The sequence below is a fragment of the Amborella trichopoda genome, chromosome 1 (genome assembly GCF_054954075.1).
Source record: "Amborella trichopoda isolate Santa Cruz 75 chromosome 1, AtrichopodaSantaCruz75HAP2 v2.0, whole genome shotgun sequence".
Classification (NCBI taxonomy): Eukaryota; Viridiplantae; Streptophyta; class Magnoliopsida; order Amborellales; family Amborellaceae; genus Amborella; species Amborella trichopoda.
Genome location: NC_142336.1, coordinates 5049398 through 5116206, shown reverse-complemented (window position 1 = coordinate 5116206; position 66809 = coordinate 5049398). Strand labels below are relative to the sequence as shown.

Sequence of the window (66809 nt, the reverse complement as noted above, 5' to 3'; positions counted from 1 at the left end):
TTTGTCTACCTTGGGGAACATTTGTGATAGAGTTGGGGAAGATCCGGATTTTGAGCCTAAAACCTACCATGAAGCCTTGTCTTGTGCTTAAAAAGAATACTGGGTAGAAGTCATGAAAGATAAATATGTTTCCATCAACCAAAACCATGTGTGGGAATTAGTACATCTACCTCGAAAACGTAAGGTCATTAGTTGTAAGTGGATTTTCAAGAAAAAGTTGAACTCTGAAGGGAAAATAGAAAAATACAAAGCTAGGTTAGTTGCAAAGGCTTTCACCCAGAAAGAATGAATAGATTATGAGGAAACATTTTTCCCTGTTGCTAAATTTTCATCCATCCGAATCCTTATAGCTATAGCAGCCCATTTTGACTTTGAGGTTCATCAAATGGATGTCAAAGTTGCCTTTCTAAATGGGGATTTAGAAGAAGAAATTTACATGACCCAACTTGAGGGATTTGAGGAGAAAGGGAAAGAGAACCTAGTATGGAAACTTAATAAATCCCTTTATGGCCTGAAACAAGCATCGTGACAGTGGTACATAAAATTTCAAGCGACCCTTGCTCTTGCAGGGTTCTCTACAAATAATAAGGATTATTGCATATATCAAAAGGTCAGTGGGAGTAATGTGGTCTTTATATCATTATATGTGGATGATATGCTAATTGTTAATAGCTCAATTGCCTAGTAGTAGAGACAAAAAATTTACTTGCACAACATTTCGATATGAAGGATCTTGGAAAAGCTTCATATGTGTTGTGCATCAAGATAATAAGAAACATGAGAGAGAAGACTATCCAACTTTCCTAAAAAACCTACTGTAAGAGGATATTGGAAAAACTTGATATGAGTATGTGTAAGCCCATACTCATATAAAATGTGTCCTACCGAAGACGTGGATATAAGAGTCATGGAGAGAGTGTCATACAGGAGCATAGTTGGGTCTCTTATGTATGCCATGACGGGGACAAAGCCTGACTTATCCTTCGTCATGAGTCTGGTGAGCCTTTTCCATAGCAATTCAAGATATGAGCATTTGAAAGAAGTAAAAAGAATTATCAGATATTTAAAGGGGACCATAAACTATGCGCTCACATATAAATGGGGAACTGAAATAGTAATAGATGGATATTTAGATGCAAGCTATCTCGTGGATCCAAATGATGCGAAGTTTATATCTGGGTATTTGTTTATGCTTGGAGGGGGTGCGGTTTCTTGGAAGTCAAAGAAATAAGATATACTGACATTATCCCCCATGGAATCCGAGTATGTGGCATGTTGTCTAGCAGCCAAAGAGGCCGTGTGGATTAAGAAGTTTCTTCATCAACTTAATTTTCATCATGTACGTTGTGAGACAGTATAGATTTTCTATGACAACACGGCGGCTATTTGTGTATCTAAGGAACCTTAGTTTCACAAGAATTCCAAACATATCAAGCCATACTTCTATCTCCGGAGAAATGAGGTGAAATTGAAAGAGATCGAGATCAACTATATATCAACAGATTTGATTATTGCAGACCCTCTGACTAAGAGAGTTATCCCTAATATTTTTGTAAGACATGTGAGAGAGATGGGGATAAGAAAAAGTGAGGAAGAGAGAATGGAAGGCCTTCAAAGGCCAAGTAGGGAAAGTTGGGTTTATGTGACCTTTAAAGGCCTTATGAGTGTGTAATGAAAAACATTTATTATAGTGGAATATAAACTCAGTGAGAGTGCGGTCCCTCGGGGACCATACTAAGCGAATGATGTTTGTTGATACCGGACTGAATTTGGCGATCTAGGCCAATCGGTTGGAAAACCCAAGGTACCTGGGCATAGGGAATAAACCGAGAAGGGTTATGGGTTATCCCTTGATGAGCCCAAAGCTTATGCCTAGATGAGTAAGTCGAGGGACTGTGTGACCCTTGTGTGTGATGGTAGGCCTGCAAAGACGGGGGCCAAAACCCCATCCATGATCCATCACATGGCATGTATATCGATAGATTGTTCGGAAAAGCCAGATATCCACCTTTTGGTGAAGCGTATGCGTGTGCGAGAGAAACCCCTATGCACCATAGAGCGGTGGTCGCATCAGGTCGTGGTGACATTGACTCATCTCAAGAGGATGACTTATAATCCACAGACTGAGATTGCGACCTCTTGGCTCATCGCCCAGACTTTAGTGACCCACTAATGAGCCCCTGCTTAGACTATGGGTCATGGGAAACATGAGTCAGTTCGATAAAGCAAGTATGGTCTGTAGTCTACAGTTGAAGGTGGAGTGCCCCATGATCGCTGATGGAATTCCTGAACCATATGGATCCATTTCCTATTATATTAACTTAATTGTGTTCATTTTATTATAGAAATTATTTTAGATTTATTATTTGAATTTTTATGAGTCTTTTAATATTTTATTTATAATTTTTTGGACTTTTAAAAATGAAGGTATTCATTTTATAAAGTTATAAAAATTCATATAAAGTTTTAAAATTATTTTGTTAATTTTTAAATTTTTTATAAAATCTCATGGGGGCCCGTAGTGCACATGGGCCTGCCATGTGGCAAGAGGTGGGGCCCACAAACGCCACATATGGTTGGCACGCCCCACCCCTTTGGATCCATTTTTTGGTTGCTTTGTGATAAGTTTTAAAAGTTTGGAAAGTTTATCTTATGACATGTGGTTAATTTATAATATAGTAAATATTGACCATATCTTATCTAAATGAGATAGCATATATTAACTTGATATTATTTGATATATTCTTATGGAATATATAAGATGGATTATGCAATTTTATAGAATGCATGATATTTTAATAAATTTAATTTATTGGTGGGAAAGTGGTTTAAAGAAAGGAGGATAATGGTTCATGTATCTTCCATAATGGTGATGGCCCATCTATGAATTGGATGGCTCAAATCTCTCACCCCACAAGTCACCCTAATCAATTGTCCATGTGTTTATTTAATCAAAGACCATCAAATGTCTTTGTATCTCTATATTCATCAATCAAAGGTAGGTGGAAATGGGTTTGCAGTGATTTGGGGTGGGTCCTAAATCCCTTGAACTGACTCACTAATTTTATTTTATTTTTGAAATATCTCTCTCCAAACTCATAAACCAAATCTGAATAATCCAAATTTTATTATTTTTAAAGTCAAACAAAAAAGTCATTTCAAACCAAATATATTTAATTCCTATCATTCTCGACTCATCCTAATAACCCCGATTCTGTTGACACACACTCTCCAATATGCAAGATGAACTATATTTTAGGAAATTATTATAGATAAAACTTCATGAATATTCTAGGATTTTGGAAACATTTACAATCTTGGATACAATTTTTTTTCCATTTTTGTAATATAATTCATGCTATAAATTCCTCCTCCCAAACTGGTTAGGTATTTTTCTTGTATTTCTATGTTTTTATAATTCTAGTATCGATTATGAAATTTAATGGGTTATTAGTTCCATGATTAGAATCAATGCCATGAATAGTATCCATATCATATTTGAAAGTATATTAATTCTGATAGTTTTTGTTTGAAGCGGCCCTATTGTGTTTGAGATTGTTTATGTGATGCATCTCATCTCCACCTATGATGACAACATGTTTCATATTATTCGTATCATGATATAGTAACATACTTCTAAGTTATATATGTGAATATACGCCCCTGAAGAAAAGTAAGCTCTGGCAAATCTGAGTTAACTCTAAAGAATATACATCAGAAGGTTTAGTGGACCTTTAAAGTTTCTCACTAAATGGCCTCTAAACATCTTAACTTTATCATTGATTCTTTTTATTTATTTTGTTCTCCAAAAAGTTTTTCTTTTTCTTGGTAAGCTAAAATTTCAGCCCTCATCAAGAAAGATCTCAAGCATAAAATAGGGTCCCAATATAAGATCTCATTTTGCATGCAACTTCTTAGTGATATCTTTGTACTTGTTCATATTTTTTTCCTTTTTTTTCTTTTTTTTCTCTCTCCTACTTCCATTATTGCTCACACTCACTTTTTTAGTCATCCACCTATGGTTTTTATTGATTACTTTTGGATGGATTACGAAAATATCTTCCATTATTGCTCACACTCACTTTTTTAGTCATCCACCTATGGTTTTTATTGATTACTTTTGGATGGATTACGAAAATATGTGCGCATGTGTTTACGAAAAGTTTATAAAAGGTTGCAACTTTTAAATGTAGATTTACAGATACACCTCAAAAATCCATCAGAAAATGTTATTGTAATATTGAAAAATCTTCTAATTGATAATCTCAATATTGAGATATATGAATTTGAAACAAAAAAGATTTTGCGTCTCAGAAATAGTGCATCTTGCAACACATTATCTAGATCTTCTATTTACAAGATTTTCATATATTTATAGATATACTTGATTTAAACCATTTTTTTATCTTAAAATTTTATAGTAAGATATGAAAACAGATTTTGAGATAATCCTAATAATTTTGTACACCAAAATTACATGTTATGATAAAATTTGGAGGTGCACCGTAATTATATTGTTTAAGGTTGCAACCTTATAGAAACCACACCATTTATTTAATCTCGATATTTTTTCATATTTATTTTCTTTATTATTGAAATTATTTTAATAGTTATTTGTTTTGAGTAGGTTATTCATTCATGCCTTTTGCTCTCCCTCTTATTAAAAAAAAAAAAAAGTAATGCCGCATCTTAACTCTTACCAAAAAATTGTGGTTCCTGCATAAAAAAACCTTCAAATCAATCATCTCTACATTGATCATTGTGGATGTGGAAAAAAAAATTAGATTTCAAACATTAAAAATAGTGTATATTGCAACACATTATCTAGACCATCTATTTTCAAGTGTTTATAGATCTGCGAGATCTGTACTAATTTTTTAAGCTTCAAATTTCATCATCCATGATAGAAATAGATTTTAGAGCCATTTCACATGCCCGAAACATTTTTCATACTTTACTTTCTCATGGGCTTTACAAAAACCACATCCTTTTCCAAAACGACATAAACACACAAGAATTATGCATAGAAACATTAATGAAAGGTTTTTATGTAATTTCTCCTAAAAAATATTATCAAATTTGGTACTTTTATTTTTACCAAATATTCAAACATTACCAAACAATTGCATATTTGAATTCTAAAAGTTTTTTTGAGAGGTTTAACTAATATTAAATTTAATTTTATAATATGTCATATTGAATGGCTTGAGTTGTATCACAAAGTTCAAAAAAAAATATTTTAATTGAGTCTAGTAAAAAACACACTCGCAACTACTTAACATAGGATCTTACGAACAAGAGTAATTGTGACCTCCTTGTAATAAAAGTAAATGGTCTCTTTGTATACTTTTCTTTATAAGATATCCAAATTATATGGTGACCAATTTGTTTAATTGGTATGAAATTACAGTTCCCAATTCCTCGTAAAAATGAACCTTTATCAAAATATCTAGAGACAAGTTATTTAACATTTTATCCACTTTCTACTATTCCAAATCATTCTCACCAAAGGGTAGGGCCCCACATACTTATTGACTTACCACTTTTAGAGAATGGGTTGCCTTGACGGTGGTATTGCCAAACCCCATAACAAGGTCTTTGACTTCATTCTCATCAAAAGGTAGAAGCTCAAATCCCCACTGACCTATCACCTTTAATTACCCAAAAAAAAACATGTAGACTTTAATGAGTATTTTGAAGTTAAATCTAACAATATGGATAAAATATTAGATAATAACTTCTCAAGGGTATTTAGATGAATTTCCTTATAAAAAATTGATGCGGTTCTTCATGGCTTAGGCCTTATGAAAAGAAATAAAGCTTCACTTCAAAATCTCGTGATGAAAACACTTTGGTTAACATCTATAAAGATTTCGATCACGGTAAAATTTGAAGCTCAATAATTGGTACAAATCTTGCCAACCTGCAAACACTTGAAAATGGATATCTTAGACAATGTGTTACAATATACACAAATCCTTTTTTTTTTCTTTTTTTTATATCCATGGTCAAGACCGAGATGATCAATTTGAAAGTTTTTCAAAATCGAAATTATAATTTTCGATCATATTTGAGATGAAGCTTTATTTTTTTTTTCATTAGGCCTAGGCTTTATTTGAACCTTTTCCAAGTAGCTTGGTATTGCGTTCACTTTGTTGTGGATGGCTAAAAGTATACAAGCACCTTTTGATGGTTTCGATTGATCCTAGCTTCATCCAAAGGGCAAAAAAAAACTTTTGTTTTTTTGTTTTTATTTTTAATTTAAAAATTATATTTATATGAATATCAAAGCTTTATCCCAACTAGTTGGGGTAACTTCACTTTTGTAAGGAGATTTAAATCAAATTATTAAAAAATATTGTGAACAAAAACTATTGACTAAAATGTAGTTAAAGGCATGTTAGTTATTTTTTATTATTATGTTTATTTAGTTATTTTTAGGGAAATTATCGTTAATATACCTTAATTTTAACAAAATTGGAAAAAAAAAAAAAAAACTCCAAACTTCCCAAAACCTCACCCTCACCCTTTTTCTCAATTTTTTGGAAGATATAACATTTACATAGTCTTTCTACCCATAAAGGCATTAATAGAAGTACGGTACTTCGAGTACCATAATACTTTGAAAATGTATTACGGTACTTAGAATACCAACCGTAAAGGTATTAATAGAATTACAGTACTTCGAGTACGATAATACTTTGAAAATGTATTATGATACTTAGGATACCATAATACTGTAATACTTTAACGTAATAACTTCAATTAGCATTACGGTACCTTAAAAACTAAAACCCATTTTACAGTATTTTAAATGCTGTAAAACATTTTCTTTATATTATATTTATCTCTTTCATCTCTATTTTTTATGTTTATCTCTTATTTCTCTCTCATTCTATTTAATATTTATCTCTTCTTACCTTTCTCTTTATTATAGTCATCTCTTTCATCTCTATTTTTTTATTTTTCTCTTATTTCTCTCTCATTCTATTTATGATTTTTCTCTTCTTTTTCTCTATTTTTTTTTTCTCTTATTTCTCTCTCTGAATCTTTTATCTCCCTGGCAGATTTGCCCGTGTCCAAATTGGCTTGTAGAGTAAGATTGTAGAGAGAGAAACAAGAGATAAAAAAGAATGAGAGAGAAAGAAGAGATAAATGCTTTGTCAAAAAAAGAGAAAAAAGAGATAAATATGAAAAAGAATTAGAGAGAAATAATGGATAAGAATCAGGGATGAAATAGATAAGTATAAACAAAAAGGTTTACGCCATTTTAAATAGCGTAAACCTTTTTATATTTATTTATTTCTTCTCTAATTTTTTATGTTCATTTGTTCTTTCTATCCATATGTCATACGGCATTTAAAATGCCCTAAACCATTTTCTCATAGAAATAGAAAGAATAGATCAACCTAAAAGAAATTAGGGATGAAATAGATAAATAGAACAAGCGTTTACGCCATAAACCATTTTCTCATTGTGTTTATATTTATCTATTACATCTCTAATTCCTTTAATGTTTATCAATTATTTTTCTCTCTAATTCTTTTTTATATTTATCTCTTATTTCTCTTTCATTCCTTTTTATCTCTTATTTTTCTCTCTACAATTTTACCCTAGGAACCAATTTGGACTCGGCTCATTCCTTTTTATCTCTTATTTTTCTCTCTACAATTTTACCTTACGAGCCAATTTGGACACGGTCAAATAGCCCAGTTAGGGAGAGAGAAGATTTAGATGAAAGAGATAAATATAATAAAGAGAAAAGGTTGTCGTATAACATGGGTTAGTTTTTAAGGTGGTAAAATAGGTTTTAGTTTTGACTGTACTTAAAGTATCGTAATTGGCTTCCATAGTTTTACAACATAATCGGCTTCCATAGTTCTACGGTTCCATAGTTTACAGTACTTAAAGTACTGTAATGCTAATTAAAGTTATTGGTATTACAGTACTATAAGTATTGTAATATATGTTCAAGGTATTGCGGTACTCAAAATACCGTAATTCTATCAATGCCCTTATGGTAAAAAGACTTCGTAAAGAGCATTTTCATCCAAAATAAATAGTAAAAATTGAAAAAAAGGGGGTGGGCGAGGTTTTGGGAAGTTTGGAGTTTTTTTTTCCAATTTTGTTAAAATTAAGATATATTAACAATAATTTCCCTTATTTTTATAAAAATAAATTTACATCCAAGATTTCATATAAATCCAATATTTAATAAACATAAATATAAAATAAATTTTTTTGGCCATTAAAACGTGACCACCCGAAACCTCAACCATTAGAAAGGCGCTTTTGCAACTTTTCAAACGGCCACAGGGAAAGCATACTACTCTACAAAATTAACTCTACAAAATTAACCCCCTACAAAATTAACCCCCTACCAGCCTTTTTTTTTTTTTCTTTTCCTTTCTCTTTTCCCTTCTCTTTCTTCTCTCTTTTTTTTTTTTTTTTTTTTTTTTTTTTTTTTTTTTTTTTTTTTTTTTTTTTTTTTGGCCTAGACTATCAAATTTACCCTTTCATATTTTCTAATGCCCACCTCATGGTCCTCACCCTCAAGAGGCTCTCACCCCAGGAAGCCCATCTCACTCTCTAACCTTCCCTTGACCCACCTCTCTAATTGTGTATGCATTTTGTTCATGAGTTTTTTGCTAGAAGAATGGCATGCTTATAGATAGGGGTGGCAGCGGACTGGGTCCTGGATCTAGACCTGGACCTAGAGTCAAATAGTATTCAGGTCTAGGACCCGACTTTTAGGTCCAAAATTTGGACCGATATCCTGACCCGAGGTCGGGTCTTGGGTTTGGTCACCATCCTATGGCTATAAGTTTTTTTTTTTTTTTTTTTACCATCATATACGCATATTATTGGCAATACTTACAATATTACAAAACATACATGAATACACACATATACCCACATTCCATATTGTTTTACGTAATAACAAGAAATTCCTAAAAAACAAACGTATTGACAACCTTTATGAATACCCATATATATCCATATTATTTGGGTCGGGTCCGGCTAGACTGAGACCCAAATAGTATTTAGGTCCAGGTTTTGGACCCAGACCTAACTTTTTGAATCCAAAATTTAGACCCATATCCATGATCAAGTCTACCCATAGGGTAAGGTCCATTGCCACCTTACGTATAGATTATTAGATAAGCCTTATTTTTTTTTGTTAAAGCAAAAGTTAATGTTGTTGTTACAATTTGTGGGTGGGAGCATAGAATGGAGAGAGAATACAACATTTACGTGGTTCAGGCAAAAGCCTTACTTCTACGGATCCAAAGCCCCAATCGGCTACATCTTCATTATATTTGATGTTTTTTTGTTAAAGCAAAAGTCAATGTTACCTTTAGAATTTGTGGAAGCATAGAATGAAGAGAAAACACAACATTTATATAGTTCAGGCGGTTCAGGCCGAAGCCTTACATCCATGAATCCAAAGCCCCAATTGGCAACATCTTCATTATATTGGATGAAAGCTTGCATCAATAAGTACCTCTATACATAGAGGACAATCACATAATTAGAAAAGATAATTATGGTATGATAACTTGATGACTAAGTAACTTAGTCACTATCTTCTAGATACTTAACCTTATCAAGAACATATACATCCATTAGATACCCAACCTTATCAAGAGACATACATCCATAATGATGTATATCAATATGAACCCAAAATATCTATAACCCAACACTCCCTCTCAAACTCAATATGCTACATATATATCCATAATGATGTATATCAATATTAACCCAAGATATCTATAACCCAACACTCCTTCCTCAAACTCAAGATGCTTTGATACAAAACAGCTCGAGTTTGAATAATTCTGAGTTGCCAAAAAAATCACATATTACCATGGTCTTCCAAGAAACAACATTTCTCTCTACTTCCTTCTAGAGACTTTCTCTCGCTAAGGTCTTCCAAGAAACAACCTTTCTTGGGCTCTCTACTTTCTTCTCTGAAGATCTCTCTCTTCAGAGGCTTCTCTATCTCTCTCTTCAGAGGCTTCTCTATCTCTATCTTCTTTTCTTTCTCTGAAGATCTCTCTCTTTAGAGACTTCTCTGAAGATCTCTCTCTTCATACCCTCTCTAAAAGACTCTCTAAAAGAAAAGAATTTTTCTTTCTCTCTCTTCGGAACATCCGAGATCGAGTAACGAAAAACTCGTTGATCATCATACAAAATGGAGCAATGAAAAACTCCATCATCAAACAAGACCAAGGAACGGAAAACTTGATCATCTACCAGGATCGAAAAATTCGATCATCTTCATCTCCTCATCTGAAGACAGAACTCTTGATCAACAACCAGGACTGTGAAATTTGATTATCTTCATCTCCTTATCAAGAGTCGAAACTCTTGATCACCAACCATAACTTCCTTTTGCATAGTAATTGGACTGATCTAGAATCTGGATTTTCTTGTCCTTATAGCGGTTACACTGAAGATGTTGACTTCATCTCTACTCATCCCATCTCCATATCTCCAATACTCTCCCCCTCAAGTTGGGTATCTCTCCCCCTCAAGTTGGGTGTGGATGCAAAGAAACACCCAAGCAAAATAAATTTTTTTCTTCTTTTGAGTACAACCATATCAAAAAACGAATACCATTTAAATCCTGATTTAAATGGTGATCGTCTCCTTCACCAACAGATTCATGTGCTAACCCGAAAATCTCTGCAAGATGATGTAGAAGCATTGGTGGTAAGGATTCATTGGTACGAGCTCCAAGAGAACCTCAAAGCATGTATTTCGTTGAAGGAATTTGACTCGGACATCGTCCATTGAAAGAATGAGATGCTTACAAGGTAAGTTATCTTTAATAAGAAAAGCCAATTCTTCTATCATAGCAAATTGATCCATGCCAATGATTTGGAAGTCAAGAGTTGCAGTTGAAATTTGAGACAAGGAACCCTAGATAATATTCAACACTCGCTTAACATCGCCATCGTTCACAAGGAAACCTGGAATCACCATTACGTCTCTCTCCCTCTTTTACCATCTCGATCCTCGGTGGTTGCAGATGGTCTTGAAATTTTCCTATACTCTTTTACCATCTCGATCCTCGGTGGTTGCAGATGGTCTTGAAATTTCCCGATATCAGATCTAAGCTTATGGTTGCAGATGGTCTTGAAATTTCCCGATATCAGATCTAAGCTGAGGAGTCTATTGCTCTGATACTATGTTAGAATTTGTGAGAGCATAGAATGGAGAGAGAACACAACATTACATCTATGGATCCAAAGCCCCAACCGGCTACTATTGGATAAAAGCTTACCTCAATAAGTACCTTTATATATAGAGAACAATCACACAATTAGAGTAGATAATTATGGTATGATAACTAGGATAACTAGATGACCATGTAACTTGGTCTCTATCTTCTAGCTATCTAACCTTATCAAGAGACATATACATCTATTAGATACCTAACCTTATCAAGAGACATATACATCTATTAGATACCTAACCTTATCAAGAGACATATACATCCATAATGATGTATATCAATATGAACCCAAGATATTTATAACTCAACAGTTACTTTACCAGTGAAGTGCGTTTCTCTATTTAGGAGATTTCATCATAGAATTTGAGAAATTTCTCTATTTAGGAGATTTCATCATAGAATTTGAGAAATTTTGTTTGTATGTTACATTGCAACAAATTCAGGAATGAAATATCAACAATAAAAATAATGTATAGGAATTCTGGCTCTCTTTCACATATTCGAGTTTTTGAAGAATAGGGATTTGGGTTTGTGTTTTACGGTTTATTAGATAGTGAAATAACAAGCAAAAGGATGCACAACTGGATTCAGATTCTAGATATGGCGAAATTGAGAGATTTCTTCAATGTTATTAGATAGTGAAATAACAAGCAAAGGGTGCGCAGCTGGATTCAGATTCTAGATATGGCGAAATTGGTGTCATTCAAATTATGGATAGAATGAGTGGATGACTATGTCTAAGGAAGCCACGCTCAGGCTAACACTTTCTTCGAGTGTTGTCTTTGTCTTTGCTCGGGCTAACACTTTCTTCGAGTGTTGTCTTTGTCTTTGCTCGGTGATGTAATGCTTTCATGTAATTTTAGGATATTAATATTCAATAATATTTGTCAAAAAAATTAATGTGTAAATTTTAAAAATTAACACATAAAATTACCGCAAATTCAAGAATGAAATATTCAAAATAAAACTAATATTTACCTTGAATTTTAAAAAGGGATTGTATACAATGAGATCATTTATTTTTGGTACATGGAGATCATAATTACTTATAACCATCTGATGTGAAATCCGGTAGCTTAGGTGTATCACAAAGTTTGAAACACTTTCTTTTGAACTTTGAGCTTGGTCAATGAAATAAATGCAGCCACCCAATTTCACATCTAATGATCAAGATTAATTATAACCACCTTGTGCCAAAGGTAAAAAGTCTCATTATATACTTTCCCTTTTAAAAATTAATGGAAAATAGGTGCTAAATTATTAAAGTTCAAAAATATTAAGCAGTGAAATTAAGGTATCTCTTTGCGTCTTATTAGTAGTTATCATCTTTTGAATTGTTCTGTTTGTATCTAGTGTAAATGAATTGCTAAGGCTTATTGTAAACTTACTATGCAGTTTCTAATATTTGGGTAATTAAGGTATCTCTTTGCTTCTTATTAGTAGTTATCATCTTTTGAATTGTGCTGTTTGTATCTAGTGTAAATCAATTGCTAAGGCTTATTGTAAACTTACTATGCAGTTTCTAATATTCGAGTTTTTTTACCATCATATATTTTGTTTTCTTATTGTAAATTAGGGAAGTATTAAAGTAGACACCTCATTTTAAATCTGGCAAATTTTGTAGTTTTCTGAACCCTTAGGACCACACTTGTCTTAGTAAACCCAAGTCTATAGTTCACACAGCCTACCCTGTGACCTAGAACCAATCTGCCTACCCAGAACCTGTTTTAACCTAGAATCCTATAAACACCCTATTTTACCAAAACAATCATTCAAAATAGTAAAAAAAATCATTTTTGACCCAAATTTTCTATGAGGGCTTCACAAGAGATTGAAGAACACACCTGAAGTGCAATTTTCAATTTGGACATTATTTGACTTGGGCGACACTAGGAGTGTTGCCCAGCCTAGACTGGGGGACACAAGTGGTGTCGCCCAAACTTAGGCGACAATACCAGTGTCGCCCAACCATGTTTGACCCAAAGTGAAAGTTTCCCTTTTGGAATGGTTTTCTTATCGTTTTATACGATTTTTTCCCTTTTTGCTTGGGCGGACACTCGGTAGTTCGCCCAGATCCGAACCCAAAATTGGCGGATCTGTTGGTTATGGGAAGATATCCTTTCCAACACATTTTGACCCCTATAAAGTCTCTTTTTCGTGGCCATTTGGGGGGAGAAGAAGAGAGAAACTCAAAAAGAGATGGAACCCTAAGAGAGGCCTCTTGAGAGAAACTCAAAGAGAAAATTCTAACCCTAGCTTTAAGTCTAAAACAACCTAGAACTAGGGCACAACAACCCTAGTTCGGAAACCATCTCTAGGGCACAAAAACCCTTCCAATCAGAGATCTTGCTGGTCGACATTGGAATCAGAGAGGCAAAGAGGATGCCGGTTTTGATACGGGTTAGCCCATGAGGGCTCGGGAGTCCCGGGCCATCTGGCCTGGTTTGGTATCGTCTTCTTCCCCCTTCTTGCTTTTTCTTTTTATTGTTTTCATTTTATTTTGATCTATTCAATTATTTTGCTTTAAAATTGTGTTTTGATGTTTCGGATCACACTGGCTCTGCCACATATCTGAGAGTAGATCTGCTCGTTTCCGAGCAGATCTGGCCTCAAATCTGAATTCGATTTTTCCCACTTTCTCTACCTCTTCTTTTCATCATTTTAAGGTGTCAAGATCCGAGAGATCTTCATCGGAAGATCTATCAAATTTTTGCATCGTAAACATTTTGGCGCCCACCGTGGGGCATTTCGAGCTTGATCGAAGCACCAAAATCCGATTTTTATTCGCTTTTTTTACCGTTTTCAGTCACAAAAGTTCCCAAAATTCAGTTGTGACCAGGACCCAGGTTTTTGCTGCTATGAAACCCCATTTGTTCTAGGCGACACCAATAGTGTCGCCCGAGTGACACCACCAGTGCCGCCCAGATCCAAGGTGACACTCCCCATGTCGCCCAAATTTAGAAGTTTCATAATCGTCTGAAACTTTGCAGTCTTGTTCTAGGGACTCTCTTGTGACTGCTTAAAAAAATTCAGATCAAAATAAAAATTTTAAAAATACAAAAAGAAATATTTTTATGTTCTATCTGTGCTTTTCTATTTTTAGTTTATTTTAATTTATTTCATCATAAAAATTATTTTTCCTGCTCCTGAAAGTTTATAGTAACATTATTTCATCAAAATCCATTAGAAAAAAAAATAAAGCAAAAATATTTTTTTTGGGCGACACTAGAAGTGTCGCCCAACCTGCAACGGCGACACTAGTAGTGCCACCCGGGCGACACCACCCGAGTCGCCCAGTTGCAACGGTCCCAAAAAAATCTGGGAACCCACGAGCCTATTCCAGAAACTTTTGGCTCCCTATTGACCAAGTTTTGACCTAAAATAAAATTTTTAAAAAAGAAAAAAATATATTTTTCTTCAAATAGTTCTGCTCCATTCCTTTTTTATTTTATTTTTAGTTTGTTAATTTTGACTGAAATCATGTTTTCCCTGCTTTCACCATACTTAGTGTAACTATATTTCATCAAACTTAAAAATAACGTCCAAGCCGCCTTCAAGGCCACCATTTAGAAGTCACGAGCCAACAGGTTGATAAGGTTCGTAACACCTTGAATAGAGCAATCCTCCAAGACATAGGGGTTAACCTCAAATCCAGTTGGCACAACAAGAATAAGGCCCTGGCTCAAATCTCTAAGTCAGCCGATCTCAGCCGTGTGAACCCCGATGATCAATTAGTAGTATATTTTAGTCTTGGCAATCAACCGGTTAGTGGGCGAGTGGATTCACATGCAACAAGAGAAAGTCTACCCAAGCAACCCATCATCAGTAAAGATCAGGGTTCTGACCAAACTTGATATAAAGACAATCTTAAGGTGCATGCTTACTTTCAAAACCTGGTCAATAGAGGATACACCATCCAGCGCACTCAATCCAGGAAAGTTAGGTCAGAAGCTCAAGCCATAGGCCAAACCCAACATTTTGGCTCAAACCAAGATAATCCTAGGGCTGTTAGCATGCCAATCCAACCCGCTACAGGCCAGGGTCTAGTTCTAATTATCACTCGAGCCCAAGACCACCTGGAGGGCAGATTCCATCTGGCAGTAGTTATGGCATTCCTTCACTCTCTCAGTCTAGTGCCGGGGCAAGATAATACCCTAACCTTAGAGATAGATCATCCAATCAAGGTCAGAGTCAGGTAGACCCAGTCGCCCAAGGTCAAAGGTCTAGTCATCATAGCAGCTTAAGTCATCCATCCTAGTTAAGTAGTGATCCTATCCTGCAGCAAGTTGTGCAACCTCCGAGTAATGGGTATGCTCTGACCCAATTCAACTCGAGTGAGTCTACAAGCCGCCAATCGGGACATCAACTTCAACACATTCCTCAGGCTCAGTCCTTGGGGAAACCCGCTACATGGGCTCAACAGCCAGTTTATACATACCACAAAGTCAGGTTCAACAGACCACACAACCTAGCCAACTCACAGCTATAACGACGACTCAATTAGCTCGTATGAAACACCTCCAACAGTCTTTAGAGAAAATGAGAATATGGGATTTCTCAACTCCTCAAGCTTATGTATAATAAGTTTTGGGACACCTAGAAGATCTACCATTAGGGTTTGTGATGCCATAATTCAGAAACAGATTTTCAGGGAAAGGAGATCATGAGGCACACATCAACGCCTACTTATTGATGGTCCACACACTGTAAGACCGACCCAACCAACTGAAGGTCATGTTCTCGCATAGCTTATCAAAAGAGCCCATGATGTGGCACCGAAGATTCATGAGGGATGACCCTCAAGCAACTCCTGATGAAATGTTCAAGCAATTTTCCTCCCGTTATAGTGGATGAAGGCCAAGACTTGTCACCCTTGATGAGTTAACTTCCACCAAACAGAAGTCGGGCAAGTCTCCTTCACTGTTTATAACCAGATTCAGAGAGGTTGTTATGCGAGTCATTGAAACTCCACTCACTGAAGCCGCGAAGGTAAGCATGGCATTAGAGAACATGAATCCATAATATGTCACGTTCTTTAGTATAGGGGCAGTCCCTTACTCATTTGATGTTATGCTTGAAAGAGTATCGCGATATAAGTGAGCCAAGAAGGATGAGACCATAGTCTTTAATAACTCGACTAGTGGATAATCCTCTTAAGAATGAGAGGTGAACATGATAAAGAAAGGCAACCCTTCTGCAAATCATTCACAAGAAAAGACTAAAATTTGTTCTACTGCATGGAGAATGGAGAATTCCACACCAAGGGAATTCACTCTCATTGATGAGCCTATGACCGATGTCATGAAGAAGTTGCTTAAAGCAAGGCTCATAGAATTACCGACAGAAACCAAGATTCCTCCTTTCCATGGAGGCGATACATCTCAATGGTACGATTGGCATCAAAACTATGCCCATAGCACTAAGGAATGTCGAGCTTCAGACATAGAGTTCAGGACCTCATTGATAATGGCACGATAAGTGCCAAAAAGAAAGAGGCTGATGACATAGAAAAACCAGAAACTCTAGATGCTTCAACAAAGAATACTAATGTCAACCTGATTAACTCAAGAGAATCACAAGTTGTGCCAAACCCGAAGAACAACCACAAAGGCCTTGGAGCACAAGAAGAAATCAACTGGAAAGTCCAGTTGATGAAAAACAAAACGAGCATAACCTCACCCAGGAGTTAATGACTAATGATAATCAAGATCAAAGTAGTGAGGATGATCTTAGCTCCAAGCCCATAAACGAAGAAAGGGGAAAAAAAAGGGGTATCGTATATGAAATTCCACTCCAGGATATACTCTCAAAAGTGGCACAAGAAATCCTCATCATCAAGAGTCACACAGGCGCATATGAACCCTTCAAACTGTACTTCCAAGTTAACACAATAAATGGTTCATACATGTGTGGCAACGACTCAAACTCGCAATGGCAATATGAACTTGAGCATAAGCTCAACCAGGCTTTGAAGCTATGGATTCCCAAGCCCATGACGGCAAGAAAAACCTTAATTCTGAGATAATAACTTATGAGGAGGCAAATGAGCAAGTGCTAAAAGTAAGCCCCTCACCTCAAAACCTTGATGACCCACCTAAGTGGAATCAATATGATGAGGACGACGTGTTAGAAATTGACGTGGTCCAAATCAATGAGAAGTGATCATCTTCCAAACAGGGGGTCAACACCCCAAAGTCTCACATTACGCTTCCAAACAAAGAGTCAACACTCCAAATATTAAAAGAAGTCAAACTTTTGAAAATTCTAAGGGGCACACTTGGACCACCTTCACCAGACTTCTTGGCCAACCCACTTATATGTGATGAGGAGCCAAGCTTAGAAGATTTAACCGAGTCACCTCTTGAGGTGAACCCAGTTACAGATAATGAAGAAGTAAAGAGCCCAAATTTGACTATTTCCAAAGATTTAGTATCTTCACTAGACTTGACAGAGCTCAAACCCTTGAAAATTCTAAGGGGCCCACTTAGGCCACCTTCACAAGATTTCTTGAATGAACCACCAATCTGGGATCAAGAATTAGATATTGAAAATCCGACCATATTACCTCCTCTAGAGGCAGGCTCTCTAAAAGTCATTAACGACATGAGCATAACTCTGATAATCGAAGCACCACCATATCAAAAGAATTCACCCTGTAAGAAACAAGTTCCCAACGAAACAGAAAGCCTTGCCGAGGCAACCCCATCAAAAATATTCAATAGGGACAAACTCCTCTCATGAAGAGGATACAATAGGGGCAACTAATGAGATTGAACCCGTCTTTGTTGACTCCCAACATGTTGTAAGGCCATCTAATACTGTCACACCCCAAGAATTTACAATACTGATATTCCTGAGATGTGACAGTCAAAACATATATACATCTCTTGATAAGACAAATTTACACTGACGAATTCTTACAAAGTAACAAAAAAAAAGCTTAGACACAACAACAATATCTTCCAAAGTTGCCCTTGACGAGTACTCAAAATGAAGCCGCAGTTATCCTGAAAAATGTTTACCATAGTTTGATGAGTTTGGGTACTCAGTAAGTGATCATCTTAATCCTAAAAATAATCATGGTTGAAAGATATTAATATTTTCCAAAAGGAGATATATTAACAGAAATGCATCAACAGTTTCACTTTCAATAAATGCATAATTAAGTATAATCCGAATAATTGAAATGCATATAACACTTTAACGGTAGTGCAGAATTCAAAGGATTTCACAAAATACCCTACTGGCGTCCCAAGTAGGTCACCTATATACCCCATCAGCGTCCTGATGGGTCCACTTAATCCCTATCGGCGTCCCAAATAGGTCCACTTAATCCTTACAGGTTCACTTATACCTCACAGGCCTACCGGATGAGTCCACTTAATCCCTACCGGCGTCCCAGATAGGTCCACTTATACCTCACCGGCGAACCGGATGAGTCCACTTGCATACTTAAATTATTTCTAAATCTCTTTAAACATTCGAAAGCAGCAATATCATGTACTCAACATATCATTGAAATCATTAATATGAATTTCACTTAAACCATTAATAACAGTCACTCTCTATAACATTTCAAAAATAACCAATCAAATATTTTGGGCTCAAATTTAGAAAGGTAGCAGTTTGTAAAGGCATTCTAGCATAATTGCCAATTTAATATGTATAGAAAAACTCTTATAGAAATTCAAGAATACGGAATTATCACAATTTATGGGAAATCAATCCACAAATAAACATTTCACGACAATACTATAATCAATTGCAAAAATGTCAATTTTTAAATAATAAGGCAGTCATTTGCACATGAATTTTACAATGTCTAAATATTCAAAACAGTAGAAAGAAATATCACAATTTTACTAAAAGCAGAAATATCACATTTATTTTTCTAAGAATTTACAGCATTTAAAATTTCTAACATAGATAAAATATCACAATTTTTATTAAAAATATTATTTTTCAAGATAATGAGGTCGTGTGCGCATAAAATTTATCGCACCTAAAATTCATGATAATAAGCAGAAATAATTATTTCATTTTATTTTTTAAAAAAGAATGGATTATTTTTCTAGACAATGAGGTCACTTACACATAAAACTGATAAAATAAAGATCCTAGACGAAAATATCATTATTTATTAAAAACAGACTATTTTTCAGGAAGACGATGACACTTACACTCAAAACTTATAAAATAAAGATCCTGGACGGAAATATCACTATTTATTAAAAACAGACTATTTTTCAGGAAGACGATATCACTTACCTAAAATATTTGAGAGGGAGCTTACGATAAAAATTCGGCTAGGGAGAGGAGCTCACTGTGTTTCGACCAGAAAGGGAAAGATTTCAAACGTTTTCGCCTCTCGTATTTAAACTCTTACGACACCTTATTATAATATTTTATTAAGTGACACCTCATAAATGAGGTGTAACTGTTACAATACCCCTTATATACTTAAAGCCCACGTCTACTTGACGTGGCAAGGCAGGAGCAAACAAAAGAAACTTAACCAAAAGATTTTGAAAATAGTGATGGTCCCTAAGGACCATCATGCTCATATAGGCCATCACTTATTAAGAGTTTCTTTCCTTCTTTTTTTTTTTATTTTTTTTTTTTTTTTGTAAAATTTTTTACTTTTTTTTTTGAATTTTAGAATTATTACATTCTTCCCCCCTTAAAGAAATTTAGTCCTCTAAATTTGTGTACCTGATTACTGAAAAAGACAGGGATATTTTTTATTTTTTTTTATTTTTTTTCTCATATTCTTTTAACTTCATTATTATTTTAAGTACATTTTTTAAAAAAAAAATTTCTTAATAATCTTAAACCTATTGCTCTGATACCATAATTGTCACACCCCAAGAATTTACAATACTGATATTCCTGAGATGTGACAGTCAAAACATATATACATCTCTTGATAAGACAAATTTACACTGACGAATTCTTACAAAGTAACAAAAAAAAAGCTTAGACACAACGACAATATCTTCCAAAGTTGCCCTTGACGAGTACTCAAAATGAAGCCGCAGTTATCCTGAAAATGTTTACCATAGTTTGATGAGTTTGGGTACTCAGTAAGTGATCATCATAATTCTAAAAATAATCATGGTTGAAAGATATCAATATTTTCCAAAATGAGATATATTAACAGAAATGCATCAACAGTTTCACTTTCAATAAATGCATAATTAAGTATAATCCGAATAATTGAAATGCATATAACACTTTAACGGTAGTGCATAATTCAAAGGATTTCACAAAATACCCTACTGGCGTCCCAAGTAGGTCACCTATATACCCCATCAGCGTCCTGATGGGTCCACTTAATCCCTATCGACGTCCCAGATAGGTCCACTTAATCCTTGCAGGTCCACTTATACCTCATCGGCGTACCGGATGAGTCCACTTAATCCCTACCGGCGTCCCAGATAGGTCCACTTATACCTCACCGGCGAACCGGATGAGTCCACTTGCATACTTAAATTATTTCTAAATCTCTTTAAACATTCGAAAGCAGCAATATCATGTACTCAACATATCATTGAAATCATTAATATGAATTTCACTTAAACCATTAATAACAGTCACTCTCTATAACATTTCAAAAATAACCAATCAAATATTTTGGGCTCAAATTTAGAAAGGTAGCAGTTTGTAAAGGCATTCTAGCATAATTGCCAATTTAATATGTATAGAAAAACTCTTATAGAAATTCAAGAATACGGAATTATCACAATTTATGGGATATCAATCCACAAATAAACATTTCACAACAATACTATAATCAATTGCAAAAATGTCAATTTTTAAATAATAAGGCAGTCATTTGCACATGAATTTTACAATGTCTAAATATTCAAAACAGTAGAAAGAAATATCACAATTTTACTAAAAGCAGAAATATCACATTTATTTTTCTAAGAATTTACAGCATTTAAAATTTCTAACATAGATAAAATATCACAATTTTTATTAAAAATATTATTTTTCAAGATAATGAGGTTGTGTGCGCATAAAATTTATCGCACCTAAAATTCATGATAATAAGCAAAAATAATTATTTCATTTTATTTTTTTAAAAAGAATGGATTATGTTTCTAGACAATGAGGTCACTTACACATAAAACTGATAAAATAAAGATCCTAGATGGAAATATCACTATTTATTAAAAACAGACTATTTTTCAAGAAGACGATGTCACTTACACACAAAACTTATAAAATAAAGATCCTGGACGGAAATATTACTATTTATTAAAAACAGACTATTTTTCAGGAAGACGATGTCACTTACCTAAAATATTTGAGAGGGAGCTTCCGATAAAAATTCGGCTAGGGAGAGGAGCTCACTGTGTTTCGACCAAAAAGGGAAAGATTTCAAACGTTTTCTAGGGTGGGAGTCCTCGCCTCTCGTATTTAAACTCTTACGACACCTTATTATAATATTTTATTAAGTGACACCTCATAAACGAGGTGTAACCGTTACAATACCCCTTATATGCTTAAAGCCCACGTCCACTTGACGTGGCAAGGCAGGAGCAAACAAAAGAAACTTAACCAAAAGATTTTGAAAACAGTGATGGTCCCTAAGGACCATCATGCTCATATAGACCATCACTTATTAAGAGTTTCTTTCCTTCTTTTTTATTTTTATTTTTTATTTTTTTATTTTTTACTTTCTTTTTAAAATTTTAGAATTATTACAAATACCAACTCAACCACTTCTCTTATGTGTGAGTCTCACCTAAGCTCGAGCACTAAGAAGGAGCCTACCACAGAGTTAACCTCCAAAGAGCAATTCGAAATTTACAATGAAAAAGATTACCGAAAAGGAGTTGGATGATCACTCGTCCTTTTGCAAATAACCAAATGAGGCATTCACGCCTCATGCTTCAAGTACTCCATTAACGGGAAAACCCTGATGCGCCTATCCATCCATACAGAAGACTAAGGGATTAGGAAACTGAGAGTGATTTTTAGTTTCAAAATCAAGGTTCAAGTGGAGCAATTTAAAGTAAAAGTTCAACGGAGATTCAGCAACCATTGTCAAAGAGATTTTGGATGCCAACCTGGGTCAAGGGAAATTAAAGGAAGACGGATATTAGAACCTCCCTGCTACTTGGAAGGGAAAGATGATTGATTTCTTACATAATCTTAAGGTGAATTGCTAAAAAAAAAATGGCGCCTTTGACTCTTCTTCCTCCTCCCCCTCTTCCGTTGTCATTGTTTTCTTCTTGAAAAAAATAAAATAAAATTCCACTGGGCTGAAAATTTGAAAAGAACCCCAAGCGTTGGAAAAGGCTATCGAGCTGAACACCCGAAAGGGACCCCGAAGCGATAAAAAAAAAAATTCCGTTGGGCTGAAAATCCGAAATGAACCCCAAGTGTTGGAAAAAAAGGCTATCGGGTTGAACAGCCGAAAGGGATCCCGAGGCGATGAAAAAGAAGAAATCCTCTCCTTCATTCTACTCTCCAAAGTCTTTTCTCTTTAAACTTCTCTTTAAACATCTTCTTTTCCTCCCCTTGAGTCAAAATTGTGTTAAAAGAAAATCAATAAACATTAGCTTGACGGAACATTGTTAAGGACCTAGATCGTCTGAAACTTCGAAAGGTGAGTGGAAGAGGAACGAAATTGGAAATCCAAAGAGATTCTGAACACTTAGGGCGGTATCCTACATTTTCAAGACTTTGTTTCGCTCGAAACTCCAGAGAACGCTCCTTGAATTGCAATACAAGAGCTGAGGTTGGAAGATAAAAAAAGACTTGATGATTCCTCGTCTTGAATATTCAAGCAAGAACCCGATTCGCTCATATAGGGTCCACCAAAAGGGTCACAAGTGGTAAAACTATAGGACCTACATTTACAATGAATAAATAAAAACCCACGCCCCAACAGGGCAGCAAAAAAATAATAATAATAATAATAACTCCACAGTCGTATGAGTATAACTGTCGACTACACCGTTCATCATTGCATGACGTTAAACTGCTTAGAGGGCTCTATGGTTGCAGGAGTTAAAACTGCTAACCAAGTTTGTTTTTTAAAATATCTTTCTCTTTTCAAAATTTTCACTATATATATGTCTTGTGTTTTCAAAAACTTAATTTTTTTGTTAAAACCATAACATGTCCTTGCTCCGAGTTCTATTTTCAAATATCCTCTATTTTCAAAAATTCTAAAAAGTTTTTTAAAACAAAGGAGTTTGGACACTCGTATATGATATGATTACTGTGTTGCTGCCTCGTCTCTCTCTTCGGAATCGACTAGACAAGTCTCTTCCCATAGAAAGCCTTTTCCCATAGAAAGCCTTAAGAAATCCTAAGGAAATCAAAGAAGATGTCAGGGTTAAAAAAAATCAAACTATGAAACCCCTGATGTTAAGTGGCATGGCCAGAAAATCCAACTAGAGTTTCAAACTTGTGTAACTCATTGACATCTTACGCTGAAATCCAACACGAGTTTCTATCTCACGCTTGTGTAACTCATCGACATCGATATCTCACGCTGAAAACCCTGTATTACCAAAAAAATCATTAAAAATAGTAAAAAAATCATTTTTGACCCAAATTTTCTCTTAGAACTTCACAATAGGCTAAGGAACACACCTGAAGTATAATTTTTGAATTTGGACAACATTTGACTTAGGCGACACTAGGAGTGTCGCCCAGGCTGTTGCGCAGCCATTTTAGACTTGGGCGACACTACCAATGTTGCCCAGCCATTTTTTACCCAAAGTGAAATTTCCCCTTTTTGAGTGGTTTTCTTATCGTTTTATACGATTTTTTCCCTTTTACTTGGACCCTCAAAATTGGCATCTTTGACTGAGGATCTGCTGGTTATGGGAAGATATCATTCCCAACAGATTTCGATCCCTATAAAGTCTCTACCATTTGGGGGCATAAGGAGAGAGAAACACAAAAAGAGAGATGGAAACCCTAAGAGATGCCTCTTGAAAGAAACTCAGAGAGAAAACCCTAACCCTAGCCTTAAGTCTAAAAAAACCTAGACCTAGGGCACAACAACCCTAGTTCTGAAACCATCTCTAGGGAACAAAAACCCTTCCAATCAAATATCTTGCTGGTTGACGTCAGTTTTGATATGGGCGAGCCCTCGAGGTCTTGAGAGTCCTGGACCATCTGGCCCGGTTTGGTATCGTCTTCTTCCCCCTTCTTTCTTTTTCTTCTTATTGTTTTCATTTAATTTTGATCTATTTTGATTAATTTGCTTTAAAATCATGTTTTGATGTTTTGGATCATGCTGGCTCTACCACATATCTGAGAGTAGATCTGCTCGTTTCCTGGCAGATCTGACCTCAAATCTGAATTCGATTTATCTCACTCTCTACCTCTTCTTTTCATCAATTTAAGGTGTTAAGATCCGAGAGATCTTCGTCGGAAGATCTGTCAAATTTTGCATCGTAAACAATTAATTTATCATTTTTTATAGTAAAAATATGAAATAAGTTTATTACAAAAAAAATAAAAAATCATAGAAATTATATTAAATGGCAGAGTCATTGTATAAATATTTTTATATAATTTGGATATTTTTAAAAAGGGTGTGGTTTGTATAAGGCTGAAGCTCTAAGGCGCACTTTCAAATAGTGCTGAAAGACGTTATTTCAGAACTAGAAATCCTTGTGACAGCTTGAAATTTTATTTATATATCTAACTATAAAATTTAAAGCTTCAAAAATAGTGTAGATTAAGCAAATCTATGAACACTTGAAAATTGACAATCCACAAAATACATTACATGATGAACATATTTCGAAAACAAAAAATCCATTTTTTTCTCATGTATATACATCTTGAGATCGAGATGATCAATTTCTGCATTTTTGTGCATCGAAACAGCAATTTCTAGTGAATATGTGATGTGCATCTTGATTTGATTGTTTAGGGCACCACCGTTATATAAATTGTTTCCTTTTAAAAATGATCTCTGAATTATTCTTGATGCCTTTTTTTTATATTTCTGATTTTTTTTTAGATATTTGGAATAATTTTTTCTAAATCCATGTTTTATTATATTTTTAAGCTTATTTGGACACCTAGATTGGGAGCAGTTGTTCCCAGTTGAATTAATCTTGTTTGAACTTAAACTTGTGTATTAAATATATCATAAATTTTCTATCACTCTATCGTTTATAAAATTGATATGCTAAAAAGATAAATTCATTTAGTAGTTTATAGTGTCTTTGTGAAGAACACAAACAAGAGAGTTCAAAGAACACAAATTTTCAGCAAATCTTTTGTTGATTCATTGTGGTCAAAGAGTCAACGGAAGTATATATCAAGATTTATTGTAATTGATTTCTTTTTCTTGTATAATGTGCACTCTGGGAAGCATATTTTAAATTTATTCCCTCAGGCAAAATACTTATTTACGAGTTTTTATTTTTATTTGAAACTTCGAGAACCGAGATCCATCTAATTATAATTAGATGACTATTATCAAATATAAGAATTTGGACTTTCAGCTCTTGACCATCTAGATCATTCCCTTCAAAAATTGGATGGTTCTTGGGATATCATTTTTTCAAGGTAAATAGAGAGTTATATTTTTCTCTTTCATGGTTCTAAAGATCACATCCCAAAATAAAATATCACATCCCAAAATTTGAAATCAAAATGTAGATGAACATTATACTCCCATTACGAAAAAATCAAAATGTAGATAGATATTATACTCAGGTAGACATCAAAATGTAGATGGATATTATACTCCTATAGGAATACGAAGATGGATATTATACTCCCATGGGAGTAGGAATCTTTTGGCTTTCTTGAATTCCCAGCTAATAATCAATCCTATGAGTTTAATGAAAAATAAATTTCTGATGTTGGTTTAATTTAAGTTCTATCAATAGTTTCTTTAAGTAGAGGGGAATGTAAATTGCCCTGAAATTTGTTAGTTATGATATTATGGAAATTGTATTATGCTCACCGGGTGCGACAGCCTTGACAAAAATAAAATAAATAAATTGTTATCGAGGGTATTTTAGGTAAGAATAAAAAAACAAATAAAAATGTCTCCTCATGAAATATGAAATATTTGAGATTATCCAAAATAAAATGGGAAAAACTTATCAAATTACCCCTAAGAGATTGAACATTTAACACTTCACCTATATCTTTAGATTTTATAGCAAAACACCATAGAAAACATATGAAGGAGAAATAAGGGTTTTGTTAAGTTAACAGCCAACATCAAACTTTTGTCATATCTATTTTATGAATCTTTATCCAATGAATAGCAAGAAAAGATTGATGTAGCTAATCCCAAATAATTGGGACAAGGTTCAAATGATGATGATAACCACCATAAAAAAACACATGATCATTGGAATTGCTCCAAATGGCTAAATTGTTAAATAATTCATCTCTCCTATGTATATTAATAAATTTCCCTTATCTTTTTCAAATCTTAAAATTCAAACTTTAGCACATATGTTTTCAAAATTCAATATTATACGAGTTTCTTTTTATAAATTCAAAATCAAACATTAAGGTGGAACACTTAGATCCCAAAAAAACACAACAAATTCAATGTGCACGAATTTTTCCCATATTTCATGGTTTCTTGTCTTTTGCTTCACTAGAGAGTGCAAAGCGCTCGAATCTAACAACGTTGGTCATGAACCATCATAAAAGATAAAAGAGAGTATTGTATGGTAGCACTTCGGGCTCCAAACAGTTTACCAGTATTCCCCAGCTTGGGGGGCCTGCCCTCGGGCCACATTTTGTAGTCCAGGTAGTAATTTTTCACAGTTGGGCCAGGCCATAGCAACCTCGAAACTAGATGAGAAAAATAGAAGGAAAATGGTTTGATAGGACTGCAGCCTATCAGAAAAAGTAAAGCCTCACCTCATAACTAATCGAAAATTGTAATTCAAGCATAGGAAAACCTTTACATCGATCATCTCTGCTTGAACATTATGGTTGTGAAAAAAAATTAGGATTTCAACTCTAAAAATAGTATATATTATAATAAATTATCTAAATCGTTCATTTCACCCCAAAAATAAATGTTTATAGATTTGCAAGATTTTTACCATTTTTTTAGTTCCAAATTTTATTGTCTGTGTGGGAAATTGATTTTAGAGCCATCATGTGCCGAAGCGCTTTCTAAATGAAGATTTAAGGTTAGGCTTTATTTTGTTTTCATAAAGCCTAAGGTGTACAGATGAATCATCATACAACATAAGGTATCCCAAAAGGAGGGCATGCCTTCTTTTTTTACATCCCCTACCCCTAGCATTAGCCAAAGGAACCAAACAAACCCATATTAAAAACTCTTCCTTCACAATCCTAAAATTTATTAATCATACTCAAAATTTATTATTCTAAACCAACTCATTCCAAATACCTGAACTTTAATCCTGTCAAACTCCTCAACCATTCTAATCTTAACTCATTCCAAATACCTAAAATTTATCCAATCTGTAGCCAAGCCCAACTCCTAAATCTTATCCCAAAGATAATCCACTACACCTAGCCAAAACTTTAATCCCTAGTTTACAATAGGGTTAACCAGGCCCAATACACCTAGCCAAAACTTTAAACCCTAGATCACAGTAGGGATGATCAGGCCCAATACACCTAGCCAAACTTTAAACTCAACTTTATAATCTCCCCCGCCAGGCCAGTATCAACTTGTGTAAGAACCAAGTTACACGAAGTCACATTGTGTCCTTTTATCACAGAAGAAGCAAAAGCACAAAAACAATGACCCACCCTTTGATACTAGGCTCAGTCACTTGGCCTGATGACGCGAGTTTGGGTGAGTTGGGTGCGGTGCCTATCTTACCGGGCACCATAAAGAAATGTATAATACACAAGAAATATCAAAAAAGATAAAAATATTTATAAATATGTTTTTTGATAACTTTGATGGTTTTTAAGATGATTTGGGTACTTATGTTATCACATAAACCAATATTTTATTTTTCCTTTTTTTGTATTTTTCTTAAATATTTATAGTACAAATCAAATTTTTCAGTAATCCATCTTTTATATATTTTTGTTTACCTTCTATAATCTTTTACTAACTTCTATTACTTCTAACTTTTTGTTGATCTTCAACAATTTTTTACATTTCCTTTTATTTTTTTACATTTTTCCCTGCTTTGCATTATTCAGGCAAGTCCTAGTAACTCCAATAGGACTAGCCAGAGAAACTCACCTCGGCTAGTGGTGAGTTTCTGGCCAAGGTGAATCTAAAAACATTGGCACAAATCATCTATTTTGTAAACCGCAGAGGTTGCCGTGCCTTTATGCAATTCATCTCTTCTAATGGAACCAAACCCAAGTCCACACCAAAAGTCATACCATAATGCTACCACATTGGGGGGGTGAACTATGTATCAGTCAATCAACACAAAAATTATATTAAAGGAGAAATCCTAACGCATTAGGAGTATTTTCATTTGTAGAACTGGCTGCATTTGAATAATGGAATTGCTAGGGCAAGTTTTTATAATTCAAAACGAGTTTTCTTACGCTGATTTATACTATTGTTATGGCTTTTTGAATTGAACTCTCAGGCTTACAAGATGTCATATCCTTTACATCTTTACTTTTTCTTTTTCTTTTTTCTGATTAGTCCGCTGGATGACTACAAATTGGAAGCATCCTCTTAGGCTTCATGGTCATTAACAAGTTCATTGAGTCCTTTAGGGGCTACCTAGATAAAATAATTGTAAGGGTGGTGAACCACCCTCACTGATATTTCACAAATGGAGCTCCTGTTTTAAGATACAAGATTGTTGCAATAAAAAACAAGTATACAATCCAAATCATATCTATGTTACATCGTACATAACCAAAGCATCGAAAATCCATTCACAGCAATGGGTGTGGAGATCAACCCTATGGAGGCAGATATCTATCATATTTTCTTTTGACAACTGGGCAAATATCTATCAATGAGAACTAAGCTTAACTCAGTCCATGATTAGAGAGTCGATGCATCGCTCGTGTGGCATATACCATACACACAAAAATTCTGCATGGTATACCCTCCCAAATAAATTTTCAGTCAGTGGAGCAACAATCAGGGTCATTGTCCCATAGAGTAACTGCCACACTCTTGGAAGTAGCTAATTTGACTCCTAACGCATGCCCTTCAGAAATACACCATGTGGGACACCTAGCACATTCCGACAACTCTAGATCAATATTTACTATGGTTTATGCATACTGTCCTAAGGCATCTAGATGTTCTCAAAGATTCCTATTCCATGCATGAGAGAATTTTGATCACCTAAATAAAAAATATTGCTTTTAGTTCCTTTTCCTATGAGCATTTTAATAATGTGTGATACCCTCGACTGGATTTGTTCTTTGTTCATGAGTTTGGTTGGCTTTTGTTTCCAACTTCACACTACCAAGTGCACCTTTCCAAAAGATTACCCTCTAGTTATGACTCCAAGGTGGGTTCTCCGAATAGAACCCATATCTCAAGACTTAAACACATGCCATGAAAATTGTGCTTACAAGTAAAGGTCAAGTAAATGCTCACAAGGCATGCTCTTAATATCTTGAAAGTGTCTAGGACAAGCCATGGCCCATGCACACAAAAGGCACAAAGGCCTCATTAAGTTATATGCTATTTCCATGACTATGCAAAGAGGCCCTCCAAATCCAAGCAATTGCACCAGACCACATAAGTTGCTACACATGAAAAATTCCTTTGATTCTTTGGAAGTTTCATGTGATTACAAACATATTACATAACCGATCCAGTTAAATTGACATCTATCTGTGTTGTACAACATACATATACACACACATACATACATATGTGCATACATCACCTTTGTGTACAACATACATATAGATACAACATAGGTCTTTCAGGTAATTGTATGTTCAAAAAAAATTTAAAAGAAATTCCATGTCAGAAACATTGAAGAAGTGCAAGCGTTCCAAGAGAAGACCTCAACTAGAATTGGGTTCGGTGGAGACTGGTCTTTCAAAGAAAACTGTTCTGCTCCAAAAGTATATTCTTTTGACAGAGTTTTTTCTAAGACTGAAGATTTCTGCTAGTGATTAATCCATAATCAAGTGGGTTTCCTCATTTATAATTTCATGCATATTACCATAACATTGCTGGATCTTTCGTTACTTATAGAATACCACCAGTTAAAAGAAATTTACGAGAAGAACCACTGATCATAAGAAATAAAAATCTATCAAATTTGTAATAAACAAAAAAAATTAAAAAAGACAATAAAGCATATAATTTTACGAACAAACACTTGTGTTGCCCTAACCATGCTCAAATGCCGCATTGTCCACCCCAAAATGATGCCCATCTTATCCCTGTTCTCAATTTGAAGAAGGATATTACCTTGGTACAGCCACCAAAATCAATTCTTAAGGGCCTCTAAATGCATTTATATCTATACTTTTTAAAAAAAATATAATAATAATATATCTATCACTAACACTCGTCAATTCTCCTTCATTCACAAGCACACTAAGCATGTCAATCATGCAATTGATGGGTTTAGGGCAATAGCTATTGGTTTCCAACAATTTGGAGGCCTCCAAGATGCTAAAAGGACAAAATTTGCCAATAAAATAGGCCGAATGCACAGCTTGAATTTTTCCAAACAAATAATAGTGATGCTCTTTACTACTTTAAATAGATGATGATGTGCCTACCAATTCTAAAGATGAGCTCCCAATAATGGAAGAGATCAGAAGTTATACATAATTCTGACCAATAATATGCAAATGGTAAAAGTTTGATGCATGATCCATTCCAAATACTTACTATAGAACAATACATGCTACTACATAAAATCAAAATAACTAGCTGAATGGGGAAGATGTTGAGAAAACTAGGAGATTTTCTTTAAATACCAGTTATGACTTTACAAGACTTCACAGCGTAGTAACCTGTTTATATGGTTGACGGTAGGCCAATATCTCGTAAAGATCTTCTGCATTAGACACACATCATATGCCAAAAATATTGGGTTGAGTGAAGTATAACTCAACAAAAGACAAGACTGAACAACGTAAGGATAATAATTAATCCTACATGTGTTCCAAAGCTTCCATATCTTTGTGTACTATATTAAAAATATAAAATATTGTCTTTCTATGGAAGTATCAAGATAACAGTCTTGTAACTCATGATGAGAATTACGGAATGATCTAGTTACTTGCAATACAAAAACAGTGTTTCAAAAAGCGCTAGGCGGCTCCTAGGCGGTTGGGGGGGTCCAGGCTGCCCAGTGCCTAGGCGGACGCCTAGAACTTGGACGGCCCAGTAGAAATATTTTTTTTTGGGTTCTCTCTCTAAAATAGCCTCTAATGAGTTTTAGGTTTCAAATGAACCTAAAACCCACAATTTTGTCTCTTTAATATTAAAAAAACAACCAAAATATACTCTCAAAGAGCCGCAATTCCGCCCTTGGGTGGAGGGCAGGCCTAAGCGGCCGCCTAGGTGGGTTCAGGCGGGCGGGTAGGCCCTATGCGGCCACCTAGGTGGGTTCAGGTGGGCGCCCAGGGAAATCCGCCTAGGCGACCGCCCAGGCACTGGGTGGTCCGCTTTTTGAAACAATGTACAAAAATCACACATGCTCATACCTTTCATGGAATACATTTATTACATTGGTTAACAAATATTTGGGTACCATCCACTATAAATTATATAACCTTTTTTTGGGATGCATAACTGTATTTCATTAATGTAGAATATCTGCCATTAGTTTAACAAAATGGACAAACAGGCAGCATCTTCTCAAATTCACTTGAAAAGCAATATCTTGAAGAAAAGAAACGAAAAAGAGAAGAAGAAGAAGAAAGAAAGAAAGGCAAGGCATAACTGTAGTATTTGTACACTTAAGAGTTTTTCTTTGATAAATTTCCTGTGACAAAACCTCTCAGAGTCTTAGGATAAAAACAGAGACAGATCCTAAATCTAATGCAAAAAAAGTTCAAAACAAATTTGCAAACCAGATATCAAAAAATAAATAAAAAGAAGTACATATTAGAGATCCTTGAGAAACCTATCATAAGTTCTTAAACAACACAAACAAGAAAACCATGAGCTCCAACCAAAAGGGAAATGAAAGGGAGCGAGGAGCAAATAGAGCTTCAGTTTTTTTTTTTTTTTTTTGACAAGGTTAACTTGAGACGTTGGGCTATGAAATCCTAGCCTCTACCGTCTTGAACCAAGCCCATTTCCTATCAAATAGAGCTTCGGTTTACAACTGACAATTTATAGTTTTGGGATTGAAGCTAATTTATAGAAAAGCACAAGTTCACATATTCAATTAACCAACCGACTATCCATTATGGCTGGACTGCAATTTTTCATATCATCATCAATTAAAACCGCATTATTCACCACTAAATATATAAAACAGACCTTAATTAAGATAGACTCCAACTCCCTGTTCTATCTATAACCTTTCAATTATCCAGGAAAAATACAAATTCTTTTGGGACTACGAAGACAAAAATAACTGGAAAGGAAAAGAAAATAAAGGAAAATATGGTGAAACCCTTTCCTCAACTAACCCGCCATGGGGTGATTAGAGATGTACTCAATTGCGAGCTCACAGGAATCAATCTTGTCAGCCTCTTTGTCGGGTATCTCCAGCTTGAATTCTTCTTCAAGAGCCATCACAATCTCCACAGTATCCAAGCTATCTAGACCCAAATCTTTCTGGAAATGGACAGTGGGCGTGACCTGGTAAAAGGTTGCCCATGAGTGAGAAAAGTCCATCATTTGAAACTAAAACAATGATCAAAACAGTATTCAGAAACTCGACTCGGCCAAGGTATTCAGCCCTCAGCTGAGCTGAGCTCACTCAAGCAAGTCCGAGTGGACTCGCCAGAGTCATGTACACGACAAAGAAAAGTTCTAAAGTTTAAAATATGTGAAAAATATAATGACGGTAGCAAAAGTAAAATAAAACTTACAAAATCCAAATAAGCTTAAAAAGCTAATAAAAAAAATGGATCTAAAAAAATCTGATTTATAGATGGGGAGATTTTTTTAAAACAATCCAAAAGAGGAAAATACAAAAATAGGGGTTATGGAAAACAAACACCCACAAATCATTTCCAGAAAATCCAAATCACATAGAAAAAATATATCCAGCATTCACATATTTTTTATAATTTTTTAAAAAATTTTAGAACTTTTTATGTGCCCCTACTTGTACACACAACTCTCAGGCCTACTAGGACTCACCCATAGGGTATGTCCCAGTAACTCATACAAGTCCGAAATTCCGAATACTCGGACTGGGCCCGGCCAAGTCATGGAAACATGGTTCAAAAACAATTCTCGGACTCAAGACTCAGCAGGTTCCTAAGTCCGAGTTGTCTGTTACAATACCAAAATGTAGGAAATTCCTACTTGGACCAGGTCTGCATGGACTCGCCCTAGTTTTAGAACACCGCGCTAAACTAATTTCAGAAGGACTAAAACTCAAGAAAAACACACACACACACAGATGTAAAAAAGATTAAAATAAATTGATTGTCAATTCTACGAGCAGGGATTGCAGAGACCCAATATACCAGAAAACAGAGAGAGTGGAAGAGAAAGGCCAAAACACGAAACGAACAAAGAAAAATGCATTTAGATGCCAATTCAATGTGCATTGTCATGGTAATTATGCATGCAGAGATTACTGAAACAATAACTTTTACATAATTAGAGAAAGGGGAATGGAGAAAATAATAATAAAAGACAACACTATTTCAGCAATACGTAATAAGACTCATTATACACGCAAATGAGGGCCGTAAAAACAAAATCCTTTTTGCGTTAATGATGCAAACAGAGATTAGGCGCAATCACAAAAGATTAATAGAGAGAGAGAGAGAGGAGAAATAAAAGAGGGTTCCTAGTGCAGATACCAAAAGCAGTCCCAAACACATAATATGAGAGAAACCAAATTTCATGAAAATGAGTTAGTGAGAGAGAGAGAGAGAGAGAGAGAGAGACTGAACCCCCAAATCTGAGAGAGACCCAAATTATCAAACAAATCTGAGAGACTAAATTCCCAAAAAATGAGACAAAACGAGAGACCCAAAATCTCAGAAATGAGAGTGAGAGAGAGAGAGAGAGAGAGAGAGAGAGAGAGAGAGAGATTTGATGTGGTACTGACCTTGGAAGGATCGACCTTGGGGAAGCTCTTGACGACAGAGAGAACCCTCTCAATAACCTCCTCTTTGTCCAGCCCCTCATCGTGAGAAGACATCCATCTCTTCTTCAATGAAAATGGAGAGGAGTTGCAGAGAAATGATGGCACATTCGTCGATACTGCTCCTGCTCGCACAGGAATTCTCATATGCCGAAGGATCGCAGCTTTCAGAGTCATTCCCTCTCTCTCTCTCTAAATGTTTCAGTCTTCCTTCTTTCTCTCTCTAGAACAGGATGTTTCGCACTTTTTGAGGGCAGATGCCAGATTTCTTCATGTGACCAAAATGCCCATGCATCGCTCTCTCTGCTCCTGTGTTTACAAATGAGAAACATAAAAAGCGCGTATTCTATGCTCCCGTGAGCGCACGTATACTTCCTCTTTTCGATAGACAAATTTTTTGAACTGAAATTGTTGGGGACTACCTAAAAATCATTAGATAATTAAATTCAAAAGAAAAAACTAAGTTTTTTAACACAGATCTTGTCATTTAAATATAGGACGGTTTCTATTTAATCTTGATTATTATTATTTTTCAAGCCCATAGAATACGCATTTTGGAGAGTTTCTTATTAAAAATAGAATATCGTTGAAGGGGTTATATCCTCAAATTTTGGTGTCTTAAATAATCCTAGATTGGGTTTCGCTTAGGGGAGTAAATAGATACTATACTCCCTCGGATGCATAAAATCTTTTGACAAAGATAAAAAAGTGATATAAAAATCTCATTTTTCACCATTTACTCCAGCCTTTTTTTGGTTATTTTTTTATGTTTTCCTTCAAAATACCCATGATAGAAAGCGGACCAGCTTCTTCATAAAAGTTAGGATAAAATCTTTTGACAAAGATAAAAATGTGATATAAAAATCTCATTTTTCACCATTTACTCCAGCCTTTTTTGGTTTTTTATGTTTTCCTTCAAAATACCCATGATAGAAAGAGGACCAGTTTCTTCATAAAAGCTAGGGTTGTCAATGGGCCAGGTAACTTGGCGTAGGCCCAAAAGGATGGGCTTGGGCCAATGCTTGCTAGGTAGGGTTTTGTTTTTTGTTTTTTTTTTCTTTTTCTTTTTTTTTCATGTGTTTTTTGCCCGCTCTAGTCCCATAGGGGCAGGCCGGCTTGGGCCACCTCACAAGGCCTAAGCTGCCCAGGGCCAGTTTCATCAAGGGTCATGCCAAGACAAGGGCAAAGCCAAGGCAAGGGATGGCTCCAGCCCATTGCCACCTTTAATAAAAGTGTACCGCTGACACTCCAATTGATAGATCAACTTTTAACAAGTTTTCTACTAGAAGTGGGTCTGACAATTGGAGTATTGATCTGCTTTCTTTTCGGTCAGCCACATACCAATTAAAAGAAAAAATCAAAACTAAATGAATTGATAATATGTATCTCTTAATACTAAGGTTTAAAAAAAATGCCGATCCATATTAGAATCACTTGATTTGGATTCAAGCTAGTCGGGGGCAAACTAGTTATTGATAAATATAAAGAACCAGCCGGTTCCCCATATAAGATGGTCAATTATGGTTGGTTCTCTGACAAAATCACATAACCAGTCGGTTTTGTCAGAGAACCAATCAAAACTGGCCCTACTTTTTTTTCCATTTTTTAAAAATATTTTACCTACCAATTCAGTAGACTGCATCACCAATCCAGGTTGCTAATCTCCTAAAATTTCTCAAAATCAAACAATCTCCTTTAAACTTTTTGTATTACATATAAATTGTGTTATTGACTAGTTTCTTAAAATCAAATAATCTCATTATATACAATCCATGTGTAATGTATATAGGAATATTTATCATCCCATCCATGGGGTAGATTAGAATGGAAAAAGTCTCATACCCATAATAGGAATGAAATTCAAGTCATCATCTTGTGGCATCTACCACCTTGACCACCTATGTCTTGAGTTTATTCTTAATCTAAGACATCTTATTCTCAATATGCAGAGATCCCATTGTATAGAGCAGTGACTTAAAAAACACGGGGTCACCATGGAATCACCAAGTTTGACCCAAGAATCGGTTACGTCATACCGATTCTATCAATATGTAGGAAATCATTTGGGTCTAGAAGAGAACAGGTGATTCGCTACAGTAAAACGACGTTTTGCTATAATAAAAACGCCATTTTCCTATAGTAAAAATGTCGATTCACTAATTCGGACTGGTTTTTGGTCAATTCATTGTTTTTGCACATGTTTTTTGCAGATTCACTATTTTTTTCACACAGTAAAATGGTGATCTGGACTACCGATTTACCAATCTGAATTGATTTTTGCGATGTCCGATCCAGGTCACCAATTTATTTTTTAAATCACTGGTATAGAGATTATTTTTAATGCATAAGGAAATTTACTAAATCATACCTAGAATTTCAACTATTTTTTAACCTAGAAAGTATACAAATAATTGCTTTTGGTATATGAAAGTCACAATTACTCTTGCTCGTTAAATTTAAAATTGAAAGTTACATCACTTAAAATTAAAAACTTGATACATCCCAGGTTTCTTGAATTTGCATCTAATAATTAGGGGATTGTTGTGAACAGCTCCTACCAGCATAAGGCAGATGGTCTTATAATATTCAATCCATTTAAAAATTGGGAAATTATATAATGAGACCATTTACTTTTTATACAATGAGGTCATAATCATTATTATCTATTGGATTTCAGATTAGGTGATTGTAAGAGAGTTGTTGAAAAGACTTAAAATTCAAAAGAAAAATTCTCGAATTTCATGACTAACCTAAACCATACAATTTGACATCTAATGAGTATGAGTGATTATGACCTCCTTGTAATAAAGATAAATGATCTCATTGTATATAAAATACGGCCAAGCCTGCATACGTAGAAATATGGGCATCTTAATAAATCTATTTTTGAGATGGATTTTAAGACTTAATTTTTAAGGACATGTAATCTCTAACATAGAGATCATGATCATGAAAAATAAATAAAATTTAAAAACTAAAAATAATAATTGAAAGAAAGGCTAATGCAATCTTGCCAGGGAATATTTTTTTTTTATTTTTACCCATTTTCTTTTCTTTTGGCAAATATCACTTACAAGTAGTCTTATTATAATAATTATTGCTTCAAATAAAATAAAACTAACAAATCCAATATCTTAAAAAGTTTGATGTCATTAAACTAATTTTTTTTAAACAAATAAAATATCCACAATTCTTATGCTTGAGAATATAAATACAATATAATTAAATATGACAAAAAATAAAAAGAAAGTGTCGAAGATTATCTCAACCGGGTTTATTACCCCACACCAAGTCACCATCATTCGATGGTGCAGGATCAATGATCAATCTTCAATCTCAGCCGGGAAAACAAGTTTAGGCCAAGCCACATCAATAGAACATGAACCCCTTTGATCATAAACTCAAACCCTATGTGAATTCCTTTAGCAACCTAGTTTGAGATATATAGATTTTCTTTTTGCTAAACACTAAAACCCTTAGTCATAAATCGATAATTGAGAGATAGGAGAGAGAAGAATTTCATAACCTAAACCTTTAAGTTCTTTCACAATATGGGATAGATAGATCAAAGATGAGAGAGTGAGACGTCCCTGATAAACTTTTCTGCAGAGAGCGAGAAAAATTTTAAGCGGGATATGAGAGAGAAATATGGAATTAGGTACAAAGCTAAGGATAGAGATTTTTTAGGTAAAGGCAATGCCTTTTTATAGGCTTTGAACAAGATTAGGGTTTTTTAAGGGTTTCTTTGGCTTGCCTTAATGATGACTTATAGGGTGAGAGATTTGAGCTATCCATTCTATAGATGGGCCATCAATATTATAGAAGATGTATGAATAATTATCCCCCTTTCCTAAACCATTTTCTTATCAATATAAATTAAATAAATTAATTTCATAAACTATTTTCCTATCAATAAAAATTAAATAAATTAAATTTAATCAAAATATTGTGCATACTATAAAATAACTCAAGTCTACTCAATCTTTCCACAAAATATTTCAAAGATACATCAAGTCAATATTTAGTCAATATCTTCAAACCATATGCTCACATGTCATAGCACTACAAAAATAAAAAAGAGAAAAAGGGTGGGGCGTGGCCCCCAAGGGAGGGACTCATGAGCCCCACCTTTTAGAAATATGGTAGGCCTATATACACAACGGGCCCCCATGATATTTTTATATATTTAAAATAAAAAAAAATTAGGATATTATTTAAATATTTAAACCATTGTAAAATCAATATTTTTAATTTTATAAATAAAAAAAGTATCAATAAAATATCCAAGGGTTCATAAAAAATTAAATAATATTTTTAAAATAATTTCCATCATAAAACAAACACAATTAAATTAATTTGATGAGAAAATGATCCATATGGTTTAGGAATTAAATCAACAATCATATGGCACTCCACCTTCAACTGTAGACTAAAGACCACACTTGCTTTATCAGACCGACTCAGTGTTTCTCATGACCCACAGTCCAAGTAGGGGCTCATTAGCGGGTCACCAAACTTTGACCGATGAACCAAGGGGTCGCAATCCCAGTCTTCGGATTTCAAGTCCTCTCTTAGAGATGAGTCAAGGTCATCTAGACCTAATGCGATCACAACTCCTATGGTACATAGGGGTATCTTTCGCACATGCATATGCTTCACCCTGAAAGGTGGCTGACTTGTTTTCTCAAAAGATCTATCAATATGCATACCATGTGATGGTACATGGATGAGGATTTGACAACCGTATCTGTAGGTCACCATCACATACAAGGGTCACACAATCCCCCAGCTCACTCATCGGGGCATATGCTCTGACCTCATCAAGGGATGACCCATTAAAACCCTAGTCGATTTGTTCTATATGCCCAGGTAACATGAATTTTTCCCAACCAATTGGCCTAGATCGTCTAGTACAGTTCGGTATCAATAAACATCGTTTGTTTAGTATGGTCCACGAGGGACCACACTCCTACTGAGTTCATGTTGCACTATATTGTTTCATTTTACAAGCACTCATAAAACCTTTAAATGCCACATAAACCTAACAATAATTATAGTAAGAAAACATTTAGACCGTTAATTTCCATTGTTTTTAGATAGAACACCTACTTGCATCCATTTTTAAGATGGATGCTTTACACTTTCTTGACTGCATATGCAGTAATGTAGTCTAGCCGCATGAAACAATTTTCCTTTGTATATGGTTTTTATGCAGCCAAGCCTACACATGTAGAAATGCGAGCCTCTTAATAAATTTATTTTTTGAGATGGATTTTAAGACGTAATTTTTAAAGACATGTAATCCCTAGCATGGAGATCATGAATATGAAAAATAAATAAATTTTTAAAACTAAAAATAATAATTCTAATAAGAAAACATTTAGACCGTTAGTTTCTATTACTTTTAGAGGGAACACCTACTTGCATCCATCTTTAAGAGGATGCTTACGCTTTCTGGAATATATGCGTAGAAATGCGGTCCAGCCCGCATGAAAACAATTTTCCTAAAAATTATATCACTAGATGGAACTAATTAATAATTATACGGACGAGATGGTAAATAGTTCATGTAACACGATTGTTTGATGAATTACCATAAACGCAATTCCATGTAAAAAATATGATCCATATGAGCGTGATAACATTTTTGACAATACGAATCATCACAATCCAATCAAAAGGTTTGACCGTAGATAGAGAGTTCATTATTTGGCATTTGATCACTTAATCGCCGTCCAAAAAGTACCATTCTTATGATTATAATGTTTATGTTTCATATGATCATCCTATGTTTATCTGTCAGTCCAGGAAAATTGAATCGAACGAACATGGGCTTGAAAGCGTTTTAACCTTCTTAAATCGGTCGATTCAACTGTTTTAACTGGACAAGTCTTGAACGGTCAAAAAAGTGTTGAAAAAATAAAAAAATATAATTTTTTTTAATAAATTATAAAAATTATATTTAAAGAATGATTAAACAAAACATATCTAAATAAAGTTGAAAATTAATTAAAAAAATGAAATTTAAATAATCAATTTGTGTTCGAGGTATTTTTTGAAATTTTATAAAAAAATAGGAAAATATAAAAATAAATATTAATATCCAAAACAATTTTCAATATTTGTCATAATGATGAAAAACATTAAAAATATATTACAAACAAAATTTCTTATTTCTTAAATTTTTATTGAATTTTATTTATTTATTTTTTTAAAACCAAAACCAGTCAAAAATCGAAACCACTAACGAATAACTATCCGATTTGATCGGAACTAGACCAGGCGCTAGTTGGGTCTGATGTCTAACCGGTGGACTGGCTGGTCCACCGCTTTGGTTTCGAACTCGTAGGCCCAATGTTCTTTATTTTTATTGAAAATGCTATTTTTTTTAAATATTTTATTTGGTTTTTTTTAAATCATTAAGAGGTATTTATGTCATTTTGAATTAAAGAGGAGACTTAAGTCATAGGGAACGAATTTGAGAGAGAGAGTGGAAGGGCAGCAGTTTAACTTTCCTACGTAATGTAATTTTCATTCCTTTTTTGAAAAATTGTTTCATGTGGGCTGGAAAGCATTTCTATACATGCGGTTTAGAAAGTTTAAAGCTTAAGTAGATTTTTTATTTAAAAATAATAAAAACCAACGGTTCAAATATTTTTTTATTAGAATTATTATTTTAGTTTTTAAAATTTATTTATTTATTCATGATCTCCTTTTTAGAGATTACATGTTTTTAAAAGTTACCTCTGAAAATCCATCTCAACAAATAAATTTATTAAGAGGCCAACATTTGGCTTAACCATGTAAAAAGCAGGTACATAATAAAATGCAAAGAAATCAAAACTTTCTGGGTGTGGTTTTTATAAGGTTGCAACCTTAAACAATCTAATTAAAAGCGCATCTCCAAATTTTAATATAACATATAATTTTAGTGTAAATTTTTTTTTTAAAAATTGTTTTAAAATTTATTAATTGCAAAGTTTTAAACTATAAAAATAATAAAAATCAAGTAGATCTATAAATATATAAAAATCTTGAAATAAACCGTTTAGATAATATACTGCAAGATGCATTATTTTTTGGACTGATTTTTTTTTTTTTTTTTATATTCATGCATCGCATCAATGGGTTTCAAGGTTAATTTATTTATTTTCATGGATTTTTTAGGTGTAGTTCTACGTTCCAACCTTATATAACCTTTTTCCAAACTTCTATTTTTCCCGTTTTTACTGTTCCCTTAAGTAAAGCGGCGGACCATCGGGACCCTACTATTGCTCCACCGAGGTTTAACCCCAAGCTCAACCTACCATTGCTGCTCGGCCCACAGAGACGCAGCTCTGCAACTTCTCTCCTCCTCGCCCGAAGCTCACTCTCTTCTCATTGCTCTCGCCATTCAGAAACCCTAGCAGGTATGCTCATCCATATCTCCCTCTCTCTCTTGGTTTTGGTCTTGGTCTCTTTGTTTCTCTCTCTACAATTTCTGAAACTGGTTTTTCTCAGCCTCATTTTGCGTTGTCTCTAGATATTATTGAATCTTCAGATGGGTTTGAGTCTCTCTTTAGAACTTTGATCTTGACATTGTCGTTTGAGGTTTCATTGATCTCTCTCTAGATATTTAACAGGGTTTTGCTGTTAATTATGGTTTTGCATTAGAGAATACCTAAATCTAGTATACGGTTTTTCTATTAAAGGGGTTGTACGGAATATCAATACCCAACTTTAACAGAGTCAAGTTGGTTTATTCTACTCATTTAACTGAAGAATCATTCACAGGTTTTTCGTCTAGTTTCTTTTTCTTTTTTTTCAAATTTTCTGCATTTTTTGTCTTTTTACCATGAATGGCATGTTCATATTGGTAAATTTTTTCATACACTGTGTTGTGAGGTGCGATTCTTTATTGTTTCCTTGGAGGTGCTGTTCATGTGCCTCCTATGAGGTTCCATTAATTTTTTAACGTGTTTTTGAAGTGGAATTCGATCATGTTTTGATGTGATCTGATTCTGGTTTTTCATGATCCGCTAATAGTTGGCGACCTTGTTGATCTGTTATTCATCTGTTTATTGTTTGATTGCTTTGCTATTTCTGTAGTTTTTCACATCTTAGGACTCTTCCATGAATATTATATTCAGTTTATCTGTGATTTATTCATCATCAGTGCTCATTTTTTCTTATGCACTTTTTTGGAAATTTCTGCCATGGATAAGTTGATGAGTCAATTATTTTGTTCCATAATTGTTTTGCGAATTATTGCTATAGTTATGTAGAATTGCTATGGGTGGACTATGTGGTTCAAATGAGTAGTTCGAATGAAATTTGTTCCCCTGTTGTTTGGTTTTCTGGGAGAAATTATTGTGTTAATTTTCATTCTTTGGATTAGGGTCGGTGTTTTACTTCCAGTTGTCAACATGCTCTGCCTGTTTATTGGAATTTAAATATTCAATGGGTGTTGCACAATATAAGAGCAAACTTCAATCTCAACCATTGCATTTTATAAGTTATGCATTTATGAAAGTTTTGGCGTGAAAATACTTGAGGGATCCATAATTGATTTGAATGGATGTTTTCATGCAAGTATATCATTGAATCCATAGTGGATTACATAGCCAATCCCAAATTAATTGGGAAAAGGCTATGATGATGATCCACAGTGGATTACATGGAATTCTACTAAGTTATTACTGTTCTCCATATATGTTCATATCTTTTGCCTCGAGTTGTAACAGAATATAGTCATGCTTTTGGAATATTGTCCTGCCTTGAGTTTCATAAAACTTTCATGGTGATCTTTTGATATGTTATGTACTTGTCTTTTTTGGTGTACTCCTGTGGTTGAAATTTGATTTTTTTTATTGAGGGTTTTTCTCTCTTAAGTTAACATAAATATGAGATTAAATTTCAATCTTAACCATACATTGTAAGAAATGCATTAGATGGGTTGTAGCAAGAAAATCTTATTCAAAAAATACATTTTGCGCATCAAATCAATGAAATACATAATGAACGGTTAAAACAGGTTGTTTCCTACTTTCCCACTACCAAACAAGTGAAAATAGCGGCATCACAGTTTATCAAACAGGGTTCCCAGCTTTCAGGCTACCAATTTTCACTTTCTTCCCAAAATTCAGGAAAGCATAGAGAGAATCCCAGGGAAACTAAAGAGAAAGTTATCAAATGCACCCTCAGGGAATTTTTTTTCTCTTTACATGAAGACTGTATAGTCCTTGGGGCTTTTCGTCGGTGACCATCAATCTGTCCTCGTTTGAAGGACAATAAGTGCATTCAACTGCTATTTTGATTGCTTGATTTATTATTGGGGAAGAAAAGAGGAAAAATTCAGTTTTTTGGGGGTTTTGCAATAAATCTTCTAAAGAGAGCCTTGAATCTCTTGATTTGTGACAGTTGAATCCAATCCAATATCCAGTATATGGGAGTGTTTTTTCATAGTTATTTTCACATGAAAATGCATTTTCTTAGGTTTTTACATGACTTTTTTTGGGTTTTTATGTTCTCTTTTTTCGTGGTCTCTCTATCTAAAAGTCATTGCCACTTCCTCCAAGCAAGAATTTTCTGTTTTTTGACTTTTTTTTTCTTTTAAATAATTAAATAAAATTTGAAGTTGGTATTATTATTTTATTAGGGGTATTTTAATTTAGGGATAATTGGATGGGTCTTCTGATATTAGGGATACTTACGTTTTAATCTTTTATGCAGTTTGTTATGCTGATTTTTCAAAAATCAAAATAGTGAATTCCTACCATGAAAGAGACTTAAAATTTAAACCTATTAAAAGATACCGTTTACTCATTTTACTTATATTTTTGTTATTATTTATAATTTCCTTTGTTTTCTCCCCCTTTTATTAATTATTTTATTCAATATATTGGTCTGACCAGTGAACCGGTACAGTTTGGCTGGTCCAGTTAGACTGATGCCCTCACTGGTTCAGTCAACGGTCCAATCCTGACAACACTGGTTTATGGCAGAGAGAGTTTCAATGGAGGAAGACCCAATAATCACAATATTAGAAGAAGAGAAGGACCTCTCCTATGGTTACAAGCTTGTTCCATGGCAGAGTTGGGATCAATGGAACTTTGTGAGAGAAAAACTTCTCTCTTCGTCTCCGGCCTCAGTCTCCAGTGCTCTAGAAAAGGTACCTGAAACCCTGACGCCTTCAACATTTTCATTTTATACTTTACTTTTTATTTCTAGGGTTTATGGAAAACTTAGTAATGAGTAAAACCAATTGTGAATAACTGCTTGGCCGTAATTTTTTTCTAAGCATCACATTCTTTGAAAGTGAAATGAATACATTCGGGAGAATTAAGTGTGGCACCAATAGAAAATAAGATGAGAGAAAGTAGACTTAGGTGGGTTGGCAATGTGTGGCACATACCCAATACAACACTTGTTAGGAGGTGCGAGTTAGTTCAAGTGGAAGGCTCAAAAAGGACAAGGGGTAGGCCCAAAAGGACATGGTTGGAAGTAGTGAGAAAAGATATGGGAACTTATGGTCTCACTAAGGTTATGACCCTTAATAGAGCAGAACGGTGGACCAGGTTTTGTGTAGCCAACCCCAATTAGTTGGAAAAAGGCTTCTATGATGATGATTGCATTGCTTGAAAGTCACATGAGTGATTCTCATCATCGCATTGAATTTTAGGGTTTAGGGAAAACCCTAAGTAGACTATTCTTATATTATTCTATTTAGCTAAATCTTGGGTTTTACCCCTCATTGAAAAGATTGAAGCATCGTATTTTGGTTAAACTTATATGTTTTTTATTTTTATTTTCTATAGATAGTGGGTTGGAGAAGCAGAGGCTGCCTTCCAATCTCAGTTTCAATCACTGCAGCTATTGTGGAAATTCAACAAAGGGATCCCTTCTTCAGGTACATTTTTATTATTTGTTTTGGAGTTATATTCGATTGTTATTTTTCATTTTCTAGTTCTATGCTTTTCTATCTTATTTTTTAATTTTGTTTGATGTTTCCCTCATCTTGTCAAATCGTTGTTTTTAATTTGTTCCTTCTATAGTCCATTCGAGAAGTTGAATTTTCAATATAATCCACAGATTTCTTGGTCATTAATATTTAAATTATTCATTTTCTAGTTTTATTTGATAATTGGCACTTTCAGTCACAATAATTTGCCAATTTTTCAGTGTTTATTATTTAAAATTAACAAATGAAGCAGAAATTAGATGTTTCTAGGACATCTTCATATAACTGGTTCCACCATTTGAAGAATTCTGTCGCAGGATGTGAATTAGTTTTTATACATGATTCAAAAGATTTTCTGCAAAACATGGTGATGTAATATTAGCCTCTCTAGAAACTTCCTATTTTAGATTTTATATGAGATTGTCCTTATTTTTCATGCTTCTGAGTTTAATCATATGCTTGTCTTTATTTGTCCTACAGTGTTTGCAGTCATGACAACGAGCTGGACTCAGAAGAAATTCTTGCCATGGCTTACTCAATGGCGATTATGAGGTGACTTATCCAATTTCTAGTTGGTTGCTTTGATGACTATTTTTTTGCTGTAGTTTTCCTATCAATTACCTTTTATGAGTCTTGATTTGAAGGTGTTAAGTTTTCTCCCTTGCCGATTGATCTTTTGTCACTACGTGAATGTTAATTTGTCAAGTTAAAAGAAAAAAGCAGAAAATTTTCACCTTAGCTCACTTTTCACTTATCCTTGGTGCAAGTTTGATTCGTAAGTTTTACAATGAATAAGGTTGAATGTTAATTCTTACAGAACTTCTTGTCATTCATGAAGGCTTGTAAATGGTTTTGTTGAGCAGTCGCATAAGAAAATGAGAGTTTCTATTGCTGATGCAGCTGAGGCAATTGGCCTTCCTCGCTTGTTGATTGACATTCGTCATGGTGAGAGGTCTCTTTCTTTGGTTGCCTACTTGATGCCTTCATGATAATTGTGACGGTCTGATGTTAATTGTAATTGATGCATTGCATTAGAAAGTGCTTGCATTAACATGTTCTCTTACATCCTTGTCATCTTACAGAGTGTGCCCATCGTGAACTTCCTTCACTTCAATTGCTTCGACATGCAAGTGTGAAGGTATTTCTGTCATGAATGAATTCCACTATTGCTATTAGATGTGTGATTTCCTATTTCTTCTCATGATTAATTTCTTCACTTCAATTGCTTAGGGGATATAGATTTTCTTCTCATTTCACGTGAACTTCTTAATCTAATATATGTTGAATAGACTATATAACCATAGTTATCAGGATTAAACTGGGAACTGAACTAGTGAGGGATCTAGTACAATAAAAAGCGGTTTGACCAATTGGTCGTACTGATTGGACTAGATTTTCAAAAAAATAAACAAAAGAATTTAAAAATATAAAAAACATATTAGAAAAATTCTAAAATTTGTTTACCTGATCAAACTGGTCAAAACTTGATAGTGGGGATGGCCAACCGGCCAAACACTAATTTTGACCATTTTTTTATTAAACCATGTTTTTGTTTTAGACTAGACTAGCTAAGGCATTAGTTGGCGGTTCGACCAGGTGATCTGGTCTGGTCTTGATAACTATAATATATACTACCAAGATATTGCATGTTATTGTACTAAATTCTTGTCATGTGCTGAATTTTAGGCACTTGATTGGTTGAAGTCGTATTATTGGGAGCCTCAAAAGAATGCAGTACCTGATGTTCATAGGGAAATCAGAGCTAGGCTACTTAAGATGGCTTTGTGTGTAAAATACAAGCAAGGTGAGCCAATTAATGCTTCAGACATCTAGAATTTCTGTATTGTTTATCTAGGAATAATTGCCCACTTCTATGTAAGGGAAGTTTCTTCTCCTTTTCTGGGTATGAGATATTGTTCATAGATTATCCTAGTAATAATCATATACTCATTAGTCACTCATATTATGAACTGTGTCTTCATATTTGGTTGGTTCACATTGGTTTTATAATTTTATGCTTCAAATAGGTATAAAACTATTGTTTGAGAGTGTCAGAGAAAAATAGTGAAATTAAGACCAGTCAGAACGAGCTGGTTCAATTTGTCTGAACCGGTGGACCGTCAAACCAATATCAAACTGGGGAATATAGTTTGAGAATATCAGTGTTGATGCCTTGACCGACCAGGGCAGTTGGTCCAGGCCTAATGGCAGGTGTAGCCTACTTTAGTGAAGAAATTAAATGGGCTTCTGTTTAATTTTTCAATCAGTTGTATCCATTTTGTGGTGGTCTTTTTTGCCTTTCCAATATAGTTAAGGCCTAGGGGTGTAGGTTGAAAAAGTAAATTTTTAGAGAGAGAGAGAGAGAGAGAGAAAGTAAAAACTAAAAAAGTAAACTTGCTGAGAGAGAGAGAGAGAGAGTAAAAACCAAAAAAGTAAACTTGCCTGTCCAATGCCACACAAAGTTTTATTAATGTATTTGTGTAATTCTAAATGAATACAGCAGACTGTTGTTACTGGAGTTTCATATTAAGCTTAATAATTAGGGTGTTTTCATATTTTATCGAGGATTTTGAAGAATATGATATTGTAGGAAACATGTGGGAGCATGCTATGCTTTACTTCATTAATATTCTTTTAGTCCAATCTTACTTTTATTGCGTTAACATTTGTTTATTGAAAGTTTTAGTAGTTCAAACTCTTTCATCTTCTCTTCTGGTGTTGTTCTCTAACTTCACTTTCTGACAGAACTGTCCTCTAAAAGTGTAAAGCAGCACGAACCACATTGGGTGCCAAACAAATTTATTTCTCATCTTGCCAGTAAAATTCAGCCATGCAAATCGACAGGTACTTCATTTAAAGCGCTATTTTTTGTGTGTTCAACATTCTTTTTTATTTAGTTGAAAATTATGAATAAAAGATATTTGATTTTATGTCTCATGGACGGCCTTCTCCATTGTATAGAATAACCAGTGTGACTTTGCAAAATGCACGTCTATTGGAAATGTTTTTGTCAAGTATGGAGAATTCAAGCAAAAAGTATGGATAAGTTTTTCATTGACACAAACACATCTATGTACAACTATGCAATCATATGAAAGTAGGTTTGGGAAAAATAAGGTGTTAAATTCCATAAAATAGTTTTATTTTACCAAAATTTGTTGTGAACGATTGGTAATTTATGGATCTCACTGTGAAATCAATTATATAGCTGCCCTGCTTACATCTGGTTAATGGGCTTGATATGCTAGTCATGTGGAATTGTCACAAAGAAACAACTAGTGATGTGGGTTTATGATCTTATTATAAGTTAGGAGAAAAATGAATTAGTAGTCATAATAGACTAGTTTGGAGTCCTTTTTGATAAGGAAGTGGATTGGAGCTTTTAGTCTCACACCATATAAAGTTGCAGCTCAAATTCCATGCTAAGGGGGAAAAATAATTGTTTGTATTATGTCAAATAGATTGGTAATTTTTAGGATTAATTTTAAAAAAGGTGATGACACTATTAAGAAAAACAGTTAAAAAAGGTCATACTTTAAGATTTCCAACTTTTTATGATTAACTGAAGGGTTTTCCAATTTTGATGCATTTATTTTTCGTATTCCTGTTAGCAGGTCTTACTAAAAGAATGTCACGAATCTCAATGAGCCTGGTTCGGCTTCATTCAGCTTACCCCTTGGAGGTTGTCACAGTTTTGTTGGATGAGTTTCTGATGAAGACTTCTGAATTCTCCGATGAAGGCGAAGAAAAAAGCGGTCAAGGTCATGTGAGAACCCCCTTTTTGACTGCTAGGTATTGGAAGGAGGTCATGCTCATAATATCTAGAAAGAAACCTCAGATTCTAGTTACAATACTTGGGGCAGTCTTTGAGAAGATCATCACATTGGAAACCATTGCATCCAAGAATGGTGGGTTTTACTGGAATTTTAGCTTAAAGATGCTTATTCATTTGAAATATAATTTGGAGTTCTACTTATTTTTTAGTTACCCATTCTAGATGATAAATAAGAGTCCAAAATTTGTGACAAATATGTTTGAATAGCTTTCAGATTTGAAAAAGCTGTCTTTTCTGAGGAATCATTTTCACGGGTTTTTGCAGGTGAACCGATTTTATTGCATTACCCAGATGAGACTTTCAATCAAATCAGACATCTCGCTTCATTGTCTTCTTGGCTTCTCAAGAATATAGAGAAATTGCGTCGCCCAGAAAAATCTACAGCTAAAACTAAAGGTTTATCATCACAATCAGGCTACATTCCAAAAGAAACCCTAAAAGCGCTTCTGGGCACTGGCCTTCAGAGCTTGGCCATGGGAGATGCTCTTTCCGAATCAGCATTGATTCTTTCTCAGATGTTGGGGAATGACTCACTCATTGATAAAGTTCAGAAGCTTTCAAACTTACACCTGCCGAACCCTTTTGAGAGCTCATGCCCCAGCCAAACTTTCCAACCGGAAGTAGCATCACTTAATGAAGCAGTGAGAAAGTTAGAGTTGCTTAAACAGCAGAGAAGTGTGCTTCTAAACTCAAAAATTACAAGGAGCAATAGAATGGATAGTGATAGAACAGCATGGTCCATCGTAAAGTCTTGGAATAAATGTCCAATTGGTATGTTGCCATGCCAGTTCAGCTCTTCAGGGATCATGCCTGTTCTAGAAAGAGAATCTGACATTTTGGAGAATAATCAAATAATGAGAAACAGAGGCCAGTCTGAATTGAGCTTTGCTAATAAATATGGAGCAACAGATGCAGAGGTTGCTGAAAGAGGCTGTAAGAGATGTTTAAGTGGTGAGCCTGATTTGTCGCAGGCATCAGGTGTTAAAAAAATGAGGAAAGAGAGGGAGGAACTGCCTCAAGAGGATAGGGTGATGGTGGAGGGGGAGGAAATGCTTGATGAAGAAAGAGAAGTAGGCCATTTTGAAGGTCGATTACTTGTAGGCGGCATTCATAAGCTGGTTGAGCCAGATGAATTGACTGCTGTTCAATCTGCTGTGAGGATATTCAACCGTGTTTCATAATTTGTTAACTTAATTTAATCGAGGTTTGTAGGCTAATCGTCCTCCCATCAGAACACGGTAATTTATTAATTTAATTTAATCGAGGTTTGTAGGCTAATCGTCCTCCTTTTTCTGATGGGTTATACCGGAAATGGCTGTCATATTTGGCCCCTTCATTCTCGCATCCCTCTTCACTAGAGAAGAGAGAAAAATTTCTCATAACCCCTTTTTTATGAAAGAAACCAAATAGGATAGGAAGGAAGCCTTTGCCACAAGCTATGAATATTGAATTTTGTTTATTTGATCAGAAGGTTCGAACACCTTGCCCCTTTTCCTCTCATTCTCTCTCTCGTCTCTCTCTTGGTTATTTTAATGGTTTTTAATGTCCTTTACTTCTCTCTCTAAGTGATTTAACAGAGTGAAAGATGCAATGGAGAGAGAGAGAGAGAAGCCATGAGTTTCCGAGGCTGTTAAGTGCCGCTTCAAAATTGAACGTAATTTTAAGCATTATAAATGCTCCATGAATTCACTGTAAGCCCCAATGACGAATTCATCAAGGAAGTGAAAATAGATTTACAATGACCCCTATCAGGACCCTGATGAGAATCAGCACACTGGCACAACCAAAAACGGTTTGAATGCCGTTCATATTGGTAGGATCAAATTTCAAATATAAAAAGAAAGTTATAAATAATAGTGTAAAAATATAATTTATATTATAAAAAATTTGTCCAATTTATTTTGTCGGTCCAATTAGCTAGAACTTGTGGGTTGGATCAGTCAAAATCGGTCAACCAACAGTTTTAATCGATTTTTAATTAAAACATATTTTTATTTTAGACTATATCGGTCGAACAACAGCTTTAATCGGTTTTCAATTAAACCTTGTTTTTACTTTAGACTATACTGACCAAAATATTGTTCAGTAGTCAAGCTAGTCAGACCAACAGGTCCAGTCTAATCTTGGTGACTATGGGACTCATACAATTTGTGTGTATCTTTGTTATGGTATAGTTGATCTCTCCATTCAACCTTGAAGGCATCATGGATATTATCGTGGTCTACTATATTTCTATAAACTCGAGAGCATGAGTTGCTCCCTTGTTGGAATTCGTGGAGTATTACTAACTACAAGCCAAAAGTTGTAATAGCGTTGCTCTTGAAACTTTTGGCTTGTAGATATATTTCTCTTTATGTAAAATATAAAGTACTTTATTGAATATTTATACCCAACATCCATAGTTGTGATGTACTTGTTGGCCAATATAAGTAAATTTTTTTGGGCGACTTTGTTCGTAAATAACAAGCCGCCCAAGAATATTTACTTGTGTAGACCAATAAATACATCACGAGTATGGATCTCATATCACACTTGTAATGAACTTGAAGAGAATAAATCCCATGGTGGTACATCCTGCCATGCACTAGTTCCCCATGGTGTACCATACACTATACACCTATGCTGTACCAGTAACTATACACCACCGGTGTGCAACACCCTATTCCATTTATAGCTTGATATTCAAATATGGGTGCAGTTGGCATATGGATGCATCCATAGATGTAGAGGTAAGGTGCACCTTCAAATTTTATCATGGTATATAATTTTGATGTAAAATGTTCTTAGGATTATCTCAAAATTTATTTTTATATCTAATTATAAAATTTTAAATTTCAAAAATAGTTAAAATCAAGTAGATCTATAAACATATGAAAATCTTGAAAATAGACGGTGTAGATAATATGTTGTAAAATGAACTATTTATGAGATTTAAAATCTTTTTATTTTTCATAGTCAAACATCTCGATGTCGAGATGATCATTCAAACGGTTGACATTAAAACGACCTTTCCGATGGATTTTTGAGGGGCATCTATATCCGTAGTTCTACATAATAAGGTTGCATCCTTATATAACTTTTTTCCTTCAAATATACAAAATCCATAAAGAATCCTACGAGGCCGTCATCAATTATAATTATCAGGATATTATTATTGTGGGGTCTCAATGGGACTTTGATATATTAAATTAAAAATATTTTTATTCCAAAATAAGGTTTTAATGAATTAACGAATATGAATTTAAATTATACATAGTAAAAACAAGTTAACCGGTTCAAGAAAAAGTTATACATAATAAAAACATAAATATGTTAAAAATTAGAAGAAAAAAAAAGATGTATACCCATCTCTTTATAATTGTAATTCCAAATAAATATTCGGATGAAACCATGGGTCTCCTCCAAATTAATAGAAAAAGGCTTGTAACTCTCTCTTTACCTTTTCTATTTTTCAAATTCTGATATTTATTCTTTTTGTTTTTTTCTAATGGCTTATCATCAAAATAAAAGTTAAGTTGCCATATTTAAATAATTTGTAACGATCGCAAGAGAGAGACTGTGCAAAGCAGGTGTCCAGGGAGCGAGGGGTAGCTTTTCTAGAGGCTTGGATAATAATGTCACTAAAAAAATATGGTTTCAATACTGTAAATCTTTGGGATAGTCTTAAAAATATATTTGCATCTTTAATAATAAATTTTGAAGTTTCAAGCGTTGTGTAGATCGAGCATATCTATAAAAACTTGAAAATCTTAAAAATCGACTGTCCAAAAATACATTACAAGATTAACTATTTTCAAAACTTGAAATCCATTTTTTTTTCATGTTTATGAATCTTGATGTAGAGATGATCAATTTGAGTATATTTGGGCATCAAAACAACCTCTTCTAGTGAAATTTTTGATGTGGGCTCTAATTTGATTGTTTAAACCTACGATCTGTATAAACTTTTGCCTATACCTCAAAACTTTCACTAGAAAAAGATGTTTTGATGCTCAAATATCATCAAATTGATCATCTCAACATCAAGATGCATGGACATGAGAAAAAAAATGGATTTCAAGTTTATGAAATAGTGCATCTTGTAACGCATTTTTGGACCGTTAATTTTCAAGATTTTTAAGTTTTCATAGATTTTGCTTAATCTACCCTCTTTTTAAAGCTTTAAATTTTATAACTAAATATGAAAATATAATTTAAGGCTATCACAAAACTTTTTAGTAATGAAACCATATTTCCCGACACTATTTGAAGGTGGGCTCTAATTTGATTGTTTAGAGCCTAGGCTCTATACAAACCGCACCCCTAAATATATACATGTATTATTTAAGGAAAAAGTCTATATAAAGCCTAGGCTCCCACCTAAAAAATTTCATTAGAAGAAGTTCTTTTTATGCCCAAATATCGTCAAATTGACTGTCTCGACAACAAGATGCATGGACTTGAGAGAAAAATGGATTTCAAGTTTTGGAAAGGGTACTGCTTCTATAAGGTTGCAATCTTAAACAATCCAATTAAGGCGCACCTTAAAATTTTATCATAACATGTAATTTTGTTGTAACCTATTTTCATACCTAATTAAAATATTTTCCAATTAAAGCGCACCTTAGTATTATCTTAAAACCTATTTTCATACCTAATTAAAATATTTTCCAATTAAAGCGCACCTTAGTATTATCTTAAAACCTATTTTCATACCTAATTAAAATATTTTAAGATCCAAAAATGGTTAAAATCAAGTAGATCTATAAATATATGAAATCTTGAAAATGAATAGTCTAGATAATGTGTTTCAAGATGCACTATTTCCAGGATTCAAAAACTTTTTTTTTCATATTCATACATCTCGATGTCGAGATGATCGATTAGAGGGTTTTTTCAACATTAAAACAATATTTCCGATAGATTTTTTAGGTGCATATGTGATTCTACATTTTAAGGTTGCAACCTTATTAAAACTTTTCCCTTTTAGAAATAGTGCATCTTGTAATGCATTTTGGACTGTCAATTCTCAAAATTTTCATGTTTTCATAGATTTGCTTGATCTACACTATTTTTGAAGCTTTAAATTTTATATTTAGATATGAAAATATATTTTAAGACAATCACAAAGATTTTCAGTATTGAAACCACATTTCTCGACACTATTTTAAAGTGGGCTTTACTTTGATTATTTAGAGCATCTGCTCTATACAAACCGCACCTTTAAATATATAATTATAGTTATTTAACTATTAATTAAATATTAAATATTACTTATATAATAACACTATTCAGGTCGGGTCCACATAGACTCGGACCCGGATCCAAACCCAAATAGTTTTCGGGTCCAATATTTGAACCCATACCTGACCCACTGGGTCCATTCTTGGACCCATACCTAGACCCAGGTCGGGTCCAGGTCCATTGCCACCCGCACTTTTAGGTAAATAAAATATCTCTTTTAAATTGCTAATTTTGCACTCAAATAGCATACATGTTATTATACAGATGTTATTATACAAGAGACTGTTGGCTGATAATGCATGTACCAAAATAAACAATATGATACATGTACCATAGCGTGAAAATGGGTAAATTTTGTGCCTTTTCAACGTGGTTTCAAGGGAGATTTCCATGTTATTTTAGTTTTTAAAGTTGTTAGTCATAATTTTCTACCATCAACAAGATATTCTCATATAGTAAAATACATTCCAAAAATTATAGTTTTCTACCATTAAAAATGGTACTTTCATATGATCAAATATATTCCCACATTATTGATGTGATTATGCTTGCTAAGTAGAAATATAAATTGAACTTCAATGTATGCCTATTTCAATGTTAAATTCAATAGGAAATAGAATTAGTAATACATCGGCTCTATTTGAGGTAGCGCAGGTGATCGGTGAGAATTTTGAATATATTTATATGTTTATTTAATTATTAGTTTCTTCAACTTATTCTACTATTATTTGCTAATTGTGTTTTAATTGATTTTGGTGGATTCATTATTTAGAAACACTTAATCCAACAGCTAGAAGATTTATGCTTCTTCCCTTACCATCCAGCCGTCCAATTTTGATAAAAAGAGTCACTCACTATTTGATCTTAGATCCGATGTCTCAAAGTATTTTATTTTTAATTTTTTTATATAAATTGTATGAATATGAAATTTGGTACATGCCATCTTCTCATTGGGGAGCACCTATAAAAAATATTAAAAATATTTTTTGATAAAATATAATGACCAAAATACCCCTTGAAACTTTTAGGGGTATTTTGGTCATTTTATTTTATTGGAAATATTTTTCGCTAATGCAAGTTCAATAGAGGATCCGATGTCGTTCAATAGTAGATTGGATGTCCAAAATTTGATGTAAAAATAGTTTATAGAAAAAAAATTAAAAATAAAGTAGTGTAGAGACATGACATTGTGATTGGGACAATCTTAACTCCCCCTTTAGAATGGAAGGTTGGATAAAAGAAAGTATATAAGTTTAAAAGAAAGTATATAAGTTTTATGCAGTAGGTGAAGTATACCCTTTGTGATTGCCTTGAAATACATTTATATTTTTATATCTAATTATGATATTTAAAGCTTAAAAAATAGTGTAGATCGAGCATATTTATGAAAACTTGGAAATCTTAAAAATTAAAATCCATTTTTTTTTCTAATATACATGCATTTTGAGCTTAAGATACATCAAAAACAACTTCTTCTTGTGAAATTCTTGAAGTGCCCTTTAATTTGATTGTTTAGAGCTATACTTATATAAAATTTTTATTGTATATATTATTGTATATAAACAGAGCAATCATTTTTGGAGTTACAGGAACCATTAGAAAAAGATTTATGTTGTAAAAGAAAGAATGCTAAAGAAAAGGTAAACAACAGCTCAGAGAAACTGCTTTTATCGTTTTAAACGTAGAGAAAGCTACTTTGAAGATTAGAGAGAAGAAGAGAAAACAATTCAAAAATTAGAGAGAAGAAGAGAAGACAATTCAATAAATTAGGGAGAGCCGTTGCCCTTAAAGATTAGAGAGAAAAACCGAATACAACTCGAAAATTAAGAAGAGGAAGAGAAAAGTGAAAAGAACTGGAAGATTAAGGAGAGAGAGAAGAAATAATTCGACCAATGATAAACTAAATCATCTTAAAATAGGTGTACAATTTAAAAAATATAATAAAAAATAGCAAATTTATTATACCTCATAATTAATCATTTCAATATCATTCTTACTCTTTCACCCACTCTTTTACACACATAACATAGCTCATCCACGGCAGCAGTATAACGATAAATCAATTTGCTTAACTTACCTATAATATTAAGCTGGGAGATAAAGTCATAATAAACAATATACTAAGCTGCATAATTAAATTATAGTACAAAACAATTATATGACAAACACCACCACACAATTACATGTACAAGAACAAACAAGCTGGTTTATATTTATATTCATTATCAAAGTATAGACTATTAAGATTTAATTGTGGGACGCAATCAGGGGTGATCATGAGTCCATTCAACTTCAAGTAACAAAAGATCAAACTCAACTATCCAAAACAATTATTTATTGACCAACAAAAACATAATTAAGTCAAATTTGAGAGAACATCGCTAAATGTCTGAAGAGAGTTTGAGAAAAATTAACTACATGCAACCATACTACATATGTAAACTCAACTATTCAAAACAATTATTTATTGACGAACAAAAACATAATTAAGTCAAGTTTGAGAGAACACCCCTAAATGTCAAAAGAGAGTTTGAGAATAATTAACTATATGCAACCATACTACATATGTGTATGTAAATTAGTACCAGTTATTCATGTCACTATTAAGGAGAAACAAGTTTTGCTTTAAATCATCTTGAAATGGGTACACTACTTCATGTACTAAATCTACACGAGTATCCAAAGAAATGGTTACTGACTCAAACAAAATAACAGTATTCGAAATTGTGCACAGTTAGATCTTAATCTCAAACACTTAAATGTTGAAATAAGAGAGAAATAGAAGAAGCCAAGGACATTGATCATTGCATTATTGCAGTGATCTAAAAACTTTTGATAAATTATCATCATCTATTTTATTGTCTTTTTCCCTCTTATCAGCCATCACAAATACATTTTGTTAATTTTTCATTAATTTTTAAATGTGGATGAGATTACGAGAAAAGACTAAAAATTGATAGAAACAATAGGGAGAGTGAAAGTGATAGAGAGAGACGTACAATAAATAATGCAGGTAAAAGATGCATATTGGACAATAAATAAAACTTATGAATTTGGATGCTACAAATAACCTTAATCAATCAATATAATACACTAACAATTTGAAAGTAGTGCCAATAGTTGTGAACAACAGATTTCAGCTTCAATTAGTCTCACCAATAAAGCAATCTCATTTTCATTAAAATATGCTAACAATTTGAAAAAAAGCAGAGCTAACAGTTGTTAACACCGGATTTCAACCTCAAGCAGTCTTACTAATAAGCAAGAGTAATATCATTATATAGAAATCAGTAAGAGGAACAGCAATCTCATTTTTATCATTACATAGAGATCAACAAGAAAATAGCAATCTCATTTAGAAATGCTTAAGTTAATCACTATATTCACAAAAATCGCATCACTCCACGAAAAGAAGGTATCTTTGAGAAAAATCTCATGTTACTTAATTGACAGATCAACAAAAATCCATAATCACTCTATTGACAAAATCCACCATGCCACTCCATGAGTAGAGTGGTGCTATTTCAAAGGTAAAATAGAATAAAATAAAAAAGTTGCTATGAAATTCTTCAAATGCATTGTAACTTTTTTATTTTTTTCCTCATATTTTCATTAAACTGCTTCTTATGTTCTGATATCACTCTTCAGAAATCTTCCATTTCTCATCAGATAGTAACATGTTCTCCGGGTTCCATTAAAATTTCAATGTTTCTTCATTCTAATCAATATAAAAGAATAGCACATCTATATGATTCATTAGTTAACCATACATCCACATTATGAACAGAAAGCTTGTAAAATTATGGAACAAACTATTATCTGGTGCAATGTGCAGGAAAAGTTATCTACTCTCAAAGTAAGCAATGTTAAACTAATTAGGAAAATAGCAAGATAATAATAACAAAGCAAGAGTAAAAGTGGACACAAAAACCTCAAAATTCAGATTCCAAATGATCCATAAAAACATCTAACAAAAGCATTCGCTTCAGCAGCTCTTATAAGAAATGCGAGCGCAAAAATCATCAGAAGTCATTTATATCTCAGTCTTCTCTCTTGGTTTCCCAAAAAATGGGTAGAGAGAGGAGGAGACTCAAACACAGGTTCCTAATTCATATAAGTTCCATTAGTTAGTATGTTGGTTCTAAAGTGACCAGAAGCTATACCACAAAGCTCCTCCACTTTCATTCCAAGAGCTGCAATATTCGATGAGGCCATTACCAAACCAGAACCAGCTTCTTCCCTCACAGATGGCTCAAGACAGTCAGGATGCGTCCTCTTATGAGCCAAGAGGTTGCACTTAAAAGCAAACTTCATGCCACATTTGCACTCTACTGGCTCTCCGCAAAGCTTCTCGTGGTCTCGAAGATCAACCTCGATGTAGAATTTCTTCCCACATTTCTTGCAATTATGCATCTTCTCACCCTCGGAATGTTTTCTACCAAAATGTCTCCTCAATTCATACAAACCCACAAAAGCTCTGCCACAAATGGGGCACCTACATGGAACTTTCTTGTTTTGCCCAGCCTTTGAGGCTTGGGAAGTCAATTTGGAGCTCAACTGAGATGCAATCACTTCATCAGAATAGTGGGTTTTATGGTGCATTTTCAGAGTTTGTGGATTCTTGAATGTTTTGTCACAACCAGAGTGCAGACATTTAAAGGGGCGGCGATTTCGTATCAAATCGACAGAAACAGTGGCAATATTATACCCATTGTGATCATCCCCAAAAACCCAATCTTTTTTTGAGAGTTTATCCATGTTTTCATGACCTTTTTTTATTTGGGGTTTCTTTGAAGATCCATGGAAAATATCAGGCAATCCATTACAACTTACATTACCATTTCCTGATAAAGTTTCTTGGGTTTCGACCTCATTACCACTATTTGCCTTGATATCCAAATGGGTCTCTAAAAAATCCAAATCTTCAAAGTATGAGGCGGAATTACAGGCCATAGGCAGTGGGCTCACCTGAAAACCACCATTGTAACCAAAACCCAAGTTGCAGAAATCGATAGCTGCTGAAGAACCAGGCATGATGTAGCTCAAGTCATCAGATAAAGCCATTGCATTGAATTCTCCATTGGATTCACAGTGAACCAAAGACGAGACATGCAATGGAATTTCTTCACTGTGATCCATGGAGAAGGTCCCTAAGGTTCTCTAGTGGGTTTCAGTGGCTATAAAAGAGTATTTTTTACTCCATTAATGACAGCTTTTGGAGCTTTTTGGGAGAAATTTAGAGGGCGAAGCTCAGTAAAGATGGGGACTGAGGGAGTGCAAAAAATTGCATCACTGTTAAATGGTAGGAGTAGTATTGATTGAGATTGATAGAGAGAGATTGTCCCATTACTTTCTAGAGAGGGAGAGGAGAGGGAGAGGAGAGAGAGAGATTGTCCCGTTACTTTCTATAGGGCTTTTCACTTTACTAATGTCGCATTTCACAGGGGGATAATACCATCAATTTTTTATTATTATATTTTGATGCTCAAATATCTTTAAATTGATTGCTTCGATATGGACATCAACATCAACATGAACTATTAAAAAAAAATGGATTTTAACTTTTAAAAGTAGTGCATAGATATACTCGATCTATATTATTTTTTTAAATTTTAAATTTTATAATTAAATATAAAAATTATCAAAAATTTCCAATATGGAAACCATATTTTTTGACACTACTTGAATGTGGGTTTTACTTTGATGGTTAAAAATCACCTCTATACAAACCGCACCATATACAAATACCCTACTTTTACATAATTTTTGAAAGTGGTCTTCATTTTAGGGAGTCAGAGAGCGGGGAATTACTTTGATAGTTTAAAACCTCAGCTGTATACAAACCGCACCATACACAAATACCCTACTTTTACATAAATTTCGAAAATGGTCTTCATTTTAGGGAGTCAGAGAGGGGGTATGAAAATTGTCAGAACTACGAGTCAATGCTCAATAAAAAAGAGACAAAAGAAAAGCCCAGGATGCTCCTTGAGGACTTAGATGTAGAAATGCACGTCTCTTAATAATTTATTTTTTAAATAGAATTTGATCCTAGTTTTTAGGGAATATATAAAATTTTAACATAGAGATTATTAATCTATAAAAATAAATAAATTTTAAAAATTAGAAATGATATTTTTTTTAAAAAAAAATTGAATCATTAATTTTACTTTTTCTTTGAAAGACTATTATTTATGGGATCTAGTTTTGGTTGATGGTGTAGATCTCCAAGCCTGCATAGCAGCAGGTGCGGGCTTGGATGCAACCAAACAATTTTCTTTTGTAAAATACCCAAAATGTCCTTACTGATAAAAATCTTTGAGTTTCTTGCTGGAAATTGCAGGTGAAATGGGGTAAAACATAAAATGTTTTGTTGTGTGTAATTAGGAACTTCAATGTTTTAGATTGTAGTACGAATGAACGTTATCGCAAGATAATATTTGTCTCTTACTGATATGAATAAATGTGCACGGTATTTGATATATAAAGCATTATAGAATTGAGACTATCTTGCCAATACGAGTTCATTATCAAACTAACTTATCAACGGTAAGAAAAACTTGGTACACAGGGACGAAATGAGCTCCTATTTATAGAGAGAGTGTGTCATTTCATCTCCACCTAATATGAATGTTTAATGCATTTATTAGATTAAGAGACTCCATGAAAAACTTGGTAATTTGATTAGACTAAGTACTAAGCGCATTTATGTAGTACTTTGTGCGCATGTATTTTGGAGAATGTAGTGCGCATCGTACGATGCATAAATGCACAACGCTAGTCATAAGTGTGAGCAACATTGCTACATTTTGCATACTAATAGAGTGCATTGAGTAGCTTTTGTTGTGTGTGGTGCTCAATACACAAAACTCAGTACCAAGCGCATTTACATAGTACTTCATGTGCATGTGTTTTGGGAAACATAGTGCACATCGTATAATACATAAGTGCTAGATTAGGTTATATAGTATTTATTGGTAGATATGTGCAATTGAAATGCGTAAATGGTTAATTTGACTGCCAATTTTCAAGATTTTTAAGTTTTGATCTACACTATTTTTTAAGCTTTAAATTTTATAATTAGAGATGAAATATATTTTAAGACTATAAAAAATATTTTCAATATTGAAATTATATTTCTCGACATTATTTCAAGGTAGGCTTTATTTTGATTGTTTAGAGCCTCGATTCTATACAAACAACACATGTTAAGAGATATATATCGATAGAGGAGATGACAAGATATAGGAGCTAGAAATCAAACAACTTTTGAAACATATAAATATTTGAAACTTCAAAAAATAATATAAATATTTAAAACATAATAAATTATAACTAGAAATATATAAATTCTTCAAAATTTACAAAATAGGAAACAATGCTAGTTTTCTAAATAGCATATTTTAAAAGTTAAAAAAATATAGTCAAAGAACTGAAATATATCATAGACAATATTAGAACATAAAAAATCATAATTAAGAAGTCTACAATTTCGTAAAGAATACTTAAAAAAATAAAAATATGATATATATATATATATATATATATATATATATATATATATATATATAAATTAAAAAGTGATAACATACAAGATAAAAACAGAAGTATTATTTCAAAACCTAGAGATTAGGAGAGAGATAGAAAATAGCAAGGAAAAGCTAGAGGAGATAGCAACATAAAAAAAAAATAGTTCTAACTAAATTTTAATAAGTAAAATATTCATTGTTAAAAGAAAATATTACTTAATCACATATTTTAAGATATTATAAATTCATAATTACAATAGCTTAAACGATAATTAATACAAAATTAGTAATTAAAATAAATTCTTTAAAAATGCTAAAAATAAAACCAATTTAAATAATAAATTAACAATAAAACAAGGGTCTTAGCAAAAGTGACCTATACAGGAGATGACATGAAAAAGATAGAGGAGCTAAAAATCATATATAAGCAAGAAACAACTTTTGAGTACCTAAATATTTAGAACATGCTTAGAAAAAAAAAAAATCCATTCAAAAGCTACAAAAAGCTACAAAAAATCCATTCAAAAGCTACTTCCAACCATGTTTTTTTGGGCTTACCTCTTGCATATTTTTAGTCTTCCACTTGAACTAACTCGCATTTCCTAACCTGTGTTGTAGTGGGTCTACGCCACACATGGCTAGCCTACCTAAGTTTACTTTATCTTATCTTATCACTTATTAGTACCATATTTAGATTCTACCAAATGCATTCATTTCGAATTCTATCCCTTCTTTTCTTTCCACTATTTATATCAACATCTTCATATCAACTACACTCATTATATGGGTGTGTTGTTTTTTGACCGCCCAACATTCTGCCCATAAAGTAAAGCTTGTCTCATTGTTGTCCTAGTGGACTTTACCTTTAGCTTCATTAGTATGCAGAGATTACATAAATTCTTTTTGTATATCTTAACTTTGCCCACCCAGCTGTAATTCTATATACGACATCTTCCTCAATCTCTATATTTTTCTGGATTATCGACTTAAGATATCGAAAGTATGTTTTTTTTTTTTTTGTATTTCTTGGTCGTCAATCTTAACTACTTCTTTGCTTCTGCTCCTATTATTACTAAAATTGCATTACATATACTCTGCCTTTGTCTGACCAATTTTAAAATCTTTAGATTCTAAAGCATCACTCTAAAGTTCTTATTTTGTGTTGATATTGTTGCGGGTCTCATCGATCAAAACTATATCATCCACGATCACGATCATGAATATAGAAAATAAATTTTGAATTTTAAAAATATTTTTTTTTATATTTTTCTATGTGGTTTGCTTCAATTTTAAATATTGTTAGATTTACACTTATTATAAGTATGAATGAATAAAAATAATAAAAAATTTAAATAAGACATAATGATTAAAATAAAATTATTAATTTTATTTATAGAAATGAACATACAACCCAAAAGTAAGAGAAATATCTTGTTTAAATAAAAAATAAAAAAATTAAATACTGAAAAATAAATTTTGGCCATTAGATATGGCCTTGCAATATCTCAACCATTTGAAGGCTTCACAAGCACCCTTCCACATGATATGCACGCGATACTTTTTCCTCTTTTCTATTCTAGAGCAAGTATGCTAATTTTGTATCATAGATAAATTTGGTAATGCAACTATAACGATCGATGGAAAAGTTTATGCAGAGCCTAGGCTCTAAACAATCAAATTAGAGCCCACCTCAGAAATTTCACTAGAAAAGATTGTTTTGATGTCTAAATATCTTTAAATTGATCATCTCGACATCAAAATACATGGAGATGAGAAGAAAATGAATTTTAAATTTTGAAAATAATGCATCTTATAATGCATTTTTGGGCCGTCAATTTTTAAGATTTCAAGTTTTTATATATTTGCTAGAGCTCTACTATTTTTTAAACTTTAAACTGTATAATTAAAGATAAAAATATATTTCTCGGTTCTATACAAACCGCACCCAACTTTGATATTTTTAAAATAAATAGTAACAGGTGCAAAATGCAACTATAATGATCAAACTTTGATATTTTTAAAATAAATAATATTCTAGTAACAGGTCCAAAGTATGTGCAGCTTAACAGTCTATCTTAGCTAATGGATTTAAACCTCTTATATCCTTCTTGTATATTACAGGCAGCAAAAGTTATCAAGTGTCCCCTCACTTTACCTTGAAAAGTAAAACAAATTGGTAGCATACTTTTCTATTCTAGAGCAAGTATGCTAATTTTGTATCATAGATAAATTTGGTAATGCAACTATAACGGTCGATGGAAAAGTTTATGCAGAGCCTAGGCTCTGAACAATCAAATTAGAGCCCACCTCAGAAATTTCACTAGAAAAGATTGTTTTGATGTCTAAATATCTTTAAATTGATCATCTCGACATCAAAATACATGGAGATGAGAAGAAAATGAATTTTAAGTTTTGAAAATAATGCATCTTATAATGCATTTTTGGGCCGTCAATTTTTAAGATTTCAAGTTTTTATATATTTGCTCGATCTCTACTATTTTTTAAACTTTAAACTGTATAATTAAAGATAAAAATATATTTCTCGGTTCTATACAGACCGCACCCAACTTTGATATTTTTAAAATAAATAGTAACAGGTGCAAAATGCAACTATAGTGATCAAACTTTGATATTTTTAAAATAAATAATATTCTAGTAACAAGTCCAAAGAATGTGCAGCTTAACAGTCTATCTTAGCTAATGGATTTAAACCTCTTATATCCTTCTTGTATATTACAGGCAGCAAAAGTTATCAAGTGTCCCCTCACTTTGCCTTGAAAAGTAAAACAAATTGGTAAAGAATCAAAAGCGAGAGATTTCAAAAATTGATGGAGATATTTTGGAGCTTTGCTTTATGTAAAAGAAGGGCAAGTTTCAAAAGGATCATTTTATTTGGTGAGTACTGAGTAAAAAAAAAAAGAAAGGGATGGTATTAAATCAACTACTCTACAAGAAGTTATTTAATTTACTTTTTTTCTTTTTATTTTAGCAAAGTGATTGGGTCTTTAGCAACCCACACTTTAGTCATCACGTTGTGGTTTTCATTCCCACTAACACCACCTCATCAGTACGTATTAAAAAACTAACTTTTAAACCATTTGAAAAAAATGGGTGGAGGCCTGTCTTCTCTATTGAATTACCATTTTTTTTAAAAAAATTTCTATTAAGTACCTCCATAACTATAACTATTTTGTAGAAAATGCTGAGTTAGAACTCTAAATAAATGAGGGTGTTTTGGTACTTTAGTTACTTAAGTTGTATGAGGTCATGAGCCAAATGACCTTAATACAACTACTTAACCTAGATTCCAAATTTGAAACATGTTTTTATTTTTTATCTCTTGACTCGGGTGACTTGGGGCCAAATTAGTAAATGCTGTGCTAGTTCTGGGTTCCAAGCTATTTTTTACTGAAAGATATTTTGAATTTGGAGCCTTTACATGGATTTTACTCATTTAGCTCAAGTGACCCAAGTAAGAATTGCTCTTAGGCTTAAGTGGTCAGTAGTTAACATCAAGCAATGCTAAATCTAAAGTTCGACTCCTACAATCGAACTACTCCAAAAAAAAAAAAAAGAAAGGAACCTAAGTTGGTCAAATATGAAAGTGCATACGCATGTTCACAATTACAAACAAGGAACACCAGTAATTTGGATACTTTTAATAAAATTCTTGAAGAGGTACCTAATCCATAGAACTTTAAAAAAATGGCAATTTATTAGCAACTTTATTGAAACTACTATTGATCTGACCACCTCTTTGATTTTTTTGAGCTTTAATGATTTTAGCGACATTTTCCTAAAAAAAAAATAAAAATGGGAGAAACAAAAGATGAGTGTCTATATGTTGATGTGTTTGGAAAGAGAGAGAGAGACTTGATGAGGTAAGGGACATCCACCATTTCCACAAAACAAAGTTAAAAATTATATAAAGGGAAGCAATTTCCCCAAGTGAGATATATTTTCCTTGGTGTTTAAAAACACTTATCAATTACGGAAACTGGCTACAAAAGAAAACTGGTTCGGATTGGCTAATCAATCTAATTATCCGAGTGAAAATTGGTCCCTAAAATAAAATTACATTGGAAAAATAAACAAAGAAAAAATAAAAATAAGGTGTAGAAACTGCTAGATCCAACCAGTCTAGATCGCCTCGTTTATGAGACTTGCCCGGTTCATGATGGTACCGGGCAAGTCCATAAGAACCGAACAATTCTTAATTGGTTTCATGATGGAACCCAACAAGTCATAAAAACCGAACAATTATTGAGTTCGAGAAAGAATCAGGTTGGTCTCGTCGATTCTCGATTCGGACCAATGATTTTGAATCCAAAATTCCGAAGTTTTTGAAATATTGCTTTTCCCCATATCTTATATTTGTTATGAGAATATCTAAGCCAACTGATACATGTAATATTCGTGTGGGAGTAACTTTGGTCATATTTTACAGTAACTTGTCACATAGAGTTCGAGACATAATAAATGTGTATGTTTGCAAATCCTAGACAGCCGTACTTGACCTTTTCTTTTTTGGGATTTGGCAGTGACAAAATTCATAAAAGTGATTTGCAAAGATATTTTACATGCAAAAAGTTAAAGATATTTACATACAAAAGTTGTAAAAAGCAGCGCAAAAATAGGAATTAGGCATCAATCCGTGACCGTAAGAATTTGATTGCTCGGTCAAAAGGACAAAAAAGAAAAAAAAAAAAAAAAACTTCAACAGTTCCAACTCCGCGGTTTTTGTGTCAGATGAGTTCTCAGTAAGGCTTAGGCTTGATCAAAACAAAATAAAGCCTCACCTCAAATCCTCATATTAAAAGCACTTAAAAACTTTTATGGTGGCTCT

The 66809-nt window shown here is 33.6% G+C and overlaps 2 protein-coding genes and 1 long non-coding RNA gene across 8 annotated transcripts; 1 reads left to right on the top strand and 2 right to left on the bottom strand.

Annotated features, from left to right (window-relative positions):
- Positions 1-20060: 20060 nt before the first annotated feature.
- Positions 20061-31219, bottom strand: LOC148783493 (uncharacterized). The gene is made up of 2 exons (XR_016049492.1): positions 31130-31219; positions 20061-20288 (listed from the first exon to the last, which is right to left on the bottom strand). It is a non-coding gene; the product is annotated as an uncharacterized LOC148783493 (long non-coding RNA).
- Positions 31220-32545: 1326 nt separating this feature from the next.
- MTACP-1 (mitochondrial acyl carrier protein 1) lies at positions 32546-34655 on the bottom strand. Its single transcript, XM_088858451.1, has 2 exons — positions 34402-34655; positions 32546-32969 (listed from the first exon to the last, which is right to left on the bottom strand). Exons 1-2 carry the CDS (start codon positions 34612-34614, stop codon positions 32793-32795), a joined length of 390 nt encoding a protein of 129 aa, XP_088714577.1. The 5' UTR covers positions 34615-34655; the 3' UTR covers positions 32546-32792.
- A 7001-nt stretch (positions 34656-41656) lies between these two features.
- Positions 41657-50489, top strand: LOC18426107 (las1-like family protein). Of its 6 annotated transcripts, none has more exons than XM_020662411.2 (10): positions 41657-41846; positions 44421-44587; positions 45234-45325; positions 45857-45928; positions 46240-46321; positions 46459-46514; positions 47063-47180; positions 48122-48220; positions 48991-49284; positions 49476-50489. In XM_020662411.2, the coding sequence occupies exons 5-10, from the start codon at positions 46252-46254 to the stop codon at positions 50390-50392; spliced, it is 1554 nt and encodes a 517-aa protein (XP_020518070.1). In that variant the 5' UTR covers positions 41657-41846; positions 44421-44587; positions 45234-45325; positions 45857-45928; positions 46240-46251; the 3' UTR covers positions 50393-50489. The 6 variants fall into 6 exon arrangements, with proteins under 6 accessions (XP_020518070.1, XP_088714553.1, XP_088714570.1 ...); XM_088858427.1 differs by having other exon boundaries at positions 41660-41846; positions 48988-49284; XM_088858444.1 differs by having other exon boundaries at positions 41660-41846; positions 46215-46328.
- Positions 50490-66809: the final 16320 nt, after the last annotated feature.

Coding starts and splice junctions, on each gene's coding strand:
- MTACP-1 (XM_088858451.1), bottom strand. CDS start 34,614: ATGACTCTGAAAGCTGCGATCCTTCGGCATATGAGAATTCCTGTGCGA. Junction 32,970..34,401: donor CCAAGGTCGATCCTTCCAAG/GTCAGTACCACA, acceptor ACCTTTTACCAG/GTCACGCCCACTGTCCATTT.
- LOC18426107 (XM_088858425.1), top strand. CDS start 44,432: ATGGAGGAAGACCCAATAATCACAATATTAGAAGAAGAGAAGGACCTC. Junction 47,181..48,121: donor GTGTGTAAAATACAAGCAAG/GTGAGCCAATTA, acceptor ACTTTCTGACAG/AACTGTCCTCTAAAAGTGTA. Junction 48,221..48,987: donor TCAGCCATGCAAATCGACAG/GTACTTCATTTA, acceptor TATTCCTGTTAG/CAGGTCTTACTAAAAGAATG.